General features: G+C 46.4%; 2 protein-coding genes across 2 annotated transcripts; one reads left to right on the top strand and one right to left on the bottom strand.

The window, feature by feature from the left end:
- The first annotated feature begins 416 nt into the window (after positions 1-416).
- Pnma5 (PNMA family member 5) lies at positions 417-1742 on the top strand. The gene has a single exon (XM_077107737.1). It carries the CDS (start codon positions 417-419, stop codon positions 1740-1742), a length of 1326 nt encoding a protein of 441 aa, XP_076963852.1.
- Positions 1743-14005: 12263 nt separating this feature from the next.
- On the bottom strand, positions 14006-64860 carry Znf185 (zinc finger protein 185 with LIM domain). Its single transcript, XM_077106289.1, has 24 exons — positions 64775-64860; positions 62577-62655; positions 62282-62405; positions 61830-61895; positions 60102-60140; positions 59946-60023; positions 59290-59379; positions 58494-58580; positions 57428-57511; positions 57043-57084; positions 55543-55626; positions 54988-55077; positions 50278-50364; positions 48564-48665; positions 45008-45103; positions 44176-44265; positions 39150-39347; positions 26926-27123; positions 23299-23409; positions 22060-22140; positions 19981-20052; positions 17756-17858; positions 15251-15349; positions 14006-14489 (listed from the first exon to the last, which is right to left on the bottom strand). Exons 2-23 carry the CDS (start codon positions 62608-62610, stop codon positions 15251-15253), a joined length of 2055 nt encoding a protein of 684 aa, XP_076962404.1. The 5' UTR covers positions 62611-62655; positions 64775-64860; the 3' UTR covers positions 14006-14489.
- Between the last annotated feature and the right edge of the window lie 6741 nt (positions 64861-71601).

The following is a 71601-nucleotide window of genomic DNA, read 5'->3' as shown; positions in this document are numbered from 1 at the left end:
CTGCAGTGCCTCCAGGCACCAGGCCCTAACTCCTGACATTGTCCTTTTCACCACAGGCACCTCAGTCACACGCAGCAGAGTCTTCAGACTTCCAAAGAGGAACCCACAGCAGGAAGAGGTCAGCAGGAAAGGGTGAGGTAGGTAGCTTTGTGTGGGGAGACCCTGTACAAAATGATTGCAGGAGTCCTGGGAAGCACAGAGTAAATATCTGAGGAGAGATGGGGACAGAGAAGGGATTCTTGGTGGGGGTGGGGGGCAAGCATTAACAATGTTCTTACCCCATTTGCATTACAGGCTGTGGAAACTTGAGACACTTCTGCCATCCAACTTAGTATTGGCTCAGATTCTTTGAACACTGATAAAATTCTGAGTGATTACTGCCCTTGTGTTAGATCAGTATATAGAGAGAGGGAACAATGGCTGTGACACTGTTAGAAGATTGGTGCAAGGGTATGGACCTGGATCCCAGGAAAGCCCTGCTAATTGTGGGCATCCCTATGGAGTGTACTGAGGCTGAAATTAAGGAGACCTTGAAGGCAGGCTTACATCCCCTATGTACATACAGGATGCTAGGCAGAATATTCAGGAGGGAAGATAATGCTAAGGCAGTCTTCATTGAATTGGCTGACACTGTCAACTATGCTGCTATACCCAGTCAGATACCAGGAAAAGGGGGTGCCTGGGAAGTAGTGGTAAAACCTCGGAACCCAGATGATGAATTTATCAATAGGCTGACTTACTTCCTGAAAGATGAAGGCCGGAGAATGGTAGATGTGGCCAAAACTCTGGGGTATAGCACCCTTCCCATTGAGGGCATAGAGCCAGAGGACTTGGACCAAGTCAAACCACCAGTTTTGCAGCCTCTGAGGGAAAGCATGTGGTACCGAAAGCTGAAAGTGTTTTCAGGAGGTGCTCTCCCAGGCTCAGGGGAAGAGAGTTTTGAAGCCTGGCTAGAGCAGGTCACTGAGATGATGCAGATGTGGCAGGTGTCAGAGATAGAGAAGAGGCGTCGCCTGCTTGAGAGCTTGCGTGGTCCCGCACTGTCAATCATGCGGGTGCTCCTGGCCAATAATGACTCCATGACTGTGGAGCAGTGCCTGGATGCCCTAAAGCAGATCTTTGGGAATAAAGAGGACTGTAGAACCTTACAGTTCAGGTTTCTTCAGACTTCCCAGAAGTCTGCAGAGAAGATCTCTGCTTTTTTGCTGCGCTTAGAGCCCCTGCTGCAAAAAGCTGTGCAGCAAAGCCCATTGTCAGTGCAAAGCACAGACATGATTCGCCTCAAACATATTCTAGCTCGGGCCTCCATGACCGCTGCCCTCCGGGGCAAACTTGAGCTCTTAGATCAGCGAGAGTGCCCACCCACTTTTCTGGAATTAATGAAGCTCATTCGAGATGAAGAGGAGTGGGAGACCACCATGGCAGTGATGAAAGAGAAACAGAGGCAAGTAGGAAGGGGCCGCAGGGCCTCTGGCAGACAGGTACTAGCAGAAGTGGGTTATTCTGCAGTTCAGGCAGGGTGTTTCAGCGAAAACAGCACCCAGACTGCACAGGAAGGTGTGTCCCTATCACTGAAGCGCAGGCGACTGTCATGTGAACTCTGTACTATGGGAAAAGGCCATGGCCAGGCAGCATGTCCCAAAGCTGAGGACCAGTCTCCACCCATGCTGAGGCCTAAAGTTGCCGAAGAAGGGTCGGGAAACGAGGAAGGGGCTGGGGGCATGAGCCACCCCAAGCCCTAGGAAGCACAGGCTCAGGAGATCCAGGCACTCCTTTCCCTGGCAAGCAGCAGACAGATCTTAAAAAGGGGAAGGAACAGCCCAGACAAAGATCAGGAGACCCAAGTGAGGTAGGACATAGCCAGCAGGCCCAGGTCAAGCCTCCTCTCCCTCTCCCAGTGGGAAGGGACTCTATCGAACAGGACAAAAGCACATGCATCTCAGGGAAAGCCCAGTGCAAAACCCACAGGAAGTGTCACAGACCAAAGCAGGGAGCTGCCACACCCTGCACGTGGGAATCTCAAGCCTCACACAGAGACCTCAGCGATACAGAATATGAAGATGATGAGACGGTGGGCTCTGACATGCGTGTCTGCAATGTCATCTGGCCACCTCCAAGTTCCCACACTACAGACTCAGAGCTAACGATGCCAACCAGACACCAGGATACATGGAGCATGGAGAAGCCTGCCCTGGGGCCATCCTTGTCAGAAGGAGCCAATTCCTCTGAGGAAGAGCTCCAAGAGAGAGAAGTAATGCTCCGCAGGGGAGGTCGCAGGGTCCAACCTGTCTTCAGGATCATCTACACTGCTCTAGGGGAGCCCCAGGAAGGCAGTACCCTTGAGCCCTTCCGCCCATAAAGGCCGGGTCTCCAGACCCCAAAGCCCTGGGAGCCCAGCACCCTCCCAGAGGCAGTCTCCTTTCCTGCAGCCTGACAGGGCTGTATGGACAAGGACACCAAAGACTAAGAAGACCCCCAGGTGGGGGCACTGGCACCCACTAGGTCAGTGCACCCAGAGCTGGCTTAGGAGTGAGTGGATACAGAAGACAGCTTTTGCTCCAAACAGGAGGAGGTAGAAAAGGAGTGGGAGGAGGATGAGGGAGGACTCGGAGGGGGGCAGTTTGTTCTGTTTTGTCTGTGCAGGACCACTGGAGAAGTGGAGAGAGCAAGCAGGGAGAACTGGGGCCTGGCTTGGCAACTCACAATTCAAGAACTGCCAACCCAGGGTCAGCGGCAAACCCTGCCAGCCTAGGGCGGCCAGCCTTGAAGCACTACTGAGCGGCCATCCATAGCCTGGATGAGGGCACCTGAATACACCTGCCACCTGCACTGGACTGGGAGACGTCAGGGAAGAGAGTCCATCTCAAGGGTGCCAGCTGCCTGGCTCTCCCAACAGGCAAAACCCCAACCCGATTCACCGTCCCCGGGACAGGGTGCTCCTGTCCCTGTCCCTGGAAGCCCACCTTATCTGTAAGCCCCATAGTGACCCACCTCAAGCAAACGCCCACCCCCACGCTAGCCATCGTTCCTGTGCAAAGCCGTGAGGTGTGTGTCAACCCCGGGCAGCGGACCGCGCCCTCGAGGCCGGCCACCTCCAGGCCCGGGCACGTGCCCTGAGCTTCCGGGCGAGCCAAGGCTCTGCTCGCTCCTGTCCAGTGTCGTGAGCTCAACCTCTGCTTTCTCGGTGTAGATCTAGGCCAGCTGCCTGCCGCTTGTTCTCGTGGAGATGTGTGTGTGTTCTTATCTGAGCAGCTCCTCCCAGGAGGCCCTGAGCCCAGTCCCCAGGAGTCGGAGACGGGAGCTGGCGGGAAGGATGGACGGCGAGGGCGCGGTGGACGCTCACCCCCTCGGTGATCAAGACCGCGGCCTCACCTCGGGCAGGAAGCACTGGACCTTAGATGGAGGGGGAGGGCCAGGGACTGTGCTTTGACGTTCCACCCCCGTTGTTCCTTGTGACTCAGTTTCCTTGGCTTGGGGGGGGGGGGTTCCCTGTTATGCTTTCCAGTGTCCTGTGACCCTTCTGTGCCAGCCATAGGGCAAGGGCCACCCCACAGCAAGCCAGCCCCTTAGGGGGCTCCCGGAATGGAAGTGAGTGTTCATTGCCAGAGGCCATTGTCCTGGCAAGAAGGCAGATCTGGGGTCCTCAGAAAGGGAGACTGTGGTGGGAGGGCCCCAGCGTGGAGACAGAGGAGGCTCCTCCTCTGCAGCCCCCGGGGGGGGGGGGGCGGGACCTGTGGCCTCGAGTGGTCCTGAAGAGTCCCTTTAGGTGTTGTCATCCCTTCTCTTCAATGGTTCATCGTTTCTGTTTAATAAATTTTGTGAAATGTTCCAGCTTATTCTATCATGGTGAGGGAAATTGGGGGAGGAATGTTGGTTGGAGGTGGGACAGGGTGGAGTAGGGGGGACAATGGTGGCTGGGTTAAAATGCTGGGTGCATTCAGGCAAGGTCCATGATGAGCTGTTGTGATTTCAGCTGGCCAGTGGGCAACAGGATGCTGTTGGTTGTGGGTGGGCACTGTCTTTCTGGCTCCCCAGAGCACTTGGGAATAAGTGGGTTAGGCATTGAATGGAGGGCACAGGACCACAGGATTCCCAGCAGTGCACGGGGGTGGGGGGGAATCGGGGCATCCAGCCAGGTCAGACAGGCCACATGTGTGCTCCCGGGCTAGCAGACAAGGTCAGGGAAGGGCCATAGAAGGACCCTGGCATGAGGTCAGATGTCCCCAGCAGGAGCTGTGTACAAGATCAGGAGGGCAGGGGTGACATTTTCTAACCCATCCTACCTACTTTTCCCTGCCTCAGGCAGCCAACAGATGCCTTCTGCTAGTGTAGCCGCTGAGGGACCTTTAGAGATAGTGGTGTTGGGAGGTTGGTCATTGGGAAGAGGATGGACAGAGCAGGGCTTCCACATTCTCATGCCATGGGGTGGGAAGACAGTCATATTACACACTTAGTACGAGCTGGGAGGGGGGCCATCCCTGGGTCCTGGGAGCAGTACTAAGCAATGAATATGAGAATTTGGATGGGCCTGGGGAGGGGTCCCTTCCTTTGCTGTGTCCTTTCAGTCTGTTGAGCCCTTGGTACCATTTATATACAAATGGAAGTGTCTGAGGCTTCCTCAGTCTGTGTCTGCAGGTGTCTTCCAGCCATTTTTCAGGGATAGAACCTCTGACCACCTCCACTGTACAGATGAAGGACAGAGTCTTCTAGTAGTCAAGAGCCAGGGCCAGATACTGGAGTCTGCATCTGGTGACCCAGCCATGTCAGGGCTGCATATAGTGGAGCTGCACCAACGGAAGAGCCCTCAGAGACCTGGGCACACACAGAACACGGGGGTGTCCTAGGGGTGCACATGGGATGAGTGATAGGTGGCATGTCAGTTGGTCATAATTGCAGAGTGGTTGGCACTCAGGACTTGGCCTGCATCTCAAGAGTCTCTTGGGGGTGAGTCCCATCAGGACAACCTCGGGAGAGGGGTGGTGCCTCCAGTTGAACTCTGTTCTCCCTCCCTCCTTCAGGCAATGCAGTGTGTCTCAGCAAGGCCAAGGCAACTGGTCACTTTCTAGGAGTTCCTCCAAACTTGATGGGGACAGGAGAAAATGAGTAGAATAAGGGGTTGATCCCAGCCAGAACACTAGGCTTCCTTGTTCTGATCTGTCCTGTATTCAGAGTTGGCCCATGTATACTTTTGATCACTGAGCAGGTATAACTGCCTATGTGTGGGCATGTGTGTGGTCATGTGTTAGCATGTATTTCTCAGAGTATGAATGAATGCATAAGAAATCATGTGTGTCACTAAATGGGTGTATGTCACTGATGTGTGAATGAGGACATGAGTGTCATGGAGTATGTGTTAGAGTAAGAGTTCTGATATCATGAGTCCCTGTGTGTGAGTGTGTCATTGAATGTGAACATGTGTATCATTTTGTGTGAATGTGTTTCACTGCATGCCATTGAACATGTGTGAGAACTTGTAAGTATACTGTGATGTGAATGCATCACTGACTGTTAGTGAATGGGTATGAGCAGGTATATTGGATGGTTGGTGGGCTTCACTTCCTTAAAGGATCAAATGAGGGAGTTGAGAGGTAAAGCTGATTCCCCACCAACACTAAGCAGTGAGACCTTTGAGGGATTCCAGCCCACCAGCCCTACACAGAGGCCTCTTGTCCTTATCTGGCCTTGGCACATTCTCATAGGCAGAGTGTGTTCAGATGCACATTGCTCACAAGGTGCTCTGGGTGGGCTGTGTATAATCTGCAGATACAGAGGCCCACCCAGGTGCTTACTTACATGTGTGGATCCACCACCTTGTAATTGTATGTTTATCATGTCACAGATGAATATGAAGGACAAAGACAATCTAGAGGCCAAGCTGGGAACTCTGGTATATTCTCCCATCAGCCCTTTCCCCTGCAGTGGCCTTTCTATGCTTCTGATCTCCACCTGCTCCTGAATTTTGGATTGCCTGCTTTTGGAGCATGTGTAAATATTCATTCTCCACCAAGAGGAAGATGCTGTGGGGCAGTCACTTTCCCAGCATCCATAGCAGGGGTAATAGGATAAAGGTCACACCCTGGGCAGTCTGGCCTCCCATGGGTCCTGGGAATCAGCAGGTACAGGGCCATCCCATTCTCAGCCCACAGTGTTCTACCACAGAGAAGGATAAATTAGAATGAGATGAGTGAGCTTGTCTCTCTTCTCTTGTCCTTGGCCCATTCATGGGACACTCTACCCAGATCCCTGGCTCCTTTACTTCAGAATGGGTTATACAAGGGCCAAAGTCCAGGTACCTGGATCATTGCTTCTCTGGGCTTGGAGGTCCCCTGGGGCTAGGGAGCCCTGAGCCATGTGTCCCCAGGTTCTCCCTGGCAAGGCTGGATCTACACCTGGGTATAAACTCTTGTCATCTGAGCTTTTTCCCACTTGAATCTTCCATCATTTGGTATACAGCTTCTCCAAAGGGCACAATCTTTCTTCAGACCCTATTCTCTCCTCTTGGAGCCTTAAATGTGTCTGCCTACTTGGCCTGCTCTTCCTGCACACAGCAGCCCTGCAAGTGCTCTGGCTGCCAGCACCTCCAGCTCCCCTGCACCATGCCCCAGCTGCCTGCCTGGCTCAAATTCATGGATCAAATTCTTACAGAAGAAAGCCACAGGTTCTTATATCCCTAGGTCCTCACTACAAGCCATGGTCTCCACAGCAAAGAGGGGAGAACAGGCCCCAGGCAGATCCCTTTCATGACCTGGTGAGGGGTGGGTGGGTGGATTTCTCTAGCAGCAGCTAGACTGAGTGAGCCCTAGGACCATACCATTTCTGGATCAATGGTACAGAGGGCTCAACAGGCTGCAGGAACTTGAGGCAGGAAGGAACCCCTCCTCAGTTCCATCCAAAGTCTCACAGCTATCACTGTAACTGAGTCTTCCAAAAAAGATCCACTGTTCTATCAAGTCAGCTGCTTCAGGATTGTGGGGAACATAATACCAGTGAATTCCATGAGCATGAAAACCTGTCTCACGATTTTCACTATGAAAGGGTTCCTTGACCAGAAGCAATGTTGTGTAGAATAACATGATGATGGCTAAAGCATTATTTAAGCCCACAAATGGTAGTTTTAACAGAAACATGGCATATGGGGAGGTAAATATCATGGTCAAGAGTTCACTTTCTGGGGTTGGGTTTGTGGCTCAGTGGTATAGCGTTCACCTAGCACATGTGAGGCACTGGGTTTGATCCTCAGCACCATGTAAAACTAAGTAAACAAAATGAAGGTATTGTGTCCATCTAAAACTAAAAATATTAAAAAAAAAAAAAAAGAGTTCAGTTTCTACTAAGGCCCACTAGTAGGTCAAAGCTTGTCTCTGAAAAGAAGGGTATACAATGATGATGGCAAAGCAGTGCTCTAAAACCCTTAAAGGCCTGTGCCATTTCACCTATGGGGCCTGCCAAAGGCTTCAAAGTGCAGCCTTATCTGCCACCGACATTTGAAGCACCACTAGGTATGCAGGATCCTATGTACTAAGGGTAAAAGCAGCTTAAACAGCAGCCTGGATCTGTTGCAGAGTCTCCTCTCTTCGTGATTATAGGAGGAGCCAGAGGCAACAATTCAGTCTTTGCCTTAGAAGAGCTATCTCAACATGCCACGTACTATTTTGGGCCTCTGCAACTTTAACTGAGGTAAAAGGCCCCTGAATCTGTCAGATTTATTTCCCACTCCATGACCTGCAAATGTCTTAACAGTAAGTCCAGAGTAGTTGCTACTTTACACTTGAGCCATCCAATTAGCATAATGTTATCAATGCAATGGCCAGTATGATACCTCATGGAAGGGAAAGGTGATTAGGATTCCTGGAACTAAATTATGACATGGGCCTAGAGAGTTCATATACCTCTAGAATATGACAGTGAGGGTATATTCCTGGCTTTGACAGATGAAAGAAAACTGCTTTGTGTGGGGCTTATTGACAGCTATAGAGAAAAAAGCATTTGCCAGATCAATAGATGCATACCAGGTACCAGGACATATGTTAATTTGCTCAAACATTGAAGCCACATCTGTTACAGCAGCTGCAACTGGAGTCACCACCTAGTTAAGCTTACAATTATCCACTTGTCATTCTCTTAAGATCCATCTGTCTCCGGCACATGCCAAGTTTGAGAGTTACACAGGGGTGAGGTGGGGATCTCCACCTGTGCATCTTTCAAGTCCTGATGGTGGCACAGATCTTTGCAATCCCTATAGAAATGCTGTATTACTTTTGATTTGCTATTTTCCTAGGTGCAGGTACCTCTAACATTTGGCCTTCCATTTGGCCTTTTCCACCACAATAGCTCCCACTCCACATGAGAGAATTGATTGGGAATTCTTCCAGCTGCTAAGCATTTCTATTCCACTTATACATTCTGGAATTGAGGAAATAACCACAAGGTACGTTCAGGACTCCCTATGAGTCAGGTCTGAGTTAAAACTCCATTAATCACCTGATTTCTGTATACCTCTACTCTGACTGGTGGGCCACAGTGACATTTTGTTTCTCTTAGAATCAGCAACAATTCATAGTCACTCTGTGAAATGTCTGATTTTTCCTTTTCCCCAAAGCACAGTTTCTCTGGTAAAAGGCTGTAGGTCACTTTGCAGAAGGCCAGGAGTAAGATTAACAATAGAAATTGTTAGCAAACTGAGGGCATTCCTCAACCAGATGTGGGATGTGGGATTTTGAGTCTATAAATTGTCTCAAATCTGAGAATCAGTTGATTGCTACAACTGTTTTTGTCATTTAAGTCATATTTTGTTTCCTTGGTCTAGAACTTTGCTGCTTATATAGATCAAGTTAAGAATTTAATAGGTTTCCTATCTATTGCATGCCCATGAAAACCATGATCAGCCCATAAAATATGTAGGTCAGAGTAAGTCAGACCATTCTGTTTGCTACTTTGCTTCTGCTGTTGCATTCAGGATTGCCAGAGCTGAGTAGCTGTGATTCCCAGGGCAAGGTCTGGCCTACAGAGAAGAATGATCACAGAACTCTTCAATGATTCCAGGGCTCCCCTGGCAAATTGATTTCTAAAAGTACTGGTGTCCCACCTGGCCACTCTCTTGAGGTGGTTTTGCATGCTGCTTATAGCTTCCCTGGCAAGTGTTCCATGTTTCTTGCATCTCTAACTTTCTGGGGTCTCCACTCAGCTTTGGTTCCACTCTCACCATGCCACACATCATTCTGTAAGGGTGTAGTTTAGTGTGTGGCCCACTGAGTGCTCAGAAAATATTTAAATTATTACATGGATAAATAAGCAACTTCAACTCAGATGTCCCCTCCCCAAGGACACCATCCTTAACTACAAAATCCAGGTTACCAAGCTTTTCCCTATGCTCCTTTAGCAGTTCCTACTGAAATAGGATTTTTTGCCTTGTCTTTCTCCCCATGAAATCACCATTCTGTGAGTTAATAGTTTGTGCCTCTTTTGATCCCTCATATCCCTGTGCCCCATGCAAGACCTGACATGACGCAGAAAGAATTAAATGCCTTGGGGATGGAGATGACTGTAGAATACCATAAAAAAAGAGAGGCTGGAAGATAACCTTCTTGTGTAAAGCAAACTCCTACTTAAGTTTTACATCATCTCCTTAGGAAAAGCTGGTCATTTGGCCCAGAAGAGTTTACTACATTATAGCATTTTACCCACCCTGTATGTTTTCCTCAGAGCACTTATCACCATGGTATGTTATAATCATCACAAGGGTTTAAATTGGATCTGCAATATTGGGAGGGAATATCCATCTAGCACACTGGTAGAAAACAGATGGTCAATAAATGCTTGTTTAGAGATTAAGTGACCAAGTGATACATTAAGGTGTTGGTCCAAAAGAAAGCACTAATGGACAGACAAGGAGTTGACTTGGCAGCAGCATGTCATACCAAACCAACACAAACTGGATGGCTTGTAAAGCAGAAGTTGGTCTGAGAAGATTCATTGAAAGAGAGCATTTATGCAGAGCACAGTGTACAGTGGGCTTTGGAGGTGAAGAACCAGGTGGAGCAGGTAGAGAGAGAAGCAGTTGTCAAGGAGAATGCAACATACAAATAGCCTCAAGGGCAGAGGGCAGGGTGGACAGTGATCAGGGCAGGGACCCAAGGCAGCTGCTCAAGAAGAACCCCATGAAACACGCATTCAAAGCTAAGCACAGTGCCAGAAAACAAGTCTCCAAAAATTAAGAGAGAATGAAGTCATGCAAAATATGTACCCCAACCAGCATGTAATAAAGTTAAAAATCAGTAACAGAAAGTAAGTTTGAGAATTACTTTCTTTAATTTCTGTAACAAGTGTGTTGTTTACACACTCCTAAATAAACAAAGAAGTCACAAGGGAAATTAGAAAATCTTTTCAGATCAATGAAAACATAATATGTAGCTAATGCAGTGATGAGGAAAAAGTTCATAGTTATGAATACATATATTAAAAATGATCTGAAGTCAAAAACCTAATTTTACCCCTTAAGGAACTAGAAAAAGAACAAACTATCACCTTCAAGACACTGAGGAGAGCAGAAGGAAAAAAGAAAAAAAGACAAGCAAACTAAATACAAAGTAAGCAGAAGGGACGAAGTAATAAATATTTGAGCAGATATTAATGAAATAGTATAAAATGATAGAAAAACCAATGAAACAATAAAAGCAGTAAATGTTTTCATTTGAAAGGAATAAAATCAATACCATTTAGCAAGATCAATTAAGCAAAGCATGCCTTGGTAAAGGCACTCATGGGATGAGCCTCATTAGCAGTGTGGTAAGGACAGAACTCACTACAAAAGTTCAGAGGAATTTGAAAGTAAAGGGCCCTGGAAAGGCCCCTGGAGCAGAAGGCATTCAGAAGAAATAGAACAATGGGCAGAATGCACTTGGAGGTAGGTTTGGGATATTCCCAGTGAGAGGACACCATGCAGAGAAGCTTTACCAGAGGAATGTGTTCTGTGGAGGAAATTTATAGTTCAAAGACATTTATAAGCAAAGAGCAGTCCTCAGAGGATTACACATGGGGATGCATGGGAAGGGGACCTTATGGGTATTGACTCAGGATGGGGGACAGGTAATGGGAGTAGGAATACAGGAGGTCAAATACTGGGACCAACTTGCTTGGTAGGAACCTGGTCTGTTAGGTGATTTCACAATGCCACTACCATGTTTTCCTTTGTGTCACACACTATCATCAACTGAAATACCTAGTTATGAGCTACCACTACAATCCTTTTCTCTTGCATTAGTAGGTCTCTTTGCCTAATTGCATGCACTGCAGCCAAAATTGGGTTGAGGGTGGGGTGAGGGACACTAATACAATAGCCCCCAGGACCTTGCTCAGTGATGGGAAGAGTTCACTAGTGCCATGTGTTTCATCTTTGAACTTCCTGTCCCTGAGTTGGATCAAGACTTAGATGATATGTAAACTGCATTTTCTAATGATGTGAAACTTGGAAGCATGGCTGGTTTCATAGGCAGAATGACAATTCAATAGGATCCTGACAGTTTAGAACATTGGCCTTAAGGAGCAAGATGAAGCAGTCTTGCCTTTTGGTACACAACTGGAGTAATGAGATCCAGTGTGTGTTGGGGGGCAGCTTTGAAGAGTGCCTTTGAGAAACATATTCAGAATCAATGTCAAGAAGAGTTAAAGGAACCAGGAGTGTTTAAATGGAAGGAGTTGACTGACAGACCCTGGTAAGTATCTTCATCTATTTTAGGGGCTGGCATTTAGGAAAGGAATTATAGACCACCACTGGGTGACCAATTAAATGGAAATACAATTTAACTCAATTGAAGTGCATTTTCTAAAACTGAGGCTGTCCATAGACAGTATGGGCTTGGAAAGGAAGGAGTTCTTGGTCATTGAAAATGTGTAAAAATAAAAGGGGGGGTCACCTGTCTGTGAAGGATATAAAGGGAAGGATATATCCAAAAGAATATGATTTTCTATATTAAGATTTGCTGATGAGCTGGGGCTGTAGCTCAGTGGCAAAGTAACTGCCTAGCATGTGTTAGGCACTGGGTTCGATCTTTACCATCACATATAAATAAATAAATAATAAAGGCATGCTGTCCATCTGCAATTATAAAAGAAAAATTTAAAAAGGTTTGCTGAACGTAGAACTCTATTTTCCTCTGCCTACATAGTTTCTGGATCTTGCTGTAAGTACTTACTTAGTTGCTTTTGTAGAGGAAGTCTTCAGGTAAATCACACAGCCAGGTACACCAAGTTACTAAACTCAAAAAAAGGAAATCTTAACACTGACATGTACATTTTAACATTTATTATAATTGTGTACACTATTGTGGATTAAGCATGCACAACTAGAAATACTAAGAAAATTTATAAAAGCAACAATGTAATATAACCATTTCTCTTCCTTAAGTCTGTAGAATTTTGTGTCTTTTAAGACATTTCTGAAAGAGGCTGCTTTGGATCAAGGTCAATACTGACATTACAAGCTGTCTTTCAATATCTTGCAGGTTGGTTCTAAAACTACCTTAAAGGAAGAGTATATCTTTACGGTGGGGAAACCAGCCTATCCTGGGCTTCTTTACCTTGTATTATGTCTGGGAGGCCTGTACTGAGACTTTGTAATGGCACCTCTCACCAAAGGAATGACTTCTTTTTCAATCATGGTGTTAGTGCTCACCATGTACTAAGTCCCATGTTGGAGCTAGACTTCAAGAAGACTAGTTAATATTTAGTTTTGGTACATGGCATATGGAACTATTCTTCTCCTTCAGAGTAAATCTAACTCACATCTATCAAATAAATGGAATGTTCATCTCTGATCATCTGACAGAAATAACAAATTTATAAGCCAACATGTACAGGGCTCACAAACTAAAGAAAGATGGAGGTTCATTTTATAATTCAATCAAGAGGCCTTCATTTTTTATCCAAAAATTCTAAGGTGGTTTTACCTCTTGAGGAGTTTACAAATTAGTGCTGGGCTCAAAGTTTGCAGGTGTTAAGTAACATAGGCTAACCTAAGATTGTCAGCTACCTGCATGGACAGGCCGGTATCTTTCTCTATTTTCCCAGACAATGAGTTCCCATGATCTGAGAACTTGGGCCCCAGTAGTTGCTGCTGGCTTGAGTCTGGACTGGAAAGCAGGAAGGCATTAAAGAGTGTGTACTCAGAGTAGTTGACTGATTGGAGCTTTCCCTGGGTTGATGAGGTTCTCTATGGGTACTCTGTGAGTCAAATTTACCCCTGGTTAAAAGCACCCTGCTTTGGGGGAGAGGGAAGAAGGGCAATTTGGCCCTTATGGTGCTTCAATGGGGGTCCAGGATGCACACAGGACTGAGATTTCACATCCTGCCCCTTTGTAAGAGTATGCCTTGGTGGAGGCCAAAGGGGTAGTGTTACATGGCAGGATTCAGATATCTTCTTCACAGTGGTGAGCACATTCTAAGCACTAAATCAATGTTCACTATTATTACTGCTCCTGGAGAGAGCATGGGCTCTGGAGAGGGACAGTAGTAGTGCTGCATAGCGTTCTTCAGAAGGCAATGACCACCTGTCTGAGTCTCACTATCCTCATCTGTAAAATGGAGACAAGGAATATTCTCTTCTCAGGATTATTACAGCAATTAATGTCATCTCTTTGTAAAGATGCATGGTATGTAGGGAGGCTTCAAAGATGTTAGCTACTTTTCTCTCCTCTTAATCTTACTTTGATCTATGTACCTTGAAAGCCAATTGAGAGGATTTCTGTGTAAGGCCCAGGGAGCAGGAATTAAGGGCAAACACACTAATCAGTTATCAAAATTCAAACATACACAGATATCCCTTTGGTCAGTAGCCTCCTAAAATCATATCCTATTGAATCTGATCCTAACAGCATAAACTTACCAATATGCGCCCACACACCTTTAGGGAAAAAGTCCAATATAGCAAAAGGTGGATGGGAAGAGGGAATTAAAATATCCTATATAACTCAATCAAAAACAACTAACTACTTCAAAGAATGTATGGAAACTTTAAAACATATATATGGCAAATAGACAAGGTAAACATTAGCCTATGCCAACCCCTAGCATTCAATGCCTGCAATTTACCCACATGGGATCGTCAACAGTCTTTAACTTGGCCCCTCAGAAGCCTCAAGGGAGTCAGCACAAACTGAACTCCATGCTTCTTCCCATGCCTAACACACTAGGCTACCTATACTCATCAGAAAGCCAGTCTGTCTTAGGAATGCTAAGATGGAATTTGTGTTCAAGTCTTTGATGGAGCCTGAAATGAGATTATGTATGTAAAGTGCCTCCTAAACTATAAAAAGCTACACACACAAGTAATTATCATAGCATCAGTAAGATACAATACTGGATGTAAGCAAGTTCAACCTAAGAAGGGAAGAAGTATGAGGAAATCAGAGGGAGGAAGTGAAGGGAGAGGATCCAAGAACTGGGGACAGCCAAACTTGTCCGGGAGTCATCAGCTTCTGAGCATCTTGGGGAAGCTAAAAGAAAATATGAGTAGCCATAAAACTGGAAATATATGTTCAATCCAACAATCAGTCAGAGGCCCTTGATGTGTGTCACTGTTCTAGTGATCAGGAACTAGAGTCCAATTAAAATGTGTCACCTGTTGAGAAGATAACCTGCATGTAGCTAGGGGAGAGTCTGGTTTGCATCCATTCTGATTGCCTTCAAGGGAAATATTATGTTCCATGCTCAGACACTGGGGGCAATTCCACTGTCTGTTAACTTAGAAGCTTGTTTTACTGACTACCTTGGATACTGAGTCCTGATCTGAAGCTAATCAATGGTAGAAGGGGTCCAAAGCAACTGGCAGAGCTCAGGCCCAGAATCTGAAGACCTGGGGTTAGGTCCTGATACTACCATAAGCCAACTAGGTGTTTCCTCCATACCCCTTCCCTTTCAAAATTTTTATTTCCTGGCTATAAATTGATGCTAATAGAGTCCCAGTAGCATTCCAGGACAGCTAGAGAGCTCAGCTGGGGTGTTTTATGTAAGGTGCTTCTAGAGAGGAAGAGACTGTGACTCTGACAACTTGGAAGAGTCCTCAGGGAGAGACTTTGTTCATGTCAATTAAGACTTCAAAGTATCATAAGACATAGGAACACAAAGACTCGGCCTCATGAACAAAAAGGCTGGAGGGATAGCAGGGTCCTGGGCTAAGACCCAGGGAGAGATCAGGGAAGATTTCTTCCCCCAGTGAATCTCTTGGCTGCTCGTCCCTTGAAATGCCAACACCCACCTAGAAGAGCTTCTCATAGCATTTCCCACAGTGGATGGTGTCTCGGTGAATGAAGATCTGATCCAGGAGATCACCCATTGGTTTACTGCAAATTCCACACTGAAAGAGAAAGCAAGGTGGAGATCAACACACAAAGTGAAGCAACATGAATGAGTGGAAGGGGAGGGGGTGCCTGAGCAAGGCAGGAGGCAGATGCTGTGAGCCAATGCTGCATCCTCGACTTCCAAGCAGACAACCAAAAAAAAAAAAAATGGCAAAAAACAGAAGCAAAACTCAGACTCAAATCAAAAAACACACAAAAACTAGCTGGCAGGATGATGACAAAGTGGTTAGGAGCCCAGGTTTCAGAATTCAGTCTGCATTTAAAACCTTGACTGTACAAATTATTAGCTGGGTGAACTTGGGCAAGTTACTGAAATTCTCCCAGCTTCCATTATTCCATTTCCTCATCTATAAATGAGCAAGATATACTCTTCAAGCTCATGAAGAACATTCAGAGGCATAGGTCACATAGAGCACACAGCCTGGGGTCAGGAATAAGCAAAGTGTTCAGTAAGTGCCAGCAGTCACTGCTTTTGTAAGAGAGGCTGGAAACATTAAGGGTGAAATTGAAGGTCCAGAGGAAGGTGATATGAGAGTCCTACAAAATGAAAGGACCTTTTAGCAGTCCAGCCCCTCCAACTTCATGACTCACAAACCTGCCTCCCCAGGCATGCCAGTGGTGAACCTTCCTGGCACTGGTTGTTGAGGCAGTGTGGCCTGTAGACAGTCTCAAATAAGAAGAGCCAAAGAATCCACACATGTCTTGGTCTCCAGCCCTTTCCAGGTCCCCCGATTGAGCTTTCTGGTTTCAACCTTTCCGAAGGTGCTGGGAAGGGCAAAGAACAATTTTGCGGCTACTCCAACTCCCTTTGTTCATTCTTGTCAAGCACCCTTCTGATGATAATCTAGCTACTTCTGCTTTTTAATTAATTTGAAAATCCTTCTGGCAATTTTAATTCTCACTGTAAATCAATTAGCCCTCTACTGCATATATTATGTTTCTATAATTTTAGTTTTTCTGAACAAGAACTTGAACCTGAACTTAACTGACTGATAGTACCTATCTATTTAGTTGATCACCTCTGGATACACAGAAAACTTATTATAAATGCTTCATGCTGTGGAAAATGGGGGATCCTGAAGAACTGCTATGATGCTGCAGGCCATGAGTGTCCTATCTTTCTGAAATAGTGCCCCTTTAAAATTAAAACAACTTTTGACAAGTGCTTTTCTGCATCCCAAATTTCCTCATGTTGACAATAAAAACTGAAAATCTACTCCCTAGCCTGGTGGCACCAAGGAAGATGAAAGTGATGTGTTCTCTCACTAGCAGGGCCGTGCTAAATCTATATATGTATACGATCTGCCTTTTGTTTCTATAAAGTATAACCACTCCTTCAGAACCGGCAGAGAAGCAATTCTAGCTGTTTCTTTCCAATTTAATCAAATTGCACAAAAATTTACTGAAGAAACAGTTTATATGAATGACCCTGAGCAATGTGGTGGTTTTGGGGAGGGGGGACAGAAGAATGCAGCTGGAATGCCACTGGCTCTGATATCACAATCTGAGATTGGGATCCTTGGGTTCTAAATAGCTCTGTGACCTCTCTAACCCTGTGTTCACTGCCGAATGCTTGCCCTCCAGGCATCCCCAACCATCTCAGGCCCCACTGTTCTGCCACAGCTCCAACTTCCACACACCTATGTGAACCCAACTAGGCCAGTTTAAAATCCCTGCTCAGCACTCAGTCTCATTCTTGCTTCATCAGCCTCACCTGGTGAAATCTCTACCCTGTCCATGCAAGCCCTTTGCTGGGGAACCCACATACCCTGCTGGCTGTTCTAGGTAGGAGTTCATGGCATTCACTGCAAATGGGCACCGCCTGGCCTCCATTTCTCTCTGGTCCATCTACCTTGCTACTCTCTGAGGTGATATTTCTTCCCTTCTCTTCTTTCCTTAACCTCCAGCACTACCCGCCTTCTCTCACTCAGAGATATGAACATGCTTTGCATCAACTGAGAATATAGGACACAACTACTAAATAAAATTTGTTCTTCCACCACTCAATCAGGGAACGTCTCTGCACATGACCCACATAGTCAGCCTTTGCTAACCATGCTGTGTCAAACAGGTACCCATCCTTCTCTCCTACATGAGGATGTCCTACTCCTGCACCATCAGTGTTTGCTTTACACTGGATCATGCCTATCAGCATCAACACATGCTATGGTCTTCCTCCACTGCCTGACTTCCCTCTCAAGCAAGTCCTCCAGATCTCTTCATTTCCACATGTTCCATTATCTCTTGAGCCCACTACAGTCAGGCTTTTCTCCCCAGCCCTGCAAAGTCTCTGAGATTGTGCACAAATGTACACAGGAATCAAGAGTTCTTCACATTCTCTGAACCCATGAGACTCCAGTGCTCTGTAGGATGTTCTCAGCAGCACCACCTGTTTTTCTTACCTTAAAGCAATATTCATGGCAGCAGATGCCAAGATGTTCTAGAGTGATCTTTGGACAGTCTTGGATCTCTCGGCTGCAGTAAGTACAGATACCTCCAGTTGTTCTGTGAGAAACAAAAACCCAGTTTCCACACTGGCATACAGACTTTTGATGTGATACAGCCAGGTCTCAGTTTGCTGTCAGGATTCCCAGCCTGACATCTTTTTCTGGGAGCAGAGATACAGGCTAGACCAGTTCTCGGCTGTTGTAGGCTCTTGCACTACTCCCCCAAACGAGTCCTGATGTCCCTTCTCTTTATGCCTGGGACCACTGAGCCTTGGTCCCCAGCCCCAATACTCTTAGACCCACACTTACCTTAAGTCTGCCTGTAGTGACTACTTGGAGCTTATGCTAAAGTTCTAGGTACTGACTTCTGGGTCAATTATCTCCCACATTCCAGGATCTTTGTTTTGTCCCCAAGAGTCACCTCTGCCTCTTCTCCTTAGACAGGACCTATGAGGGTGCCTGTTTGCTCTCCTCCTATATGCTGAAATTAGGAGTACCTACTTCCAGAGATTTAGGCCTGCTTCTGACAGTGGCTGGGGTAGTTCTAACAATCTGGGGCCATTGTAGTTCCTTTCCAAGGCCTAGTATTACCATAAGCTGGCTCAGGGTCTACTCTCTGGACAGAAGCATTTCTACAGACTCTTGCCCTCATTGCATCCTGTTCCTTTGTATATTATCACCACTTTCAGCTTGTGTTTTTTATCTGTGCATGTGTGTCTGTGTATGTGTGCATGTATGAAGTGTGCAAATGATTAGGGTGATCTCCTTGGAGAATTCCCTTTCTCCCTCTAAGCCCAGCAATTAAACAGTAATGTTTGACTCTAGATTTAGGAGATGTGTAGTGGAAAGGGGGACCCCCAGGGTATCTGGTCTGCCATACTGCTAAAGTGGATGCCTCATTTCATTTGTTCCTGTGGAACTGGCTAATTCTCAGGTTTCTAACCAACCTGTTTCATGTGGTCTACTTATGATTTGAGTGTGTTCCTCAAGAGTTCATATGATGGAAGCTTAGTCCTCAGTGTGGCAATGTGGCATTGATGGTATATTTCAGGATTTGGGGAATAGTGGGAGGATTGTGGCAGGACACTACCCTCAAAAGAGATTAACGTAGTTCTTGCAGGATCAGATTAGTTCCCATGAGAATGGGTTATTATAAGGAAACATGGCACTTCCCCTGGATCCCTTTTCTGAGCATGCCACTTGCCACTCTTACACATGTTCCTGCCTTTATGATGTCTCACCTCCCATGAGAACCCTTATTACCACAGCCAAAAAGATGTTAGTGCCATACCCCTGAACCTCCTAAACTGTAAGCTAAGTGAACCTCTTTTATTTATAAAATAACAATAACCTCTGGTATTTTGTTATAGTAACATATAATGGACTAGGACACTGGCCTTCTCTGCTAAGATTTTATCTGGTGATGTGATTTATGTGGTTATCTGGGATTCAGATAATAAATGAGAATAATAAATAACAAATGCTTAATAAATGAGAAGGGATGTGTCAGAGTACAAACATCTCTAACCTGGGCTTTAGTCCTGGCTCTGTCCCTAACTCCCTGTGTGAATTAAGGGTATGTTACATATCCTACCAGACCAATTTCCTTCACTGTAACCTGAATAGATTCAATCTCAAAGACTCTTTAACACTCTATTCCAATAATTTAAAAATAGAACTTGTCATTAACATTATCTTGTGACTCTGCTGACATCTAATGATGACTTTTGAAACTGCTGGATGAAGTGCCCTTCATTCAATTCAATGATTCCACACCACTTTGCATTTTTAGTTCTGTCTGTTTTCTGCCTTGTTAATAACAGCAGCCCATTTAAAAAAAATCCCCCTCATCATTCTTTTGTAGTTATTTTTTTCTTTTGACTTCTGGTTAGAGGTACTAGTTAATTAGGTTCTACTCTGAGGAATCACTACTGCTGACATGAACACCTTGTGCTCTCAGACACCACTTCCTTTTCCAGTAACCTTTTTTGTCTACCCTTTGCTCTTACTTGGGTTCAAAGGCTTTAGTTGTCCCTAGTGTGGCATCCTGATAAGGGAGGTACCATCCTCCAGTGTCCTGCACTATTGTGACAATCCTGTAAATAGGTTGGAAGCTGCAAATCACCAGATAAAACCAAACACATATGGTATGGAGCTCCCTAGTATGAAAGCAGACATACCTCTCAGAGTGTGATGTGTTGTCATATAGAAGTTTCTTCTCCATGTCAAATGACTTCTCAATGTTGCTGACACTGCAGAGTATGATGGAGAAAAGGACGAAAGAAGATGGAAGCCAGATCACTATCATCATGATGCATAATGGACAGTTTTCCAATTAACTTTCTGGCCACAAGCCAGATGTGACTACATTGATAACCATCACCTCTGATCCTAAATGGTACTTGATACTATAGGGGCTGTACCAAGGAGGCATAATTCTCTTTGATAAGAGTTCTTTCATGGGGCACAAAGAACCCCTCTTGTGGCAAGGGAGATGACAAGGGTGCGGTGGTTATAATTCTGGAGGCTGTGTATACTACGAGGAATTTCAAATCCACTGACCAACAGAAACAGGACTTTTCTCCCCATATATATGTCTGCATTACAATGTGATAGTCACCAGAAGCCTACTCACAGCAGAAATCAGACACTGGGGATGGAAAAAAATGAAGGAAACATTTAATATAATACTTGTCCTTGGGTTATCAGGTGGGAGTAGGGGTAAAATGGGTTTTTAAAAATTTTGTATTCTCATTTTCAATAATATTGCAATTTATATAAAAACTGATGGTTAAAAAGTATTGCCAGGGAAGGACGACTAAATAGGTACAAGCCTTGAGATAATCCTTAATGAAGCTGCCATTCCCTTAGGAGTCAACTGGTGGCCCTACGAGGTAGTTAGGAAAAAGCTGCTCAGAGGCTAGGCAGAGTGCCTAAGGTCATACTCAGAATAAAGGGTTAGCTAGATTTTCAGTCCAAGTTCTCATTTCTCACTGCCCACTAAAGAAAAGTCTATAGGTTTGTTCATAAGACAATATTTTGACTAATGGTTAAAGTCAAATTTAAAATATATTTGTCAGAGTCTGAGAATTAAATTTAACAGACTGGTGGGACGAGTAGAACAAAAAGCAGAAGCTGGACATAGTTCATTCAGTCAAGTGACTCTCAGAGAAGCAAATACCAGATGGCAAAGACAGCTTTCACATGGCTGTTCTGGAGGCTTCATGAACATTATTCCTAATCTCAAAACCTCCCTGTTATAAACAAGGTTATAGAGACAGAAAATAGATGTGTGGGTGGTAGGGATGGAGGGGGGCTGCTAATATGCCTCTGGTTTCTTTCTGGGGTGATGAAAATATTCTAACATTGGTTAGTGGTAATGGCTACATGTTTCTATGAGTATACCAAAGCTCACTGGATTTATAAACTTTAAAAGGAGTAAATTATTACTAAATAAAGCTATCAAAAACTAAGTAATTACAAATTCTAAGGAATTATAAATGAGTGAACTGAGGCTCAGAGATTGAGCATCTTGCTGAAAATGAGCCAACCAATGCAGACTGAGCTAGAGCTGTGCTCATCAATTCACAGCCCTGGTGAAAGCCAGTCTGCAAGCCCAGAGGCCCAATCCTGTCCTCACCCCTGCAGTGAGATGATATGTCATAAAAAAAATAAAAACACCATTTCCTAAAGGTACCCCTTGTCAGTGTGGGCAGGTAGGTGGTACCTAGATGACACAGAATTATCCTTTCCTTCCATATGGCGTCAGAGGGCAAGCACATAAAAATATATCAGTGAAAAGTTATAGATATATCAGGAACGCTAGTTATTGTGTGTTCAAATGAGGCATCCTGGCATGAAAGGGCATGGAAGCCAAAGAAAGAATCCCTGTGATCTGGAACAGAATGGAATGAACTAGGTGGTCCCCAGGGGCACCATCAGCTCTATAAAAAGGGATATACTTGGGGTTTCACAAAAGAAAGCAACAAGGACAGGTAGAAAGGGATGGCACTGGAAATAAGGTACAGGATAAATTAAGTGTAACAGGAAAACTCAAAAATCACCTAGTCAGGTAGAACACCTGAAAATGTATAAATCACATCTGAAGATAATTGCACTAGTCACCCATTCAACATGTGATTACACAGAAGATACTCTGGCCCAAGCCCTTGATGAGATACTGAGGAAGGGGGAAATACAGGAGAGGAGGAAATATAGCAAAAGACCATGACAAGGAAGGATCTGAGGCTTGCTCTTACCTGCCATAAGATGAAGATACTGGCTTCCCAGAAGACACTTCACTAGCATTCATGTACTCCTTCACGAAAAGAATCCCTCTGCTGCACAAGGAGCAGAGTAGAACAGAAAGAGGTATACCAAAAGATTCCAGAGGACTGAGCCTGGCCCACGGTGGAGGTCAGTCCAGCCAGGCTGGGTTGAAGGAACTGTAGAAACTCATGGAAAGGTCTAGCATAGAGTGCTGGTAGGCTCCCCGCCCAATACACCAGACTCCCAAGGCAGCAGCAGATGGACCTGCTAGGCTGCTGACACTATTGTGGACTGGAGCTAAAAAGTCTCATCTCACCTTGTGTTTGGACCAAGAGCTCTAGAATGAGGCTCCCTACAAGCAACAGGGACATGACCTTCTTTGTTCAGATCTCAAGACCCCACCCTTTCCCCAGACATCTGCACTTTAGTCCAACAGGTTTTCAATCCCTTTTCTGGGGCTGTGCTTTCTATCCTCTCTGCCCATATCTAGGACATCCTCCAAGACTTAAATGCAGAGAGACAGTCCTTTTCAGCCAGTGCCCTTCCTGGAAGCACTCAGCTCGTAAAAATCTCCATGTCAAATCTCACCTTTCCCTTCTCACTTGTGGAGTTTCAGATGCCAAAGAAGTCACCTTATTCGGGAAGGTTTCTGGCAGCATTGGAAACAAGTTATGCTTCATGCTGGGCTCAGCATTGCCCCAAATTTGGCCCTCATTTCCATCCTGCACATTTCAGCTTGCTGACCTGATATCAGCAGAGAACCCTTTGGTCCCCACTCAACACATATGTAACTCTCTCAGTAGGCTCCCTGCAATGTCATCTATTCCTGCAGCTAAGAGGCATCCAGAAATGCAGGTAAGGTAGAGGGCACATGAGAGAAACAGACATAGGCCTGGCATTCACAGGCCTTCATTGACCACCCCACGCCAATTGCACAGGCATGTTATCAAGGTCCTCTGGAAAGAGCCTTTCTGCTGGCTGTATCCACTAATCCCTGGGAAGTACCATCTCAGCTTCTTACTGGGTTAGGGAGAAGAAGGTGTGGGTGTGTTATAACTGTGTCCAGGCTACCAGTAGAAGTTTATATAGTGGCGAGTGCTGGGAGTTGGGGGAGTCATTTCAGGGGAAGCAACACTGAAAAAAAGCTGGGTGTTTTACCTCTAAAGAAGAAATAAGGAACCCCCTGTGTTCAGAAAGCATCTCCTAGGTTGCTAGGTATCCCTTCTTACGTGGTTGAGCTGGAGTCCAATTCAACTGGGGGAGCTGGAATATAAACATGAGGTTGCTCAGAAGCACCAGTGACAGTAACAGTGACCATGCAGTTTGAAGGACTTCTCACCCTGAAATAGATGGAGGAAGGGGAGAGCATATCAACACAGAGACATGCCATTTTCCTGAGCTAAATGTGGTCTAATCTCAAACTCCCACTTCAATAAGTTTTAATGAATGCTGGTGGTTTTGAAACAATACATGCAAATCACTCATAATCTGCATTTTTGTTTTGTTTTGTTTTTGTTTTTTGGGATTGATCCCAGGGGCACTTTACCACTGAGTTAATCTTCACCCCTTTTTTGGTTTTTATTTTGAGCCAGGGCCTCATAAAACTGGTCAGGGCCTTGCTAAGTTGCTGAAGCTGGCTTTGAACTTGTGATCCTCCTGTCTCAGCCTCCCGAATGACTGGGATTACAGGTGTGCACCAGCATGCCTGACTCATCATTTGCTTCTGAAGGCTTCTGAGAGATCAATGAATAGAACTTCTCATTTTGCATATGACAAACCTCAGGCAAAGTGAGTGGAGACATGGCCCAGGTCACACTTTGAGTCAGTGGCAAGACCCTAATCTTCCAATATCCACTTTGAATTCCTAACTACTACCAAGGGCTTTGACCTATGTGATTTACTCATGCAGCTGCCAGGGATGCAACAATCAGGAGGAAGCATAAGAGGGAGACAAAACCCAGCCCAAAGGCTAAGCCCAGCTCACCTCCTTACTGGAGGAAACACTCCATTTTCTAGCATCAGCTTCTCTTCCCCTATCCTGCAGAGGACTCTCAGGAGAACATGAAATCAAGGGGCAGAAGGCCAAATGAATAGATGTTGATGAGTAAGAAAGTCAGGTGCACCTCATTTTACTATTAGCAGAGACAGGAAACTGACAGATCTTATGGCTTTTTGAACTTTCACACCCTGGCTGCAACACCAGCCTTGTTCGGGAATCTCACCCCCAAGGCAGCTCACAAGGCCCTTCTTTGGAAAGGCCCCTATTGTCTCTCACTCTGATTAACCCCATGGCACAAGTCCCATACCCAAAGTCAGCACAAATGCCCACTGCAATTCAAGACATTCTGTTAGGCACCACCAGGGATTACCTATTTTTTTCTTCCAGCTCATCCTGTAGCAGCCTCTGGCCACGGTGTGTACATGATACTCACTGTCCTGGCCTGATTTGAGCTTCTCTGCAACATACTGCCAATCACACTGTGCTATAGATATGGCTGCAACCACCTGGCCCACAATCTGGGATACAACCCCCTTGCCAGATAATCCAGGGCCTGAGATCTCAACTAGTATAACAGGGGGTAGGAATTAGAACAATCATGATGTATCACCTACCTAGCTTTTTGTCTTACACTATCAAAATGTCATGTGCAACTGAAGCTCCAGATATAGTTTCCTAGGAGTACCAAACTTATCATGGCTTTATAGATAACAAGTGAAAGCCTACTCTCCCACCATGGATAGTGTGAGACACCTCATCTCAATACACCCAACCACACTGCACCTATTCCTACATCACCCTGTGATGCAGGAATGCACCACAGAGACTAGATGAAGTGCACTGGATGGAAAAAGGAGTTCTGATGGAAACCTGGAAAGATAGATGAGGAATAAAATGTAGAGCTAAAGAAAAACGAATTGTTACAAGGGTAAATAAGATCCTCCACTGACTAAACAATTAGCAAGTTTCTGGTATGCTGTGATCCATGTCTGGGGAATAGCTGAGGGGACAGCAGAACTGAAAGGGCAAGGCAAAAAAAAGGAAAAAAAAAACACCTCCATTTGAAGTCCTCTAGGACTACAGTGTTAGCAGCATGGGCCCTCCAGTGCTCCTAGAAAACATCCCACCTCCCCCCACCAAGAGCCTCTTCTCCCTAGCCTACAAGGCCCCACAAAGCCTAGCTCCTACCCCTGCTAACCTAATTTCCTACCAACTTTCAGGCCTTCTTCCCTGTCTTCTCTGCCCATGTTGCTTTCTCCCAAGATCTTTGAAAAGTAAACTCCTTCAGGTCTTAGTTGAATTATTCCCACAACAGAAAATCCTTGTCTCAGCATCCTGGATATGATGTATTTTGCTTGCACCCCTCCCTGTGACTCTACTGGATTTTTTCTTTTCTGGGATTATCATGAATAGATAGGTGGTGTGAATATCATGGTAACTAAGAGTGCAGTCTCTGGTCTCTGACTGTTGGGTTCTAATTCCTGTTGGACCACTTCCTAGAACTGAGACAGGTCAGAGCAAGAAGTAATTCAAAATCAGGTAAGGGGACAGGAAATGCATAAGACATGCTTAAGATACAATGCATAAGAAAGGAAAAATCTTGAAAATAAGGTAAGTCTTGCCTTGGATCAGAAACCTCTACTACATATAATGATGGATCTGGAGTCAATGGTGGGTTCCTAGGAATGATGAATGTGAGGGACAGAAAATTCTATCACAGAGATGGAGATAAAGATTACCTGGCAGGAATGGGAAGAATGTCATCAAATCATGACATTCTCTCTTGCTCTCTGTCTTTCTAATGTTGATCTGACAGCTGTGAAGCCCTTTCTGAGACCACACTTGTCTGATCCAGTAACTTCTAATTTCCTTGTATTTTTATAAATGAAAATAGACAGAATATGTGCTGAAACACTGATCCATATCATGTGTCCTTTATATATTTCATTTAGAGACAGGGTCTTGCTAGGTGGCTTAGGGCCTTGCAAAGTTAGTGAGGCTGGCTTTGAACTTGTAATGCTCCTTCCTTAGCCTCCTAAGCTGCTGGGATTACAGGTGTGTGCTATTGTGCCCAGCTAGTGGGCAATTAATTAGCATATTTCTTACAAAAACATAGTTTAAAAACTGAGAGCTAATTTTCCAATGTGAAAAAATATTGTTTAAGCTATCTAGGTTTCGAAGCTGGAAATATTGTGATTTGGTGTCAACAGGCACTGCTCTACTGAGGCCAGGAGCCAGAAAACTACCACTTTGGGAAATTTGAGCTACTTACAGGAAAGCATAGCAATGGTGCTGAGTGATCCCTGGTGTCCTGCTCCTTACTGGCCCATCTTGTGTCTCAGAAAATTCACAGACTCTATTTCTTTGGTCTACTATTACTAGCGTTTTGCAATTAGTGCACAACCCTAGGTCATCACCATGGAAGTGAGTTATTGTCCTATGTATGGTTATTCTGGTGATGATGGCAATGAAAGCTGTCATCAAACTTGTAGCCTTTACTTCTGGCAGTGAGTCCCATACACAGCAGGGCATATGTTCCTGCTTTTAAGTCCTTGAATGGCAAAAGTACCCTGAATACTGACCCCAAAACAGGTTTTTAGGCTCTAACTGGATATGAGATAACATGGTTCTCTGTGCTGGGCTTCGTCCAATGAATTTGCTATTATTGTTCCAAGTTGAAACCTTTGGAGACCTACCCCTGGGATGGTTATTTGTAGTCTGCTTCACTGTGGTTCCTAACCACTCACACCTGCATTGGGTTAACAGACCTGTTTAGTTTTTGTGTTTGTCTTGTCTTGCTGCCCCCTATAAAGCCCTGGCTGCAGCCAGCAGGAGCCCAGTGGAGTTTAGACCTTACCTGCTGGCAGAGTTCTCCAGTTCAACATGCTGCTCAGGTGCAGCAGGGGTGTTCTGCCACTCTGGGATGCTGAGATCTACAGGTTGTGGAGTGGGTGCAGCTGGGTCTCCTTGGCCAACCCCCAGGACTTCAGGCGTCTCCTGCAAGACCTCACAGACTTTGGTGGCCACATTCTTCTCTTCATAAGCTGCTGAGATGCTGAAGAAGAATGAACACACTATGAAGGGAGTGCTCATCCTCTGCACGCTGGCTGTCACATCTGCTGGGCATGGAGGGGCTCATGTCCTTGAGAGTAGAACACAGAGGAGCCAGAAAAAAAAACCCATCTTGAGGGAGTGGGTGGCATCCTCCTCCACAGGACCTCAGCACCCCTGCTTCCTTGTCAGTTAAAAGACAAAGTTCATCTTGGTTCAGTGAAATGTTGACAGTCTTCTCCTGGCTGGAAACACTCTAGCATCCCTGTCTTGTTTCCTGTCACTGTCATATTTCCTTTCTGCAGTTCTTCTCCACCCTAACTCATGTGCACCTCTTAAAAAGATATAAACTATCCAGGCTTCTTCCCAGGCCCCAGTCCTTATGAAGACCTGTGCACATGGCTAGGACCCACAAAGTCCTGGCAATTTGAGCAGGAGTTTCCTCCCCAGGATATCTTGGCAGGCTCGGTTGGGGCGAGAGCAGGAGTAGACCCAACAAGCTCACTACATTCTCAAGTCTGTTGAATTCACGGAGTGGGAAGGGCTCTGAGAACCTGAAGTCTGTAGGGCGGGGCCTGCCTGCGGACGGGCCCATCCGCGGTCATTGCGCGCCACCTCGTGGCAGGCACAGGCACGGCTTCTGGACTAGCTCCAAAGAGGCTCGCCTCACCCCCGCGGCCATTTCGCCTGGCCAAGGAACATACTTTCATGGGGCTCCGGGAAATGGCGGCGCGCAGGTGTACTTGCAACAGTTACCCCTATGGTCGGCTACACGCACAAGCAAGTGCACACGTATTAAGGCAGGTTTGTTGTCACAGCTGTGGACCCCCATCGAGTTACTGTTAAGTAGTCACAGCTATTACTACAAACCGATAGTATCTTGTTTTACGATGAAAATCGAGAGGGGGTGTTTACAGCTAGTAAATGTCAATTGGGATCGGGACTTCCTTTCTCCCTTGTCCACCGCGTTCTACGGATGACGGTGGGTTGGAAGTTGAAATTAGAGCAATCACTTAAATGTTTCATTTAAAACAACAGTATTCCCGCAACTTACCCCCTTGTCTTTCCTTTCCACACACCAAACACCATAGAAAGAGTTGTCTACATTCACTCTTGTCCCTTGCCATCAACATTCCACAGAAACTGTTACATCTTTCACAAAACTGTTCGTGCTGAATTAACTTCCCATCCCTCAACTGCCTGGCTCCTACATGTGGTATCATAGCCACAGCTCCCACACCATGGGACTCACTACAACACAGAACTGGTGTCTACCTTTCTCAACCAGATAACTCTACTCATGACACGCTTAGATGTCCTGCAGATGTCAAAACTGCTGTAAAAGTTTACACTGGCAATTTTGTATTTGTCTTAGTCATCACAAACTGTTGGCAGGTGCAGGTGGCTGTTTTTGCATAAGGATCATCCCTGGAACACACTCCTGTAAAGTTTCTAACAACTCCAGTTCATTGGAACATTTGGCCACTTTCTGTCCTCTTTTCATTTAATTTTTTCCTCAGGATGACACACTGCTTAGCCACCTTGCCCTCTAGCTATTCATCCCTCATCACTATGACAGGCTTCTCTTCCTCAGCCTTAACTTTTAATACACGAGTTCCTCTAAGGTTCCAAACTCTGTGTTCTATTCTCACTTTATGTGTACTCCCAAAACGATATTACTCATTCCCAAGGCTTTCGTTGCCACTGACATACAGAGGACTCCCAAATATCTATCTTCAGTCCAAACCACACCTCCACATTCCAATCCCATTTGTTTATGTATCTGTCTCCTGACCTCACCTCTTACAAATCCCATAGTCATCACACTTAACATGCATTAAACATACCATCTACCTCCTTGATTAAGACCCTACTCAATGGTGATGCCATTTTTTGAGATGAAGAACAAAGATGCAGAATTACTGTATTAACTTTTTTTTTTTACTTGTTTTGTAACACACAACACTGTATTGGAACAATGAATTGGCATATGTTCACTTTATGCTATGCCCCTATGGACAAAAATGTCCAGAATCTCTGGAAATGGCAAAATTCTCCAAAGGATCACTTGGAGCTTCTATGGCCTCTTTGGGAAATTTGGGGTCTCCCCAAACTGACTCATCCAATATTTCCCCCTTCTCATCACCCTCTCCCCATATCCCCCCTCCCTCCATTCCATCACCTTGGACCTTTCAGTCACCTACTTGAATCCCTTCATCTCTCTTTCTTCAACACCAGTTCCTGTCACCCCTGCAAGACCTTCCTCTTCTAGCTCCAGCCTCTCAACTGAACACAGTCACTGGAACTTTAGACACCTTTCCAGCCTTTCCAGGGGCTGGGCTACCCCCAAAAGGGGGTAAACATCACTGAGGCTGAAAAACATCACTGGAATCACTTTGGGTATTGCATCCACTAGGACGGGCTTAGAGATACCCCAGTATCTGCTTGGTGCCTCTTCTGGTCCCTCACCCCAAATTTACTCAATAGCCTCTGAAATACAGATGACACATAAGGGCAAAAGAAAATCTCAAGAATCTACCTGGGGGGATACTTCAGCCCTCATATTGAAAAGGAAACCTCAATTTGCCCCCTTTCCCAGAAATATAATCCTGGGGGAAATTCACCAGCATGGGACGCAGAGATCACAGCCAGCTGGCTTATGTAAACCACTGAGTTTCATATTTCTGGGTTTGTGGCCAACTCATCCTTGAAAATTTAGAATTAAAGTCATAAGGTCTGTACAGGTATGTAAGTGTATGTGTGTGTGTGTGTGTGTGTGTGTGCGCGCGCGCGCGTGTGCGTGTGTGTGTTTAAAATATTTGAATACTTCCAAATGATATTACAAAGTTAATTTTAAAATCCCTTATCCTCAGGGCTGAGTTTGTGGCTCAAGGGGTAGACCACTCACCAAGAATGTGTGGAGCACTGGTTTCTATGCTCAGCACCACGTAAAAATAAAGAATAAAGGTATTGTGTCCATATACAACTAAAAATATATATTTAAAAAGAATACCTTATCTTCTTTTCTAATTTATTTACAAATAGGCATTTATATGAATTAAATAATTGTGACTCCCATAAATTAAGGAAATAATATTTCCAATGTAAACAAAAATAGTGTTCATATAAAAATTAACCCAAAGCATTTAAAAATTGAAATTTACAAATTTAGGTAGAACTTTGCCAAGACCAGTATAATAAAAGGAGCTGTTGTCTGAGTTATCAGATTACATATAATTCAAGAAATTATATATACATATATATATATTATATATATATATATATATTATATATATATATATATTATATATATATATACACATACGCACATATACATATATATATATATATATTTGGGTGTATATATGTGTGTGTATATGTGTGTGCACATATATGTGTATCTGTATATATGTATTTTTTGTGCCAAAGATTAAACTCAAGGATCATTACCACTAAACCACATCCCCAGTCCTTTTTATTTTTCATTTTCAGACAAAGTCTCACTAACATGCTGAGGAACTTCTAAGTTGTAAGACTGGCCTTGAACTTGCCATCCTCCTGCCTCAGCCTCCCAAGCCACTGGGTTTATAGGAGTGCACCAATATGTTGGTCTTTTATTAGTTTTTATTTTGAGGTAAGATCTTGCTAAGTTGCTGAGGCTGGCCTCAAACCTGCAATCTTCCTGCCTCAGCCCCCTGAGTCACTGGAATTTTAGGTATGTGCCACCATACCTGGATAGAATATATTTTTACTGAACTGTATATATACTTCCCAGACTTAAACAGGGTTAATATTCAGGTAAGCTAGCATTATATCCATTAAATGTTTAAATTTTTAAAATGCAAAATTGATTTTAGCCAGGTAAAAATCATTATTCTGACAAACTTTATTTCAACTATAACTATGTTTTATAATATGTTAGCTTTAAGACAGTTTCTACATCTTTATGGTAACCTAAAACCTTAGACTTAATAAATATTTGTTACATACTTAGATCATTTATAAGTAGTTAGTAAATCTAATCTTTAAGTTTATGTCTTTTTGTTTCGTATTTTCTATGTTCCAGAAAGGCTATTTTGGATTTCTTAATAAACATGTTAATTTGTCCACATTGAAAATTATACTATAATAAGTATATAACTATAAAAGTTTAGTGATGTATACTTATATGTTTTACTAGTGTGCTGAAAATCCTGATGCATAACTATCCAAAATTACCTACCTTTTGGTTTTCTCTATAAAAATAGAAGTTTTTAATGGCTAAAATTACATTCAGTAAATGAGAGTACTAAAAGTAGTAATGACAAAAGGAAATAACTTTGTGCAACATATGCAAAGTATATTTTTGTTAAGGAAAACAGAACAATTTTATTCTTAACTAAAGTGACTAATGGTTCCAAAAATTATGAAAGACAAAATGTAAATGGATATTTTTAAAATCATATAAAGCACGAACATCATTAACCTAAGTACATGTATGAAGACACGAATGGTGTGACTCTAGTTTGTGTAAAACCAGAGACATGAAAAATTGTGCTCTATTTGTGTAATATGAGTTGAACTGAATTCTGCAGTCATATATAACAAATTAGAAAAAATAAAATTTTAAAAATAAATAGATCATACAAAGTATACAGATAAGGAATTTTATTTGTCATGGTAAAACTTATTAAAATTTAATGTATTTAAAATAAAAAAGTAAATGTAGTATAAAATATTACACTAATGCAAAAATAAAGTTTGGCTATGTTAAAACAAAATTTTCTTGGATCACTGGTTTGTTCTTAAAAAAAAGTTATAAATGGTCTTTCTTCTGAGTAATATGTCTAAAAAGCAAAGATTTTGTCTTATCAAAATAATTCCCCTATCGCACTCCTTGGTCTATACTAAAGGACTTAAAAACAGCATACTACAAGGACAGAGCCACATCAATGTTTATAGCACCACAATTCACAATAGCTAAACTGTGGAACCAACCTAGATGCCCTTCAATAGATGAATGGATAAAAAAAAGTGGCATATATACACAATGGAATATTACTCAGCAATAAAAGAGAATAAAATTATGGCATTTGCAGGTAAATGGATAGAGTTGGAAAATATCATTCTAAGCGAAGTAAGCCAATCCCAAAACAACAAAGGATGAATGTTTTCTCTGATAAGTGGATGCTAATCTATAAAAGGGGTGTAGGCATGGGGTGAGTGGAGGAACTTTGGATTGGGCAAAGAGGAGGGAGGGGAAGGGAGGGGGCATGGGGATAGGAAAGATGGTGGAATGAGATGGACATCATTACCTTAGGAACATGTATGATTGCATGAATGGTGTGACCCTACTTCGTGTACAAACAGAGAAGTAAAAAATTGTGCTCTATTTATGTACAATGAATCAAAGAGTATTCTGCTGTCATATATAACTGATTAGAATAAATAAAAATAATTCTCTATCCTATCATGTTCCTTATTATTTTAAAAACTCTTTCCAATTCTAAATGGTAGTAAGATTCTTTATAATCATGTTACCTTCTATGGTTACTTTAAGATTTTTTGCTACTTTGTACCAGATATAACCAAGTATTATTTCTCACTAATTCATAATCCTGTTTAATCAAATGTTAAAGACCTCCTGATAACTTCTGACATTTTGCCATCTCCCCAAATTCCTAAATTACAATAAAGTCCCAAAGGAAATGTTCTTTCATCTTGTAATAAGAAAGAAGACAAAAAGAACTGAGTTTTGTTTAATATTATATAAACTGCATGGTCAAAGCCAAAATGATGCTGAGTCTTCCTTAAAAGTAATTTTAATGAATAAAATGTTATTAATATAAACATTTCATAAATTCTATAAAATTCCTAAAGATATATCAGTGTCCTCAGTGTCCATGAGATATTTCTACTTATTAGAGTCCTGGTTCTGCTTTGCCTGATATTAGACAACAATAATGCAATTTTATTAGTCATAGCTTTGATTATTTTTTATGGTGCTATTCTTTTTTTTAAATATTTTTTAGCAGTACCTCACACATGCTAGACAAGTGCTCTACCACTGAGCCACAACCTCAAGCCCCAGATTATTTTTTATTGTTTTTTTTTAACATCAGATTTTTTATTTTTATTTTTTCCAGTGTATGCTACAAATCTAAAACCTCACACAGACTAAGCAAGTGCTAAACCCCTGAGTTATATCCCCAACTAGGACTCTTTAATTTTAATTTTTCAAATTCAGTATCCTGAATGGAAATAATGGACATAACCCAGATTATTTTTTAAATACTAATTTTTTTAAATATATTTTTACTTGTAGATGGACACAATACCTTTATTTTATTTATTTATTTTTATGTGGTGCTGAGGATTGAACCCAGTGCCTCATATATGTGAGGCAAGCACTCCACCACTGAGCTATAATCCAAGCCCCTTAAAAACTAATTTGTTCACCATTTATTTCAGTTGGAAATTTGCATTACTTGCTTATAGAATTGTTAATATACAGATGTTTATGACTTTTCCTTATCATCAATTTTATTTTATTCCATTCCCCCATCTCATGTGTATAAATATGTTCATATTCTTATATGTATATTCTCTTACTCGCTTGAAGCTTTCCCTCATTGCCAGTACTGTTGCTGAAATTTTGTTAGAATAAGTATTTCCCACATGGTGATTCTACTGGTTCTTTCAAGTGGCTGAGGAATTAATTTCACTGGTAAAGCCATTCAGGAAATCCAATGCTATGCTTTGTACATAAATGAATATACCTCACTGAATTTCACCTTTGTGTAGATCTATAAAGAACTATTTTTTTTTTTGAGAGAGAGAGAGAGAGAGAGAGAGAGAGAGAGAGAGAGAGAGAGAGAGAATGAATTTTTTTAGTTTTCGGTGGACATAACATCTTTATTTTATTTTTATGAGGTGCCGAGGATCAAACCCAGCGCCCCGCACATACCAGGCGAGCATGCTACTGCTTGAGCCACATCCCCAGCCCAAGAACTATTTTTTTAAAAAAGCTATAAACAGAAGGCAGACCAACAGAGTAGAGGAAGGGGAACAGGGGAGAGAGAGGGGGAGGGAAAGGGGAAATACTGGGCAATGAAATGAAGTAAGCTGTATTCTATGCTTATATGATTGTGTCAAAATAAACCCCAATATTATGTATAACTAAATGAAGTAATAAAAATATTAAAAAGTAAATCCAGTAAGTACTTCCTTTATACCCCAAATTACATTGCCCTGATCATCCCTAGTCATCTGAAATAATCACTTAATGGACTATTAAAAATTACTGAACTGATGAAAACTCAGTATTCCATTAGCCTAAGGTTTAGCACTGATTGTCTTGTGGTTCTTTCCTGCTGGTGCATACCAAATGTCCCCATATGAAATAATAACTGGTTCATCCATGAGAAATCCCTATTCTGCCTGGTCTCTCAAAGATTTTTTTTCCTTAGGGTTCCAGGGATTGAACCCAGGGGCACTTGACCACTGAGCCACATCCCCAGCCCTATTTTGTATTTTAGAGACAGGATCTCACTGCATTGCTTTGTGCCTTGCTTTTGCTGGGATGGCTTTGAACTTGTGATTCTCCTGCCTCAGCCTCCTAAACTGCTGGGATTACAGGCATGCACCACTGAGCCCAGCCTCAAAAGATTTTAACTTCATAAATTCAGACGTCCTTGTTATGTTTTGGATGTGAGGTGTCCCCCAAAAGCTCATGTGTGAGACAATGCAAAGTTTAGAGGAGAAATGATTGGGTTATGACCTTAACCTAATCATTGAATTAATCCCTGATGGATTAACTGAGTGGTAATTAACTGAGGCAGGTGGGGTGTAGTAAGAGGAGGTCATTATTGGGGGCATGCCTTTGGGGTATATATTCTGTATCTGGTAAGTGGAGTCTCTCTGCTTCCTGATCATGTGAGCTGCCTCCCTCTGCCACACTCTCCTGCCATGATGCTCTGCCTCACCTTGAGCCCTGAGGAATGGAGCCTACTGTCTGTGGACTGAGACCTCTGAAACTGTGAGCCCCCAAATAAAAACTTTTCCTCCCCTACAATTGTTCTGGTTAGTCATTTAGTCACAGCAGCAAAAAAGCTGACTAAAACAATCCTAAAATACTGACATGGATTTTTCCTGTCCTCCAAGCACTTTCCCTCACAATTCTGTACGTTCTCACTCTGTCTCTCTGTCCTTTGTGGAATCCCAGGTGAATTAAGCTTCATCCACTAGGAAAGTAACCCAGTGACTTTCCTGCTGGTGCTAGACAGACTGGAATTGAGGGACTGCTTGTTATTATGACTATTAGCTGTAAGTGGTCCTTGCTCCCCAAGCCCAGACTCTAAATGCTGCCCATCAGGTGGCATATCATCATTTACACTTCCTGATGAACCCAGTCTGCTGAGATACAATGCCATTGACCAGATCCAAATACTAGAAATACGAAACCCTTTGCATCTGGAAAGGGGACTTTTCCACAATCACACCCATGTGCTTCAGAATTTGGACCACTAAGTGGAAGAGGGCAGAGTGCTGGTGCCTACCTGAGAAACACAGCACAGTGTGCTGGGGTAATCCTTGTCTCAGTATCTCCATGGACTAGGTACTTGCTCAGTATGCTCTAGGCAGCACAGTGGCAGGTTGTCCATCACCTGAGCCAAGATTAATCACATACTCCACTAAGTCAAATGAGTCCAAATGTGGCTCTGTGAATAAACACTCCTTTCTCTCTCACTGCTCCCCCAAGTCTTATTCATTGCCCAATTCTAGGTCCATTGTATTTATTTTACAGTTCTGTCTGTGCCTCCACAACCATTGCCCTAGTACATTAACCATCTTCACTTCCATGGAGGAGTGACTTTTCCCTTCCTCCACTCTGCCCATCTTTAGTCTACACTTTTCACTACTGCCACAGAGACCACTCCAAAGCACAAATCTGACCATATCACTACCCTGCTTCAACCCTTCCTGGATATTCCTTTTCCTTCAGAGAAACTCTAAAGTCCTCATTATGGCATACAGATGACTGTGCCCATCTGTGTTGGGGGTCTTCTCCACAACTACCCTTGGGTTTGATGATTCTCAAAATTTCAGGTCCCCAGAGGTAATCAGGAGTTTAGCATCAACCATATTCTTTGTACAATATAGGTGCAGTCTGCCTTAATTCTTCTCATTTAGGGAAATGTTTATATTAATATAGATAACTGTTTATTTTGCAAGTCCCCAGAGGCCAATTAAGGGCCAATCTGTCCTTCCAAGTCTAGCAGTCTCAGGCCTTCCATGGTAACATAGTTCCTGTGCATTGTTTGTCCAACATCAACTCCTCCACTCCTTATCACCATAAAATGTAGCCCTATCAAATCTCAGGGTACTTCCAAAGCATGCCACAATTTTACCTATCATCATTTTAGCACAAGATAATTTCTATATCTCCTGGAGCTCTCCTTCATCATCTAGCAAAGTACATCTTCAAAATGATCTTCTGTCACTTTGGTATAATCTTCCCTGATTCCACATGATTGGCCAACTCAAGTGCTCCTTCTGTATGTTCCCATGGTATCTCACCATACCCTCAGGACAGCCAAATTGGGTGGGCTTATTTCAGGGTACATAGTACACCAGTAAGTTAGACCAACCTGACTTGCTTTCTATGACTGCACTTTTCCTAATTCTTCCGTTTATCCAAAATTTTCCTTCAAGTACTACTCCATAGCTCGTCTTCCTCCCCCAGACCCTTCAATATTATTTTCTAGAATTCTGGTCTTTCTGCCTTTGCTTCTCTCTTCTTTTTACCTGTTTTCATTTTTATACTTGGTTAGGGTTTTAGGAGGCCAATAATTAATAGCCCCTGCTTTCTTTTCTTTTTAATACAGAAAAGCAGAAAACAGATACAAATATCCACTGACAAAGCAGGTGGTTTGGATGTACATCCTATAAGGAAGGCTCCCTCTACATTCAAACCACATGAACTTACCTACCCAGTCAAGGACTTGTGGGACAATTGGCCATGGGAACTTGTGGACAGGAGCAGAGAATGCTGTGTACACACTGGCTTCCAAGGACATTCTCCAAGTGACCTTACTCACTCCCTTCAGTTATTTCCTGTAAGCTGACAACTCTCAACTCTGTAGCCCCTTGTCAGATGTTCACTCAACTCCAAACCTGTTTAATCAATAGTCTACTTGTCATGGACCCCTGGATCCTCTACAGGCACTTCAAATTGAACATGGTTCGATGACCATATCATATCTGCACAGCAATCCCTCCAATCTCCTCAACCTTAGCTCATTCCTGTCATCATTTACTTAATCACCTGGCCATACAATATGGGCACCAGCCTTAGCTTCCATTTATCCCTCACCATTACCTTTAATAATTCAACAACACTGAGGCCTTGTCACCTCTCCCTTGCCCTAAAAAGCCTCCTAAAGGGCCTCCTGCCTTGTCCTGCTATGCCCTCCCACATAGCCTGATCCTCCCATAAGTCATCTGGCCATGACATTCTCCTGCATGGAAACCATCAGTGGCTTCTGGGAACCTCAGGATGTGGCTTGCATTCCTCAACCCTCACAGAAGTTGCCTGCCCAGTCCACTGTTGATACTTCATGCCAGGCTACCAATTTACTCTTCTTCCCTGCAGCCACCCTGATTCCACATTCATTTCCTATAAACATACCTTTCTCCAAGTATCTAGTTTCCTCTACCTGGAATGCCTTCTCTAGCACATGCACGAGGCAAAATCTTTGTTAACCTTCAAAACTGAGCTCCAACCTCACCCCACCTGCAAAAAAAAAAATCTTTCCTGACATCACAACCACTTCCCCACAAAAAAAAGACAAAAACTAGAACCAGTCACCTCATCCTTCATCTATGGGCTGCACTTTTTATATTACTTCCTAACTGCATAGAACACTAATCCATGGACAAAGCAATATAAGGTGACAGAAGTTCAAAAATGGTCATTCAGTCTTTGAACTGGGTCCTTTCAGAACTTAGGGCCATGAAGTCAAAGATGCATTAGATAATTTTAAAAGAGAAAACCTATTATCTAACAGGTGAGTGTGGACCTAAAATTATCCTCCTCCTGTCTAACTAATTATGGAACCACCATGATATAAAAAGGCCCAGAACCATGAGGGTGGAGGAATATTTTTATTTTATCCCTGCAAAAGGAGGCACAGACACCAGCTGTACCCCACAGCAGATTCCTTGCTTGAATCCACCATCTTCTGTCTCAGGGGACAGTGGGAGTCTTGGCTCATTTCTAGCATTTCCATCTTGTGTAAGAAACCATTTGCTAAGATCTGCAGAAGTGGTTAGTGCTTCTGTTTGCATTCCCATAAATCACTGAGCAACACATACTATATTCAATGATCTGTGAAGGTGTTCATAGATGTACAGGACAATGCAGCATTGGCAAAGGCAGGCTCTATGCCTTCTGCAGGGTTTTGACTTGAAAACTCCCCACCTAAACCACATGGTCACCTCCAATGTTGATCACACTTGCCCTCTTACTCATACACAATGACATACACCAACTTACTGCCTGGTATATCTCCTGCCACTCACTCTCCCCCGCCTGTTCACATTTGCTCCTTTCCTCACTCTGACCTTCTCTCTGCTTCACCCTATTACTCTCCTATTTTTACTTTCTTTTGCTCTCCCTCTTTCACAGTCTGTGTCATTCATGCTTTGTCATTCTCTGACAGCACAACTTTATGCATAAAAATTGCCTTTGCCCTACTGGAACCCCAATCTGGAGTGCACATGAACTGGGAAATTAGCCTTCTTATACTTGAGGACAGACATCTCCACCTATCACAGCACTATCACATTTCCTCAAATCACAGGAAGTCCACTAATACTGCCCAGGGAATCACTACCATGATTCCACTTACAGAGCAGGAGTGCAAGCACCTGACTGTAATGTGCCAGGCATCGGCATGGAGTGGAGGAAGTGATTCCCACAGGTGTCTTGCTGCCCCCTATAAAGCCCTGGCTGCAGCCAGCAGGAGCCCAGTGGAGTTTAGACCTTACCTGCTGGCAGAGTTCTCCAGTTCAACATGCTGCTCAGGTGCAGCAGGGGTGTTCTGCCACTCTGGGATGCTGAGATCTACAGGTTGTGGAGTGGGTGCAGCTGGGTCTCCTTGGCCAACCCCCAGGACTTCAGGCGTCTCCTGCAAGACCTCACAGACTTTGGTGGCCACATTCTTCTCTTCATAAGCTGCTGAGATGCTGAAGAAGAATGAACACACTATGAAGGGAGTGCTCATCCTCTGCACGCTGGCTGTCACATCTGCTGGGCATGGAGGGGCTCATGTCCTTGAGAGTAGAACACAGAGGAGCCAGAAAAAAAAACCCATCTTGAGGGAGTGGGTGGCATCCTCCTCCACAGGACCTCAGCACCCCTGCTTCCTTTTCACTAAAAGTCAGCCTCCAATGTGTAATAAATAAAGCCAATCCTGCAACAGGGGGTTGTCTCACCAGATGTCCCAGGCAGCAGATTTTTGAGGGGCAGGTAAAAAAGTGGAAAAAGTGAGCCGAGGCTCCACTTGCACACTCCTTCCATCACCATTCCTGCCCCAAGGTGCAAGGTACTGCTTCCAGGAACTATTCAGCCAGGGGCAAAAACGGCATTGGGTAACTCACAGCATGAGCCCAGCATTCAAATATTCAGCATCACCTGAATTTTGGGTCACCCTAAACACAACTTTTACGTATCATCAGTCTGCTTCCAATACCTGCTGGGGGAAACCCCAAGATAGGGACACACTACCAATTTACACCATCCCTGGGACTTTTTATTTATGGACATTAATTCTATAAAATCAGGCTCTGTAAATTCAAGCTGGAATACCAATGGGAGTGATGGATATGGTTTTTAGGGAGCATACCTTGAAAATAATGCAATTCTTAAAACTTATGTGGAGAGTTACAAAAATTTCCCAATAGGGACATAAAATCAATTTCCACCTCCAGCTGCACTAAGCAGTGTAGAATCCTTTGTAGAACTAGTATGGTGATAGAGGCTGTCCTCACCAAGTTGGTAAATGGAGCCAAGATTCTCCACAAAGAGTAATTTGGGTTCCAATGCAACAAAGGAACAAATGGAAGAATAAGCCTTCATCCTAGGCCTTGGTAGCAGGGTCTCTATGATTTTAACAGATGTACCTCATATAGGTTGTGAAATGGAAATCTTGGTTGAATACTCCCAGGAAGACTTGTTGAGAAATGTAACATCATAGATCCAGTTGCATAATACATAAACGACCAATTCCTAAAACAAGCAAAGTCTTTATAGAAAAGACAATGTCCTTTTCCACTCTTGTAAGACCTCCACTAGATTCCTCCACTGGTTGACAACAGTTGACAGCAGTAAGTGAATGTTCCTAAAATTCCCCTGCTCCTCATGTAGGAAAAACATAAATTTGAAAAGCCCACACTTAAGCAATAACAAAGAGGAAAACAGCATCTGTTTTAGTTGTAAAGTCTGATATCAAAATTTCAGAAGGAAGGAGATGAGACACAATGTCTTGTGAAATGAAATCAGGCCAATAAAGCTGGTCAAGTGAAAAAGAGAACAGCTTTCCCAGGATCCTTGAATAGTTTTGGCTGAAGGAGCTATCCCCTGAAGGTTTTATCAGATAACCAGCTTCTGACATTTATCCAGTAGTTTATGCCAAGAAATGTTACATCTATAAAATATTTTGTGCCAAGAAATCTTACATATACACAAGAAATTTTACATATACACTCATTTAATCTTCACATCAACCCTATATAGTAAAAGTTATTACTACTACTATTCTACACTTAAGGAAACTGAGGTCCAGACATGAGTGATACACCCAAGGCCACAGAGCTAGTAAGTGATAGCTGTGATTTAAACTCAAGCACCAGAGTCCATGCTGTCAACCTATTGTACTATACTGATTCTCCCTATATGTGTGATGGAGCAGAACCAAGTTGGGATAGGGTCAAGTTCCTAAAGTTTGGGATAACTTTGCTGAAATAACTTTGTGCTTCATCATCAAGTTCAAAGGGAACTAAGTCCATAACCACTGAGAGGCACAGGCATTGCTTTGTGGAACTTACTAGGTTCATAGAAAGACAAGGGTGAGAACTCTCAGCGGGGCAGGGGCTTGCTTGGTTTGAATCTCCCGCAGGCAAGGCTAACCACTGAGGGGGCACAGCGTACCCAAGCCGGTGCCCCCGCCCCAGGGCTCTGGTGGCTGGACGGACGCCCCGCCCCGCCGCCCCCTGCCCTCCGCAGCCCACTGTCCAGTGTCCGGAGGCGACGGTCCCCTGCGCCCCACAGCCGTGCACACGCGGCCACCCCAAGACCAGCCTGCTGAGGCCACCTCTACCCGCGGTGCCTTGGGGTGGGGGAAGGGCGGACACAGCCCCAGCCGGACGACCAGGCCCATCCGCGATCCTCGCGCGCCACCTCGCGGCCAGCAAGGGCGCGGCCTCGGGACCAGTCTCGCCGAGGCCCGCCTCGCCCTGGCGGCCATTTCGCCCGGCCGAGGGGCGCGCTTCCCGGCGGCCACCTCGGCTCCCGGCCGGCGGCTGCAGGAAATGGCGGCGTGCGCAGGCGCACTCGCCATGGTCCAATGCTGCCCGACCGCGAGCGCCGAAGTGCCCCGGCGCGCGCATGCGCGGGCACACTCTTATTGCGGCTTCACGCTCCGCGGGGCGCAGGCGCCGGAGGCCCTTCCTTCCGCCCACGCGCAGGCGCCCGGCTTCAGCGTCCGCTGATCTGGTCTGGGAGTCGGTAGCCTGAGCGGGCCCCTGTACTCCTCCTAAGGTTCTGTTCCCAAAGACGCCACGACGCACCGGAGCAGGGTCGTCAAGCTCAGTTGTATTAACGTTTGGGCCGGATAATTCTGCTCTGTGCGTTGCGGGCTTGGGCGCCGTACTGTGCCCTGTAGGATGTTTAGCAACGCACCTGGTCTGTGCCCTTTAGAACCCAGTACCTAGTACCACCCAGCCTCAATCGTGGCAGCCAAACAGGAGTCGGAAGGTCTGGGGATGCCCCTCCTTCTGAACCACTACGCCCGCCCGCTGGCCCTGCCGGAAGAATGCTTCTTCACCAAGACTGAAGAAGACAATAAACACAGGAGGGGCTGGGGCTTTTAAAAAGAGAACAGTTGGTGCTGGGGAGGACCTCACTGGTGGATGCTTTCCTAGCATGCATGAGATCTTGGGTTCCATACTCTGAGAGAAAGAGAGACAGAGAGAGAGACAGACAGATAGACATGCATGCACGCAATGGCAGAGGCTCACCCCAGAAAAAACACATCCAAACATACACCTGGAGCTCAGGAAGACCTTTGTTTTTAAACTCTTCCCAGGTAATGCTCAAATGCAACCAAAGTTGTGAAACATTCATCAACAAACGTTGTGTTGACTTTGCAAACTTAAACATCAGAGGAAAGTACTTCTGACCCTAGGGTCTAGAGTTGGCCAGCTCTTTTATTTCCAGCTCTGCTCCTTACAGGAGTTTATCTCTTGGTTTCCTCCTCTGTCAACATAATCAGAAATCAGATGTTTTGCAGGGTTTGGAGAACATTAGATGAAACCACACAATGTGCTTTACACGTAAACAGCTGCAAGTTACTATTCTGGGTCGTGAGTATATGCTCCAAACATAATTCATAAATTTGTAGTTTTCTCCTAAAGTTTTTCTTTGAGTCTCCTCTTTGGGACTCAGTCCTGCCACTTGTAAGGCCCGTGGATAAGACATTTAACCTTTCTCTGCTTGTTTCCCCATCTTATCCATCTCATGCAAGTGTGAGCATACCACACTGTAACTGTCAGCTACTGTTCCCACCCTCATTGTTAATTGTCAGTGGAATTTTAAACAGAAAAAAAGGCACATAAGGCTTCATACTTTAGAGATCTGCTGCACACCGCCCCCCTTCTTGTTTAAGTTAAAAGCAACTGCAATGCAATACGAAAATGTAAATGTGCATTCATCGTTGAACACCTAGATCACACAAGGCTCCTCTTTGACTTAAAACTTGAAAGAAGAGTATATCTCCTTATTATAGTTAATCAAGGCCCTATCCATCTGCAGTCCCCATCACTGCTTTGGCTCCACTCTAGACTTTGGAACATGGTAAGCACATTCCCACCACTATGTTATCAGGTTTGCAGTTCTTCATCTGCAGCTCCTGTCTCCCCTCTATAGAGTTGGTTCCCTTGTCTTTGTGTGCCTGAATTTCCACCCTCCACCCACCTATGTACTAGCTCTCCTCAATGCCTCCTCTTCCTATCTCAGTACCCTGGCTGTTTTCTTCAGAGCACTGACCTTCCCATGGGGCATGGAGACCTAGGTTCTGAGTCCTTGCTCTTCACTGAAACCTTGTGAGACTAGGGAGTACTGTATGAAACACCATGAATACATGGCTGTGCACACAGTTGGTGTCCCAAATTTAAGTTGCTGTTGCATGGAACAAAAGCCCAATCAGCCCTCCTACTTAATCAAGCTTCCTCTTCCACCACTCCCCCATACAGTCTCATCATTGGCCACATTTAGCTCTGTGCAGTGCCCGGGAAACACCAGGTTCTTTTGAGTACTTTGTATATCCTATTCCCTCGGCTTGAGGACTCCTACACCTTTCAAGATACAACTCAGAAACCACATCCCCATGAAGCTGTATCAAGGCCCACTTTTCCCTGCTCTAGCATGATGTGTTCTTCCAATGTGGGCCAGGCTTTGTTCTCACCCCCACACAGCCTAAGAGTCCTTGAAAGCAGAGACATTCTGATTTGTGTGGGTGCTCCAACCTGCATCAAAGGGTAGGTACAATCCCAGTGGTTGACGACTGGAAGAGTGATCCTTCCTGATTATAGAGTACCTCTATTACCAGGCTAGAAGAAACAGGGCTTAGCAAAAAGCTCTAACCCCAGAGGCAGAAGCCAGATGGTCCAAGCTGGGACTTTTGTCCTTGCCATGTGCCTTGGGCCAGCTCACAAGCCTAGATGGATACTAGGATACTAGTATCTCGAGCTACTTCTCTCTACCCCAGAAACTTACCACTGTCTACTAATACCTTACCCCTTAGGGTCTGTCTTTGTTTCTTCCAGGTCTGCTGTGCTGTCACTCTTCCTATCATCCAGGACAGCAGAGGCCAAAGTGGTACTGGAGCTGAGGGAAGGAAGCACATGGTCCTGCTGAAGCTCAGATCAAAGGAAGCTGGGGGCCTAGATCTTCCCATTTCCCAGATACCTTCTAACAGGAAAAGGAAACTGTCTGCCAGTAAAGGCTGGCCTCTCAGTTATGTCCCTGGAAATATTTGTCCTTCCCAACGACACGCTATGTGCTCCTGGGACTGAGGCCTCTAGTGCTAGCTGATTGTCCCTGAGATTCTTCTTCCTGATTCCTGCTTGCTGGATCAGTTAGCAGTCCCTAGAGGAGAGGTGCACTGAGACCTCTTATCAGGATCTGGGCTTTCTGATGCTCTCCATTCTGTCTCTGGTCCCCTGCCACCTCAGGGCCCATAAAGTTTGGTGCTGAAATGTCTGGGCCAACACACTTACCCCCGTTTCTCTTCTCCCACTGTCCCTAGTGAGTGTGTACAGCTCCAAGTTGGGCCCTTCTTTTCTTTTCTTTTTTAGTTTTAGGTAGACACAATATCTTTATTTTTATTTTTATGTGGTGCTGAAAATCGAACCCAGTGCCTCACGCATGCCAGGCAAGCACACTACCACTTGAGCCACATTCCCCAGCCCCTGGACCCTTCTTTTGACACCTTGTTCTGTGACACTTGATGTAAGGTGACATGGAGCTGGAAGTTTGAGGGGTTCTTGGAGCATTGGAACTTAGGTTAGGCTCTGAGTACTGTGTCTGGCAATAGGACTGGTCACTGAGGAAGTCACCACACCCTTACCTGATAGCCACTGGTCCAGGCTTGCAGGAATGAGAGTTGGCATCATGCACATCTTGATCGTCCAGAAAAGGGGTAAAGGTAGCAGCAGAGCCCTCCCTGTGGAAGGAGGTCATGCCTGGTCCAGGATCAGGACCCAACAGATGATGGGGAGTGTGGAATTGCTCAAAGGGATGCTTAGGTCTCAATATTAGCTTATATCCCAAGGCAGCTGGACAGGCATGACAATTATCTGACCTCTTTGGGCCTTAGTTTTATCATTGGTGAAATAGGGATGATAATCCTATCTGCCTCATAGATGTTCTTAGAAGAGTAAGTGAATTCACATTCACATAATAATATCTGGGCCATAACACATGCTAACACATTTCTGTTCTTACTGGGTCTTGGGGCTGCTTATAAAAAGCAGCCCATCTGTATCCACCCAGTTGATGGAGATTTAGTGGCTCTCCTTTACCCAGGCTTCCCAGTGTTAAGCCACATTCTGTCTCCATAAAATGGGAGAAAAGATATTCATAGGTCACCCCATCACCCACACAAGCCCGAAACCTCCATTTGGGTAACATAATGAGTCCTTCATGTTTGTTCCCAAGCCTATTTATGCCAATTGCACTTGCAACCACAATCACCAAATTCAGTTGTTGAGTAAACTCATGAAAATGAATGTAAAAGAAGGGAAGTTCCAAGAGAAACAACCTGTACTTTGGAAAGATAGTAAAGGAGTTTTCTAAAAATCAATGTCAAACCAAGTACAAATAAGCAGCTATAAAAGACTGGGCTAAATATCCTAAAAAATCTAGGAGATTCTTCAGAATACTTTGCAAATTACATTGAAGTTTAGCTTTATTTTTTTTTTTTATTTTTTCGTACTGGGGATTGAACCCAGGGGTGCTTTATCAGTGAGCCACATCCTCAGCCCTTTTTATTTTTTATTGTGAGATAGGTCCTGGCTGTTTCCCAGGATGGCCCCCAATTTGTGATCCCCCTGCCCTAGCCTCCTGAGTTGCTAGGATTACAGGCTTGTACCACCATACCCTGCTGAGGTTTTTCTTACTTTAAAGAAACTAGAAAGCAAAGACTTCCTTTTATGAAGATACATAAGCAGGAAGGATGATACAGATGGATATTCAAAGACAAAGCAACCCAGAACCAGACTCAATCACACTGGAGCAGAAACCTTCTATGGTTGCCAACAACAGAGCAAATCAGTGTGTGCCACTGTGGGAGAGGGCAGGAGGCAATGCTGATGGGGGCCAAAGTTCCTGCTGCCATGCAGGTCCCTCTGGACCAGGAAAAGTGGTTTGGACTTTATTCCAAGGGAAGTGGGGAACCACTGGGAGGTTGAAGCAGGGGGAAAATGTGATCTGATTTATTTTTTCAGAAGATCTTTCAGCTGCCTTTGCAGACAGCAAAAAGATGCAAGCTGCTTAGGCAGGGCTGTAGCAGTTTTTCCCATTAGTGGTAGTTCAAATAACTGAGTCCCCAGCACAGTGGCCTTTCCTGAACCTGCTCAGAGACAGTGGTTTCAGAGGTTGGGCTTACTGTGTTATTCCCACATTGGCTTGTGCTCCTGGACCTGGCTCTAGTAACCCATTGTAACTAGTAAAGTTAGAGGAAGGGGCCTTTGGTGGGCTTGTGGCAGTAGGGGCAACAGGGAGGGGTTTGGGGAAGACAACCTGCAGGGCATCCTTCCCGAGATCCCTCCTGGCCAGATTTGCAGGAGAACACAGGCATCTTACAGTTGCAACTGTCTAGCATCAGTTCTGACCCATAAGGACTCTAGTACAGTTTGGAACTGAACTACTTGTGTCAACATCTACATTCCTAACCTTTGCCCCAAGGATGATTCATGCTTGGTTTGGAACCACCTGGGGACAGGTGGAACCTTGCCACTCCCCAAATCATCTGAGAAAGTGACTTCTGACTCCACCCAGGTCCAGCAACCCCAAACCAACCTGGACAACTTTGTCTCCTAGCTTGTCTCACCTGGGCTGCTGCTTCTCCTCTCATTGACCCCTCAGAGCAGAGTTGGCAAGGAAGGGGGGATTTGGGGGCTTCTTCCTCTTTGGGAAAGGGAGATGGTAGGATCAAAAGGCCTCCTAGTTGGTCCTCACAGCTCAGCCAAGAAGTAATAAGGCATGGATTCATCCATCATTTGGTCACTCATTAATTAGTTTGTCCCTTCTGTATTCCCCACATGTTCATTCCACCTGCCCAGGGCCAGTCCTGGTGAGGGCTAGACCTCCAACTGTGAGTGAGGCCTTGTGCTTGCTCTGGAGGAACTTGCAAGCCAGTGGAGGGAGCGGGCAGGAGAAGGAACAAGGCAGGAGCATAGGTAAATGAAAGGAAATATGTAAAATATGAGGGCAAGGGATGTGAAGAAGGGAGGAAGTATGGGTAAAGCAGCAGACAAGAGCTCCAGGAAGTGACCAGTGTCTCACCCCAGCAACCCAAGTAGTCTGGCAGCTTGAGTGTGGCCTGTTACCAGGGACACATGTCTCCTATAAGCACCTCACCCTCCTATTTCTGAGCTGATGTCTGCTCCAGCCAAGCCTTATGGTGGGGACCCCATGGCTTCTGATCCCACATTTCCATCATTCAATTGTGCATTTGATCTGTGATGGAAAGAGAAGTGTTTGCTAACTCTAACTGGGCTTTAATCTTATTGAACTCCAGTATCCTGAGAGTGGGTCTCAAGGACCAGAAATAGAACCTTGGTTGCCTCCCTGATCACAACAAAGAGAAGCCCAAGCAGACTCTAACAGAAAAACTTGATGAGTATCAGTGGGGCCAAGAAACAGTAGACACTCAGGAGGGCAACAGAGAGACTCAGGAGGCAGGCATGTTGGGGACTGATAGCCAGCAGACAAAGGACAGGCATTCTGGGCTGCTAATAAGCCAAAAAGGGCAGAAATAAGGCTACCCCAGCCATCCAGGACACCCTTCCCTTATTCCCATGGCTCAAAGTCTTAAGTAGGGGCTCCAGAGCTCCATAATGGGAAGGCAGATCTGTGGGTTCAAATCTGTTCCTGGCTACCAGACTCTGGCTAGCAAATGCCCAATCCACAGCCATTGCTCACCAGATCCATTCTCTCCTGGTCTGACTTGGAGGCTAGGTCTGCGGGATGTAGGATAAATAGGCACAACCATCTCCTCTAGATAACCACCCCCACCGTCCCTTTGTACAACTTGGTGGCCTTGGTTTGAATGGATCATTCACAAGGCTGCTTTTTCCTGGAATAAAAGCTTAGTGAGTATGGTGGCTTTAGATGAATTGAAGGAAATCAGTGAAGGTCAAGTGCTGGGATAGGGGTGGCCTAACCTAGAATTTGGTCCTGCTTTGCAACCAGTGACCTCAGGGATCTTGGCAGGGGTCTGCCCCTCTCCAGGCCTCATTCATTCATCCTTTCAACAGATAATCATTGAAGACCTGTACTATCCCAGGGGGACAGCAAGGATAGGCCAATCCTACTGCCAGCAACATCCACCAACCTTCACCTGGATGAAGATGTGGATTCCATTTCTGGGGATAAAGACTCTGCTCCCTGCCATGAGTTACCTTTCAGAATCTGTGCTGGGATCCTTGAAGGTCTCACCACCCAAGTCTCTCTTGAGCTCTCTGAAGCAGGGGGACTCCTTGTCTTTGTGGTCTTGGAAAGACCTATGGAGGGAAGAGTTATAAGTTAGCCACTTGTTATCCACCCACACTCTGGCGGGGACAGTTATCTCAACCCTTGGTAAATGCTGCCATCTATGCCCACTTTCTAGATGAGCAACCTGAGCCACAGAAACCTGAGTAACTTGCTCCAAATTCCACAGTAGAGGAAGAGCTGGGAATGTGAGCCCAGGCAAGTCTGATTTGAGAGTTCTGGATTATATTTCTTCACACTGTAAGCCTGATCCTAGCTTACTTACTCTCACTCTGTTCTCTTTTGAGTTCATTGAGGAGCCCCATGTTGTCAAATCCAATAGTCAGTCCCATTATTATCTCAGGCCACCATCAGTACTACTGACCCAGTGGGCCACTCCTACTTGCTTCCTCTACTCCCTTGGTCCTGTGACACCTTCTACCTCCCTTTATCTACTTCACCTTTATCTTCTATGTTTCACTTAAATGTTGGTGTCCCCAGTGTTCCTCCCCGCTTTGCATATTCTACCACCTACTGGTTTTCCTGCTCTCCTCACATGGCATAAACTGTTACTTTGATATAATGACCTCCAAAAGTCACCCAGGTAGATACATGGAGGACAGTCTGGGGATGGGACAGTAGGACATGGTGGCAAACAACTGGGCCAAAAATGGTGGAGGCCTGAGTCTAGGGGAGGGTAGTAGAAATGAAAATATCTCTAAAATAAAATAGACAGGGGAGTATATGGGGTTAGAGAGAGAGGAACCAAGAAGGAAAATAAAGGGATGTGTAATTCCCTTTAGATTTATCTTGGTCATCACTTCTTCCAGGAAGATTTCCCTCAGCCCCTGCTGCTCTACAGATTAAGGGATTACCTCCTGTGTACACACCCACCTCTCTCCTTAGACCTTTGGCTTCACAAAAGACAGGGGCCCAGTCTTTCTGCTTAGATCTCTCTGAGCCTCCACTTCAGCTTCCCTCTGGCCCAACTCCCAGTGTCCCCTGCTTCCTCATCTGTGTCCATACCTGTGATCCAGCCTGCCCGTTACCTGGGTGTCTGGCCCCTGCTTCCCCCAGGGTAGGAGCTGAACCCATTGTGTTCCCAGCTGGTTGTGGTCCCCTTGTACCTACTCCTCCCCAGCACAGGACACTGTGGCATCATGAGCTATGGAGGCTGACCCAGGATCCAAACCTATTCCCAGTACCCCCTTCACACAGGCAAGTGAACTACCTCAGTGGCTTCAAGGTGTGGCACAGACCCAGTGTCCCCACTCAGCACAGTTGGCCAGTCTGGGGGCTCATAACATACAGTGCAGTCAGTACCACAGAGTGACCTTGCTCATGTCTGCAACTTCCTCCCTCATCAGGCAGAAATTCAGCAACTCTGGCCCAGGGGGTCCCAGTCACAGCTGGATCCCAGAGCCAGGCCTATTGCCTCACGAGGACCAAGTGCTCATTCCAGAAAAATTATTGATTGAAAGAATGATATAGGAGCAGAGAACCCAAGTTGATCATATCTTCTACCAACCTGTCACTCCCACAGTGACAGAATCAGTCCCTAGGCCTCATCCTTTGCATCCTGGCCCTCTGCCCCATCATTAGAATGGTGTAGAGGGACACAGTACAACAGCAGGGCCTCTGTACCTGATGCCTTCCAGGTCTGGAGCCACCAGGCGGAGTCCTGCCCTGGGTGTCATGATCTGCAGACGGACAATCTCCTCACCTCTTGAGCTGTGGGCCAAAGGAGAGATCTAAGAGGTGCTACTAGGGAAAGCCTCTCCTTTCCCACCTGAGTCAATGTCCAAAGGTGTTGTCCCTCTGGTGCTAGTGCAACAACCAGACCCATCACCCTCCCCCTTTTGTTTTTGCTCTCATCTGCTCTTTGGCCTTGAACCTTCTTGGTTCTACAACTGAGCTCAGGCCACTGACCTGCAGGCCCCAGAGAAAGGGGAGCAAAGTAGTCTTTCCCCAGTCTCCCACCCCCATCTGAGCTCAGCCCTCCCTAAGGCATAGCAAAAAACCTTCTGAGTAGAAATGAGATCACATCTGGTCTGGCAAAGGGAAGCTGTGGGATGACAGCTTGAAGTACAGGGTGGGAGTTTATATGATCAGACTGACATTTTAGAAAAGCTATTCAGGGGTCCCAGGAGAAAGAGGAATCAGAGTGGCCAGGATGAAGTCAGGGAGACAGATAGTTCCTCACTTGATGCAAGCCTGGATCTCAGCCAATCTTGGAGTTGGTTCTAGTTTCTGGCACCAACCTAAACCAGAAGCCCATGGTGGGCTTGGTCAGTGACTACTTATCTCTGTCCCTCTGCCTCCACCCTGAACAGGGCCTGGAGCACTGGAGATGACCAAAGGGAAATAGAAAATCAAGGATTTCAAGTGACAGGGGCTTTCCCCACCATAAAAACCAGAAGGTGGCCTAATATATGTAGACAACTCTGATTTCTGCCCATCTCTTCCCATGATAACAATGTAACATCATTATCAACAATGATGTCATTTATGATTACAGCATACAGGGCCTGACAGCTTCATTTAAATCAGAAGATTTAAGTGCCAAGCAATAAGAACACGACTGACTTGAGAATGTCACAGGCAAGTGAAATATATTTTCTCATTGGCATTTCTGGTTGTGTGAGAGAAGAAATAGGAATGAAGGGTCACTCCAGACTGTACCAACTTTTCCATATCCCTTTGTCTCTTGCCCAGGCTGGCACCACTGCCTCAACACTTTCTCCCTCCTGTGTCACTTCCATGAGCAATGTCTTCTTAAAGTCCAGCTCAAATGGCACCTCTTCTAGATGGGCTGTTATGGGGTTGAACTGTGTCTCCCCAAAAGCTATATTTAAGTTATAAGCCCTAATATCCATAAAGGTATCCTTATTTGGAATTAGGGTCTTTGCAGATGTAATAAAGGTAAAGTGAGTTCATAGTGGAGTAGCGCGGGCCTTAAGCCAATGATGTGTCCTTATAAGAGGAAGGAAATTTGGAGCCAGACACACAGTGGAAAGGCAGCCAAGTGAAGATGCAGGCAGAGATTGGAGGGATACAGCTGCCAGCCAAGGGTTGCTGGCGACTAACAGAAGCTAGGAGAGGTGAGAGGAGCTTCGGGTCTGGGAGAAAATACATGGGTACAGTTTTTACACCCCACCCCCAGAATGTGGTACTTTGTTCTGACAGCACCAGGAAACCATCTAGGAGGTGGGATGGTCAGGGACCTCGGGGAAGGTCCGAGAGTGAGAATGAGAAAGCCCATTGGCTCTCCCCACCAGGAGGCTGTGGGCAGCAGCCACACTCAGTGGGACACCTGAGTCCTGGGCCTCTCAGGGAGAGACCACTCCCTTGTTCCTGCTCCACCTCACCACCACACTCACCAAAGCCCGACCTTGCTCGGCTCCAATGGACAAGAAAAACCACCCAGGTTTGAAACAAGTTGTGGTTGGCTTCTGAGCAGCCGGTTGGTGCTCTAGGCCAGCCTGGTCTCACCAGGGCTCTGCACTTCCCTCAGCTTCTCCAGGTGCCTGGTGATGGCATCCCTCCCACCACCCACACACCAGAGCCTGCAGAGGGAGCATAACTCTGCTAACACATTGATCTTAGAGCTCTGGCCTTCAGAATTGGGAGAAGCTAAATATCTGGCATGGTGTTCTGGTGTCGGCAGCAAACAAACACAGTGATCTTCCAGCTTCTCTCCCCTGCATCATCCTACCAGCCCCATCACCTCCACAGCCGCTTGGCCACAAGTTGTTTCAGTTTGAAGTTTTCAGCAGGGCTGAAGATCAAAACCCTAAATCCATCAGTGCACATCCACTGTGGCCCTAGCCACCTGTGGGAATGTGAAGGAAAGCGATCTGTCAGAAGAGAGGAGACTCCTGTGCTCCTGTGTGTATTAGGTGAGGGTAGGGAAAGGGTCTTCCTTTACATTGCCCTTAGTTGCATGTCCTCCAGATGCCAGCAGGTGGCAATATTGGTCTCTTCCTGTCCTCTCTGTTTTACACACGAGGAAACTGAGACCAAGAGAAGTTAAGGGAATTACTCAAGGACATACTGCCAATCTGGGGCAAAACCAGGGTTATATCTTGTGCCAGAAGCTATGCTCCTACAAATGGTACCCCAGCTATTCTGCCAGAAAGCACAATGATGGCACAGCCAAGGACCAGGACCCAGGAGGCCCTGCCCTAGTCTGATGAGGCACAGAGTCAAGGAAGCATGACCAGTGCAGTGATGGGGAAAGTAGCTAGGCCTGGGAGGATCAAAAAGTGGTGCTCATGCAGGGCCAGTGTGTGCCAGAGAGGGTAGCTAAGTAAGCTCAGTTCACAGAGAGGCAGGAGGAATGAGGCATGAGGCACTGATCTATAGATTGTAGCCAAGGCACACAGGACAAGGCCAGGTCTGGGGAGGCTGTGGCTAGGGACAAGGCTATAATCACCCCCTCACCAACTCTGCCAAAATCCAGCCTTTTCTGGGGATGTTTCAGGACCTAAAGTTTGGTTAAGTCACTGCTCCTGATGGGCTTCTTAGATAAGGGCACGGGAACTAAGCATGGGGGAACTGACCGTGGTTGCCTGGCCCAGCGCAGTGCCTGATGGAGTGGGGTCAGGGAATAAGGTTCCTTAGGTTTAGGACAAGCCAGAAGCTCACATGGAAGCAACTGGAAGGTGTCTCAAATATTTTGTGACTGCAGAATCTGAGTGTAGAACTAACTGAAGCATCACACTAAGCCTTCTACTAGGAGTGTGGACCTGTCTTGAACCATACTGCACACTTCTGAGGAGGGGTTCCCTTCCTTCCTGATGGAATCTGTCCCCTTGTGAGATACCTCAAGTGTCTAGGATGTTCCATGATCTGCTTCGTTTCAGAGGGTGACTCCAGCAAGATGACTTTGCTCTCTGTACCCATAACAATTCTTCAGAGTTGTAAAGATGGGTGGCCAGCTGCCTGAGTTTGTTCGTTTCCAGGCTGAGCACAGCAGGCCTTTCATCTATCTCTCCAACCCTAAACTTCAGAGTACTTTTCTAATTCAATTGTGATACTATTTTTTAGCAGTCATAGCAAATAAGGCAGCCATCTTTCTGTGTCAGCCAGATGATGGGTATTAAACACCCAAAGGAATCTCATGGAATAAATGTAAAAATGATTCTCAGATCCACAATACAGTGCAATCTAATTCTCTGCCTACATTATCTCTTAAAAAGCATCTGAAACCACTCATTACCTTTGTCCCTGAAAATTTATGTTTAATTCCTAAATCCCCATTGCCTCAGAAGGTGACTGTATTCAGAGACAGGGATTTTTTAATATTTATTTTTTAGTTATAGTTGGACACAATACCTTTATTTTGTTTATTTATTTTTATATGGTGCTGAGGATTGAACCCGGGGCCTTGCATGTGCTAGGTGAATTCTCTACCACTGAGCCACAACCTCAGCCCTCAGAGACAGGGTTTTTAAAGAGGTGATTAAACTGAAGTCACTACAGTGGGGCCCTAATGCAGTGTAATTGGTGCCCTCATAAGAACAGGAGATTAAAACACAGCACACAGGAAGAAAATGACCATCTACAAACCCAGGAGAGAGGCTTCAGGAGAAATAAAATACCTTACCCACACATTGATCTTAGACTTCCTGTCTCCAGAACAACTCTGTTGTTTAAAGTACCCAGTTTGTGGTACTTTGCTGTGGTATCCCTACCCCACTCCCACATCCATCTAATCACCAAATCCTCTAGACCCCTAGATATTGCTTCATAAAGAGCTCTGAAATCTTCCTTTCCAAATCCTCAAAGGTTCTGATGGATAAAAATTCTTATGGGAACAGTTAAACAACAGAGAGGGTCAAGGTGATGGTGGTCACATGTCTACAAATCATTATGGAGCTCAAGTTGGGGGATTACAATGGAATTGGGAGAGCTGGAATAGACCCTAGGGGCCCAGGAAGTAACCTGTGGGGACAGATGCTCTCCCCTTCTGGCTTCAGGGGTCTTTCAAGGTGGCATAGAGGTGCATCTCTTAGCAGACCTGAGTTTGGGCAAAGCTGTCCATCCAGGCAGGTGCTTTTAACAACAGCAACAACAGGACAGTGGCGCTCTCTGTGGGACTCAGCACCATTCAGTGAGAAGTACAAGGAGGTATTGATTGCTCCTCATCCACAGACAAGAGAGCACCATTATCTCCCTGGACACTTGGGACTCAGAAATCAGGGCAATCACAGCCCCACCTGGAGTGAGATCAGCAGGACTCAGACTGCACCTGCCCTGTCACACCATTTACTGGACCCTCCCTGGTTGGCAGGCCCAGCTGGCCAGGCTAGTGAGAAACCATCTGACCAGCTCACAGCTCTTGGCACCCACCTGGGCTCCCGGCTCCCGGAGGGGCTAGGTACACTCGGCATGCGCTTGATCCAAATCGCCCGAGACACTTGGGTTCTGCCTCCATCCGCACTGGCAAAGAAGGCAGCTGTGAGCAGCACTGGGGACTGCGGAGCCTCCTTCCTGGGCAGTTTGAACTTGGCCAACTTATAGGCATGCCATGAGCATGCTTAATAATGGCAAACTATGGCCACAGTAGCTGGCCTTTTCAAACCCTAAAGATGATACTTTTTCTCAGGACATTTTGCCACTACCAGGCTCAGCAGTGCAAGGGTTAAGGTGACACAGATAAATACTAAACAGACAAGAGCCAAGCTCACTCTCCCTGGAGGCCACACTGTTTTGCTCTTTTTTAAATCCTGGGACATTCAACCAGATGAGCCCTTACTGATTTCTGCACCCCATCCTGCCACTGGGCACCAGGGGACAGTGACCCTGGGGGCCAGAGGGAAGTGGCCTGACAGAGATTCTCCAGTTACTGAGAGGCAGGCAGGCCCAGCAGTGATCATCCCCAGAGACAGACTAGTGATTGATTACCTGCTCAATCCAGGAGTAGGTCTTGATAGAGAAGGTGGCTCCTGGCTCCTCTCAGAAGGCCCATCCTCATCTACCACCTCAACCCTGTGGACAAGAGGAAAAGTTGTGCTTATGGTTTTCTTGACTGTCCTGGGGTTTGCAGGCCTTTGAAGGACATGCTTTCAGTGATGTCCAATTGAGATGATGATGAGGTGGTTCAGGCTTGAGGTCTCAACCATTCCAGCTCAAGATAAAGACAGCATACGAGATTGAATAGTATTCTCCCTAAATTCATGTGCCCTGGAATTTGTGACTATCATTGGGAAAAGGGTCCTTGGAGATGTAATCAAGGTAAGATGAGGTCACATTGAGTTAGGGTGGGTTGTAAATCCAAGGACGAATGTTCTTCTAAGACAAGTAAAATCTGGACCCAGACACAAAAAAGAAGGCCATGTGAATACAGGCACAGACCTGAGTGAAGCAGGTACAATCTAAGTCATGCAGGGACTTCCAGCAGCCACCAGAAGCTTCTCCTTCAGCAGCTCCAGAAAAAAAAATCAACCCTGTCAACACTTTGATATCAGAGACTAGTCTATGGAACTATGAGAGAAGCTATTTTGGCATTTCAAGACACCCAATTTGTGGTACTTTGTTACAGCAGCTACAGGAAACTAATACAGCCAGCAAGAACACACCATTGTGTCATGTCCTTTGTGTTGCTACCACTCCCTGCTCATTGCATTCCAGTAATCCTTTCTGGTCATTCAACACAGTGAGCAGAGGGTGGGAACAGCTTTGCACTTGGCATGCTGGTTCTTCCTTGTTTGTCAGTTCTCAGCTTGTCATACCACCTTATCTTGAATGCCTTCTCTGTCCACTCAACCAAAGACCCCTAAACTTCAACTTTCCATAAGTTTCTTCCCTACCCTCCCTCCAATATTTTTTCTCCCCACTCAGCTGGACTGTCCAGATAATCTGACATCCTGACCATTTTATTTCTCCTTTAAGACCCATCTCCAATGTCATAATCACCTCCCAGGGAATTTTTCCTGATGGCCCTGATCCTGGGTGAGAGCAAAGAACTCTTCCTGGGGTCAGCTGAAGAAGGGAGCCAGGGTCCCTCCAAGGGCTGGCAAGCCAGGAATTCTGAGTCACAAAATTCTGGAAAGGAGGTGAAGGGAACAGCTCCTTTGTAATCTTTAGGTAGTTTGACTTCAAATCCCCAGAGGACCTCACAAATACTATAGCTCCATCTTAGGTGTCATTAGCTATTGGCAAATGGAAGAACTCACCCATAAGCCAGATTGCTGCCTTCACAGAACTGGCTACTAGGACCACATGTGCCTCCACAGTCAATAAGGTGTTTGCCTGGCTTCTGGACAGAAGCCTGATGCCTCTCAAATATCTGCTTGGGAACAGCAGTCCCCCACTCTTACCTCCCCTCTCCCTATATTCCTGCTGAAAGGAGGCCTTCTCTGTGGCCAACAACAGGCTTCCAAGGCTTCCTTGGATGAAACTTACCTTTTTGCAATAAAAGGGGCCTGAGTCTCCTGGGTAGGACTTCTGGAAAGGAATCAGAAAGGTGACATATTGGTCAGAGCCCATGGACAGATGACAACTCAATCACTCTACTCTAGAGAGTCTTGAGACTCTCTCCTATTCCCAGCACCTTGCCTGCCCTTATGGCAGCAGCCAAACCCCCCAGTTTCTTTAGAAAATACATATGAGAATCTGAGAAAGTCTAGCTAGGAGGGCCCTTGGGAGTATTCTTTCAATTCACCCTTTCACCAGGCCAAGGTACCCTGAGAAGAGGGGAACTATTCCACAACATGGAGCCAGTTGGTGGCCATGCCAGGCTCAGAGACCAGGCCTCCTGCCCTGCTGGGTTCCCTGCTGTGTAACTCACCCAGTGCTCTTCTTGACTGCTGACAGGACGTAGGAATGCTCCCTGGGAGCTGTCTTCCTCACCACACTGCTTGCAGCCTCTGATCTGGGGCAACATGGGATGGGGGACAACTGATGGGTATCAAGCTGTACACACTCTGCCAGCCTAACCAGGGATGTCCTCAAGATGACTAGGAAACACCCCAGAGAGGTGAGGAGAAGCCAATGTAGCATATGCTACAAAGACTATTCAAAGGAAACATGGAAACTGAGGGAAGGGCAGCCATGTTTACTGAGCACATACTGTGTGCCCAGCCCTGCCCTGGATGCTGACATCACCATATTTTCTCATTAATCTTCCTAACTCAGGGAAGAAGGTGCTAATATCCTACCATGATTTCCAGATGAGGAAACTGAAGCTAGACAGCTCTAGTTACTTGCCCAAGAGTACACACCTAGCAGGTGGAAGAGCAGGCATTTAATATTAGGCAGCTTCAGAACTCCTGGTTCTTTGAGCTGCACTTCCCAGGCCTGAGGACTCATGCCTTTATGGCTGCCCATCTCTCAGAACCTTCAGCAAGAGGACTTTTCTGTGCTTCCTGAGCTGCAAATGGGTTGGCAGAAAATGACCCACAGCCAGGCCTGTTTGTGGGCAAGGGACATTTGAAATTATGGAGCCCATCCCCTGCCTTCTAAGGGTACATGGCTTACTGGGACTTTTGTATACACAGCTCACACATAGAGAAAACTGTGCAGGTGGCCACTTGGCCTCTTCCAGGGATCCTACCCTGCAAATTTTTGTCCAATTTTCTCAGGACCTATTCTAAAAAAATGGTTTAAAGTCCTGAAGAGCCCAGAAATGACTTTTGCCTGGGCCTGCAATTACCTAGGTTCTACCCATAAGCAAGTGCTTTAGAGGGCCTGCTAAGCTGGTAGTTATTTCTCAGCTGGTCCAGCACTCAGTGAATAGTTCTCAGACTCATGGAATGACAGCTATACCCACACCCCAAAAACCTCCAAAGATGGCCTAAGTTTGGTATGTTGAGTGAAGACTGAGGACCCTGCCATGCCTTAAGGGGCACCATTACCTCCGTTTCTGCTCATCTGAAGAGACGGGCACTTCTTCCTCTTCCACCTCCCCTGAAGTGGAGCTGCGCCTGATATTGTATGGTGCCCTGGAGGAAGATAAGAAGTGGTTACAGGTCTTCTATTTCCATACCACACCCCACACTCCCTGTGATATTCCTCTCCAGTTCAAGCCTCATCATTTCCCCAGAAAGATTTTCCAGGTGCTCCATGACACTGGCTGATGGGGATAAAGGACAAACAATATAAAGATGTGGGGCCTCTGGGGAACCTATGTCCAGAGCCCCGCTCCCTGGCATGCAGGGTAAGAGTCTTGAAAGGGACCTCAAGGAGAGCTCCAGTGTGGATGCCAAAGAATTACACCCAAGAAATAACTCAGCTTTAGACACAAAATGCCCACACTGATAGGCTGCTAGAGCCAGCAGCATCCCAAGGAGCATTGGGCTCCCAGCCCAGCACAGCCCAGACTGAGTCCATGGCCCAGACTGGTATAAGAGGCATGCCCAAAAAATACAACCAGCCATCAGCAGCCTCATAGCCACATTGATCCTTTCTCCAGACCTATGTACTCTTCCTAGAAGCTTCCTGCAGACTGTGCTTTGCCTCAGATCAGAAACATATTATGCATGGTCATGCAATTTTCTGGGCCTTTGTCACCCCCTGGTGGGCTCCAGGCCACAGCCACAACTGTCAGGGGTGTTGGGACAGTCAGACTAGCTCTCCCTAGGCTGTGCTTAGAGGAGAGTGGCCAGCTATCCTCAGCAGGTCCTATGTTTGGGTTGGAAATTGCATACTCACAGCTTCTTGTAATCCTCAGTGGTCATCTTGTAACCAGAGGAGGTGAGGCGGGGAGGGCCAGTGGTAGCTGCTTTCCCCAGAGCGGCAGCGCTGCAAAGGCCAGGAGTTTCCATGTGCCCACCCAAAACCCCATTCCTATCCCCAGATTTGCCTACACAGCCCAACATGCATGAGATGGGTGGCCCAGGGGGTCACTGGGAGCTTTTTTTTTTTTTTTTTTAATTCAGCACTGCCAGACACCCTGAGTAGGCAGCCCTTCTTGCCATAGGCAGACCCCACTGAGCCTCAAAGAAAAACCCAGTGGGTTCTTGCCTGTGTTTTCTTCCTGCTCCAAGTCCCCTTGGCCTTTCCTTTCCAATGGAGCCCCAGTTCTTCCTGATGCCTGGTTGTTTAGTTAATATGCCCCTCAGCCCGCTAGGAAGACTAAAGCACATGGCCCAATGTGGTCAGCAAGTACGAGGTACCAACTGCCAAACCAGGGGACTCTGGGCCCAGCTTTCCCAGTATGTTCCCTGTGCCTTTCTGCCCCAGTAAACAGAGTGAGCCAGGATAGGTGCTGCCCCTTGCTTACAGGCAAAGCCCTATCCCTGCCATGGATCTGGAGCAGACCCTCACACCTTCCCAGTGGCCAACTGGCCAGTGCCCTATGGACATACCTTTTTGGAGCTCCATTGGCTTTGGGGAAGTGCTGCTGGGCATGAGATGAGCTGTCGATGGGTTTGGTGAACACACCCCTACAAGAGAACCCAGGAGATGATGAGAAGTCAAGGAGCAGCGCAGATGGTATGGGGATGCAGGTGCATGTCACTTACCGAATGATATAGCCAGTGGGAGCTCTTGTGCTTGGAGCCCTGCCAAGGGAAAAGGAGGTAAAAAGTGAAGCAGGGCCTTGCTGGAGGCTTCAGGCTCCCTGCTTCATTCTGTCTCCACCTATACCAAAGTAGGCTGGCTGGTAGGTATCCCAGTGTAGCACACATGAGCAGAGGTAGCCACTCCCATTTTCCTGGACAAGGTGCTTACTCTGTTCCACCCATTTCCAGGGATGGTGGGGACTATAAGTTCTAGGCTCAGGGACAGGAGACAAAGGCACCTACCTCCTAAGAGTCTTCCTTATAATTGGGCAAGGAAACAAGGACTCAAGGCAGATCATACCACTGTCCAGGAATAGAGGGGCTTTGGGCTAGAGCAGTGGGGTCAGGTTTAAGGGTAATAAAGAGTCCCAGAATCCTCCATCCCTACAGACTCCCTTTGAAGGGACAGATTCCTGAAGGTGGCCAAGTTGCAGGAACACAGGGTGACACCTATTCCAGCCACACAAGCATTTCTGACTGGAGCCTTTTGGCAGGCTTTATGTAGACTTCAAGATAGCACCATTATTTTTTTTAAACAATTTTTTAGTTGTCAGTGGACTTTATTTATTTATATGCAGTGCTGAGAATTGAACCCAGTGCCTCACACATGCTAGGCAAGTGCTCTGCCACTGAGCCACAACCCCAGCCCCAAGGTAGCACCATTCTGATCCCTGATGCACAATACCCTAGAATGTGCTTTCTAAACACACCCCAAACCACAGCTGGGGTGAGAACTGCATCTTCCAAAGTCAAAAAGCTCCATAAGAAGTTGACTATCTTTGATGACTCTCAAACTCATCAATGTCATCCACCATACTTGTCTCAACTTACAATTCTCTCTTTTGCATTCATCTGTTAGGTATCTATGTCCCTTGCAGGAACATTAGTTCCCCTCAGGAAAAGGCCTAGGTCTTGATAACTACTATAGCCTCTGGGCCCAGCACAGGACCTGGCAGTTTTGGGGCACTGAGCAAGACTATAACCAGAGATCACCCCATGCATCAGCTGCTGCCATTGCCTGTCACCACCTGAGAAGCCCCGGCTCTACACATGCTGTCAACTGCCAGCAGTTTGGGGCAAGGACCACCCAGTTTATTTCTTGGTTCCCATTTCTCTCATGATCAGTTCCTCCAGATGCTAACAGGATGAGCTCACACTTCAAAGCCCCCCTGGACATTGTTATTGAAAAGTCCTCAAAATAGAAAGAGGCCAGTTCCACTGACCAGCTGGAATTATGACCTTGGGGACAGTTGAGGTCAAACATATAAGCCTCCCCTGCAGGAGTGAGTCACATGTGACTCAAAGCTGCCTGAGCACCTCAGAGATGTTATCTCATTCCCTGAAGGAGGAGACAGAATACTAGTCTTCTTTTGAATGACAATTTCTATCCCAGTTGACAGCTGGAGCCATTGGAGCCATGGAAGCCCTCAGGGGTGTCAGCTAGCCCTATGACCCCAGAGCAAGGCCAGGAGCCTGGACCATTGACTTCTACCCTCCCTTTCCCAAGAGGAAAGCCCAGCAGAAGAGCTCATCCTTCCTGTGGATTTTAAATGATATACTACAGGTCTTTCATGCTCCTTTTAGCTTGGGCTCCCTATCTATCCCCTATTGTCCTACTACAGGGCCAGCCACATGCTGCAGGTGAGTTCCAAGGACCCACCTATGAGCCACCTTGGCTCCACCTCTTACCTGGCCTTTGAGACCTCCCCAGCTGATGAAAAGGATGTGGCTCGATTCCGGCCTGCAGGCAGCTCTCTGGGGAAAGAGGGATCCTGAAAGAATGCCTCCCAACCTCCCTGCCCCCTGCCACTCTGCAGTCTCCATCCTAAAGGATGCCTGCAGTGCCTCACCATTCTCACCTCTCCTTCTCCTACCCCAGCCTTCCTCCACAGATGTGTGTATACACACATGCCCCAGTGCCTGAGAGCTTTGCCATTTTTAGACTTTGCTCAGATCTTACCTTTAGCTGCTTTGACTTTCCCATGCCTCATCCTCCCTGTATATTCTATGGCCATGTGGCCTGACTGAGCTCTAAATGCTGGAAGCCTCTCAGCATCCCCAGGTCTGGTCAGGCCCCATGAATTGCAACCCACCCCCACCTGTCCCAGTTGTTGCCATCCCTTCTGGCTTCCTAGACTTACATGGTACGGCCCTCGGATTCATCCTGCTTGGTGATCCAGCTCTTGTCCCCCTTCAGTGTGGTTCGTACTTTCATCTGCTTGAGGACATTATTGCGCTCCTCCTCGCCTGGTGGCAAAGACTTCCCTGGCAGGGCCAAGGCCAAGCAGCCTCAAAAGGGGATCCCATGTCCAGGACCCTGAGGCTTCCTTTCCAGCCCTCCCAATATGCTTCTCTCCCTTTGTTTTCCAGGCCGCACTCACAGCCTTCCTGGGGAACATGTGGAATAAGGTGGAATACATGGAGCCCAGGCCTCACCTTTGGTGCTGCCTCCCAGAGCGGAGATACTCATGGTGCTGGCTCTGCAGGTCCTCTCTCAGTTGAGTCAATAGGGCTCCTGAGAAAAAGGCAAGCACATGTTTGTCACTTCATGCATCTGTAATGGCTGTGGTCCACACTACAGTTTTGATGGGGTTTGTCCTCCAAGGGTTCATGTATTGAAAGGTTGGCCACTAGAGTGGCGATGTTAAGAGGTAGTGGGACCTTTAAGAGGGGATGCTTAATGGAAGGCAATGAAGTTATTAGGGGTATTGCCCTAGGAAGACATTGATGTAATTCTCATGGGACACTGTTTTTTGGTTTTTTTTTTTTTTTTCCTGGTGAGAGGGTTGTTATCAAAGAGCAAACTTGTCTCAGGCCTGATCTCACTCTGGCTTCCTGTCTTACCATGGGAGCTCTTCCTGTCACATGCTCTCCTGACACTGATGCCAACAGCTATGAGGTCCTCACCAGAGCCAAGCTGATACCAGCACTATGTCCTTGAACCTCCAGAACTGTGAGCTGAATAAACATCTTTTCTTTATAAAGCACCCAGCCTCAGATATTTCATTATGGTAACAAAAATGGATTATTCCAGTAACCATATTGTCCCTAGAATACCAAGATCATTCAGACTTTTGGGGGTGGCAATTGTTGGTGGATTCCTGAATGAAGGACAGTGGCCAAGGAACAGGTACTCACTGGACCTGCCATTGCCAAGTGGCACACCCTCCTGTCTGCCTAGGGCTGTTCACCTGGATAACATGGAGCAGTGGTCTGATAAGGGTAGGCCATGAAAACTTCTAGATTGCTAATGGCCAGAGTCTGGCCCCAGGGAGTTTGGGAAGGATCTGGCAGCAGGGGAGCCTCCAAAGTGTCACAGAAACCAGTGTAGGGTCAGTCAATACTTTGGGGTTCAGAAGGTGGAACTAGAGCACATTTCAGGCAGAACTCCTTCAGGGCAGGCAGTTGGCCTGGGGGAGAGCAAGGGCTTGGGGGACCAGTGGATTGGATTATCTTCCTCACCACTTAGTAGCTGTCTGAGAGACCCTGGAAAGGTCAGCTAATCTCTTTGAGTTGCCTCAGTTTCCTCATTTGTAAAATTGGAGTTAAAACATCTTCCTTTCGGGATTGCTATGAGAACAGGAAAGATCACTAACATCCTTGGGCATTTGGACAGAAGCCAAGTAGCATGAACTTTCAACCTGTCTCTGCTGAAAGAGTAGTTAGCAATCTCCAATCAGTACAAGGATGGTTTGGAGATGTGCAACCCTCTTTGTTCAGGTTTTGGCTCCACCTGCAGTGAGGAAAGCCTAGGGACCCATTGCTAACTCCTAGTGGCCCTTGGGACCAGATGAATGTGAAGATATGGCCAGGGCATCCACTGACCCCCTGGCCCACACCTGCCTTGTGATCTGTTCTCCCTCCTTGCTTCCTCTCTAGCCTGCAGGTAGGGCCAGTGAAGGAGGGCTGTGGTGTCATAGAGGCCTTCACAGTGTCATGAGGCTTATTTACGTAGAGGATGGCCTAGAGTAAGGAGCTCTCTAGCCTGGGAGTGAGCCAGCGCTGTGGGGAGACAAACGGCCCAGGCTGTGGGTCTGGCTCTTGCTCTTGGCAGTCACTGGTGACCCTTTGGGCCTCAAGGGAGGGGCTGGGGTGCTCAGGTACATGGACAGGACATGAAGCAGGGGCTGGCTGTGCTGGCATAATCCTGAGGCAGAGCAGCCGTCCTCTCCAGGGTCTGCCACCTTCTGGGCTCCTCCAGGGCTAGGCTCTGACCAGCTCAGCAAAACTGCCAGCTGGCAGGACCCAGACATGTTTCCGTGGAAGTCAGGGGCACACTAAAAGGGGCAGGGCAGAGGGCCAAGAGCAAACCAAATTTACCACGTCAGCAAGGGCTGGCTCTCCCACAACGAAAGAGCACTCCAGGCAGCCTGAGACTGCTGCATGCCAGGAACAGCACCTCATCATGGCAAATGGGAGTCCCACGTGCCCAGCCCTGCACCGAGGCTGCCACGTCAGAATTCTGTTGAGTGGAGCTTATTCCATAGGAGATCCTATTACTGCAGAGGTCCAGTTGTCCCCATCCCACAGCCTGTGGTAGAGTTGGTGCCTGCAGGCAGGCCCACACAGTCTGAACTCTTGGTTCTTCCATCTCCTGGTACCACTGACTATGAAACCTTTGGAGAATCCCTTACCTTCTGTGGGCCTCCTACAAGTGAGGTGAAGGTCATCCACAGCGTTTGAAGCCATCCCAGCCACACTACTAGGCCCAGAAACTCATTAGTTTCCTTCGTTGCCTAGAAGTTTCCTGCCAAATCAGAACCAAATAAGCTACTTCTCCAATCAGGATGGAGTCACACATGTGCAGAATGACAGAAACAGAGGGGCCATTGGCAACTCCCCAGCCAAAGGGGCAGGGACATCTGCCAAAGACCAGGGCTGACGCTTCTGCGTCGGCTCTTTTCCCTCAGACTTGGCTGCATCTCAGAAGTCAGATTTCTTTTATGATGGGTCACTAAATCTGAAGAGTCAGAAAGATCACTGCCAAAGTACACTAAAGAGTGGGGCAGCTCTTTGGGTTGAGAGCTTTTAAAGTGATGAGCCTCGCCAGGTAGATGGACAAATGGGGTTTGTGTCTATGTCTCAGACAGAGAACTGGCAACTTCTTCAACAATTTCTCCCCTCCCCAGCCTTGGTTCAGGCCAGGATCACTTCTGACCTCCTCCCAGCTTCTCTGGCCTTCATCTGCACCTCCTTCCAGCAACACTTATTTGCCTCTAATCCCACTTGGCCACATCAGTCCTTGTTTCTCACTCACTTTCTGATGGTTCCCCACTGCTTCTAAGACTGAAGGCAAACTCATCAATTCCTTGATCTGACCTCTTCACTCACCAGTCCTCCTCAATGCCAATATCGTGCCTCAAGAAGACCAGGTACCTCGGAGTCCCTGGATGGTATCTCTCCTAAAATAATTCATCTATCCTTGCTTATGCTGGTTCCCCACCTGGAGGCCCTCCCAGTTCCTCCTGCGTCTCCCTAAGGGCTCAGCCCATCCAGTCAACCCTGCTCCTACTGGGTGCTCCCACCCTAAGTCCCAAAGCCATGCAGACTTGAGCACCTTAGAGCTGCTGACCCAAGTCTTTCCAGATAAGACCTGACTCTCCAGCAGCATCATAAAGGACAGAATCCAGGCACACCTCACACCCAGCCTTCACAGACTAGCACCCAGCTGCTGGAGGGCAGTGCCCTAGTGGAAGTTGGGTGCTTCCTGCTGTAGCTGTGAGCAGTTTTGGTAAATAGGTGGCTTACCACTCAGACAGTGGGGGGTCATGGGCCTCCTGTACATGCTATTGGTGGAAAGGTGAACTAGTGTTTCCCCAGCAGCAATCTAACCTAAGGAAGAAACTGCACAAGTTAGACCAAGAGGTACACATGAAGGGGGCAATCCCAGTGTGGAGTGTGATGGTGAAAACATGGCAATAATTTAAAAGCTCGATAGTTGATTCAATCAAGCAAACACTAGGAAGCTATTATAACTTATACACAGAGTATTTAACATGCCTTCATAAGCACTCAGTCTTCCATATCCACAGGTTCCACATTTGTGGATTGAACTTCCTTCAGATCAAAAATACTAAAAAAAAAAATGCATCTGTACTGAAAATGCACAAACTTTTTTCCTTGTCCTTTTCCTCCCCTAAATAGTATAACAACTGTTTACACAATGACCTTATATAAGAAAAAAATCTAGAGATGATTTAAAGGATATGGGAGAATGTAGATAGGGTACACAAATACTATTCAATTTTATGTAAGGGACTTGAGCATCTACAGATCTTGATAGGGGTTCATTTGACACCTGATCTGTGCAGTTGTTGCAGCAGTAGCAGTGGCAGCAGAGGCACCCCTCAGAGGAGAAAGACAGCTTCTTCACTCAAACATGCAAGGGGGCACACTGAGACATATGGAGTTAGAGTGAACATGACGCCCACTGAAGGCTCCTCTCCCTGCTGACCAAGTTGGGAAGATCCCCTCCATCATGCCCTGACCTCACACATACACTCAAGTAAGGCTCCACAGCCCATGGTCATCAGCACATTTATAGTCAACTCAGCCATTCTTTGGACCTTTTCAGTACCATAGACCACATTTCTACGTTGATTGGGAAAAGATGCTGGTCTTTTGGGAGCTGCCATATCACTGCTCAGGGCCTCGCCTGGATGATCAAAGGAACAAGTAACTTACTCCTTCCACACCAGCTGTCCCCCATGACATACCCCTGAAGCCCCACTAGATATGGGCCTACTACACAGTGCCCCTTCTGTACCAACTCTGAGCAAAGCCCTACAATGCAGATATCTCTTGAGGCAGGTAGGCTCAGAGGTAGCCAAGGGATCAATCAGGGGAAGTGTCCTTGGCAGGGCTGGGTGAGGGAGATAGGAATTCAGATAGCCTCAATGCCAGTGAGCATGCTTTCTCTCCACCTTCCTCCCTGCTGTTGTGGCTTCTTTAGGGAAGGGGCCCTCGCCCTGATTGGATAGGTAGAGACAAGGAAATAATGAATGGGGCTGCAAGTCTGATGCCATCATATGCTGTCAGAGGGGAGTCAGAATGAAAGTGACACACGCAGGAGGTAACATACGCAGATTAAAGCCCACTGGGGGTCGCCAGGGACATTTGCAATGACACAAATGCTTGGCTGGCGCATGAGGACACAGAGATGGAGACAGAAGCAGAAGGGGGTATCTTGTCACCTCAAAAGGACATGCTCTGCCTCCAAAAGTAACTCAGGAAAAGTTTTGTAGAGTTCCCCCTGCCACTTGGTTCCCTATGGGGCAGGGGCAACTCCCAGAGGACCTCTTATATCCTACAGCTCCCTGGCTCAGGAATACAGCTGAGCCCCACTCTTGATCATACTACACTAAACATGTAAGGAAGAGGAAAACCACAGGATAAAAGGGACATGTGTCTAGGGAGAGAGATCAAATAGTCTGATTGAGGGGCCAGCCTCCAGACCAAGCCCAGGCCTCTTCCTGCTGGACGCTGAGCAGGACCTCAGGGGGTATGTACATAGAGGAACATCTGCCCTAGTGGCCTTCTCAGGGTCACCCCATCCTGGGGCCCTCACTCAAGTTCTGCTGCTGCCTCCATGCAATCACACCCAAGATGAAGAGTCCCCTATTTCCTGGGCACCCTGTTCCACAGCTGGAATGGGCTGGCCTCTTGCAAAGAACTGCAGTAAACACAGAGGGAGGGACAAGAAAGCTAGGCCTGCCCAACTGATAGCTAGCCCTCAATCCCACCAGGCCCATGCCAGCCCCTAGGTCCATAAGAACCTGGCGTGGGCTCTCTGTGGCAAGGACTCAGGTGAAAGGACAGAGAGGACTGAATAACTGCCTTCTCCCAACCTGGGTGGCAGGGAAATGGATGGATCCCAGGTTGTAGAGAGAGGATGCTGGCAGCCAGGCTGGGAGGGGCCTTCTACGTAAAGTGGGAGGGAGGAGGAACAAAACAGGTTTAGCACTGCCGTCCAGGAGAACCAAAGAGTACTGTCATAAGAAAAAGAAGCTGATGGGGGGCATAGGTGTTGGATGCTGGCAAGAAGTGTGCCAAGGGCAGAGGTGCAAGGCAAATAACTTCTTTCCTAAAGGCGGATTGTGTAGAAGCACCCCCAGGAGCAAGGGAGCCCAACTCTACCTCCCCATGTGTGCCAATCTTCTGCAAGGCCCTCAGAGGGGCCAGGCAGGCTCTTAAAGGACCACACACAGGTCTGTGTCTTAGAACCACAGTACACAGCTCAACTATGGGTAGAGTCCTTAGGTGTGGACCAAAAATTGGCATGAGGAAGTGGTGGAACAGGGTAAGAGAATGCAGTCCAGTAGCCAAATACAGATGTAGCAGGTGGCATCTGGATGAAGTCATCAAGACTTGAGTTGCCCAGTTATAGGCCAGGTTTTAGGGAAACTGTGTTTGCAAGCATTTGCATGAGGCTCTGGGGCAAAAGCTTTATCTGCTTTGACAGAGGCAGAGGCTCAGAATATGGCTGGGGACAAGCTTGTAGGCTTTTTCCTTCCATGAAGCAGAAACATACACAGTCCCGTGTGGTCCTGAGGGCAGTGGGAAAATGACACTAAGACCCTGTCTCCCAGGAATTTGTTCATAGAGATAGATGGACTCAGCTAGTGCCAATACCTCAGAGAAGATGGCTGGCCTGTAGGAAAGAAACTGCATTCCTATCTCAGCTTTGTCTCCCTGGGCAAATCCTTTCTCCCCACCATGAGTCTTTGGTTCCTCACCACTGGATAAGAGTTCAGGGATAAACAATGGAACAAAGAAAATCTACAAGGGAGATCCTGGTTGATTATATATCACCCTGGCCCTGAGGCTCCAAGCTTCCTGAGCCCTATAGCCTAGCCAGCCCAGGTAGCTCCCTCATGGAAGTCCCAACGCCCCCCCCCCCCCCCCCCCCGCCAACACCACTTCTTGTCAAACTCAACCTATGCCAGCAGGAGGAGGATATGGCCTTAGAGAAGCCCTGTTTTCAAAATGCTTCCTGATGCCAGCACCTGATCTTGTGGGGAAGCAGCCCCTCTGCTTATCGTGCACTATTGTTTTGGGCCTTTGCACCCAGTATAATAGGGAAATCCTGGGCTGTGGCACAGACTCCCCCAGAGGCTACAGTGGGAAGTGCAAGGACCAGCCCGCATGATCCATGTGCTAGGATGAGTGGGAAAGGCACTGGGGCTCAGGTGTAGGTCAAGGCCTTGAGTGTGAGGAGGCTGAGGAATGATAAAGTCACCACAATCCCCAACCTCCGCTTGGACACCCTCATCCAGTTCTTTCTTCAGGCACATATTTGGCCCACTCGGTTTGGACCCAGGCTGACCTAAGCCAGCCTAATTCTCTGGGCCAAAAGATCAGGAATGATGAAATGTCCCTTTTATGAAGCAGCCTCCTGAGGCCAGGTCTTGTGAATTAGGGCACTCTGATTCCCAGTCTCCTGCACTTGAGTCTCAGTAGCAGTTGGCAAACATGTTTCTTTGCTCCTAGAAGGGGACAAAAGAAGCACCCCCACTTCTGCTGCTACCCGCTCCAGGGGACCCAGATATCCTGAGGGTCTTTACAGCAATGCAGGAGGAAGGGACCCTTCAAAGGTAAGATTCACAGCCCTCAGGCATGGCTAGGTCTTCCAGAGCAACTGCTGAGCAGCTGGATCACCTCTGGAGTCTCCCAGGAGCCACAGGCTGGACCCCTCTTGCTGGAGCACATGAACTGCCTGTGATGCTCCAGTCCCTGGGGCTCCTGCCTGGAGGCCAAGGAGGCGGAGGCAGGAAGAAGAAGCACAAGTGGAAAAAAGAGCTGGAAGAGACTTGGGTTGCAGAGGGAAAAAATGTTATATGGAAAAAGAATGCATGGGGGGTGGTATTTGTAAATGTGCTTTACAGGTAAATGACTTCTGCATGAAAGTCTGGAATTTCATCTCCCCCTTGCCCACCCCCAACACCCCAGAATCTAGACTTCTTGGCGTCTGTGCTGGAAGGACCAAGAGAGGAAGATGTCTAAGGCAGGTCAGCTCCCTCCCAAGGTGGTGAAGGCAGCCACAGCCACTTGCCACTCCTGGGGCCTTGGAACTTATCCTGGTTCTCAGAGAGCTGGATAAAAGCAACTTCTCAGAAATGGCTGGGACTCAATGGCCAGCGAGGGCTGCTGGGTAGAGCCCTCTGAGGTCTCTTTGTGGAGGAGTACAGATGAGGCCAACATTCTGGGGACGGCTGAGTCCATGTGCCCTCATTCCAAACAGGACCCCTGGCCCAAGCTATTCCCATTGCTACTACAACCTACCTCCCCATCATGAACAGAGGCCCAGAGGACCTTGGAGGCCCTCCCACAAGGCCCTGCTATCTCTGTCCTCCACACATTTCCAGTTGTCTCTGCCCCTTGGGAACCAAGGTCTCAAGCCAATCCTAGTCACACAGAGATGCTATCCCTTCTACGGACAAGGCAGCCAATGAGGTCAAATGGGGATTTAGGAATCAAGAAGCCTGCCCCACCCAAAGTCACTCCCTCTCCCCCTAACCCTAGGAATGCCCCACATTCTCACTGCTATACCTGCTCAGCCTTTGCCAGAACAGGTCTGGTGACAGGAAGTCACCCTGACTAACACTGGCCAAAGCTAACTGCTTTTGTCCTAGTTGCAGGTGATTACTGGGTCAGTATCAAAAGGAAAGGAACTGCCCAGTGACCCCTCTCCCACCCAAACAAAATGTCTCCCCCAGCCCCAAGGCAGGGCTGCAGCCTCCTCCCCTCCCAGGCTCCTTTGTGTCTCTTTCTCACCTTGCAGTCCAGCCCAGACCCAGAGTACCCTTGACTCCACCCTTCCCTCTATCACAGTGCCCCGTTTTTTTGGATAAGAATATGGAAGCTCAGAGAGGAGAAAGCATTTTCCCAAGGTCACATTTTCCTTTCTGCAACAAGCATTTACAGAAAGCTACAGGCCAGGCTGGGTGCTGGGGAGACATACAGGAGCCAGAGGAGGGGAGACCAGCACTGAGGGGCCCTGCCAGAGCACTGTATTTCCTGAGGATGTGCCTGCCCTTGGCTCTGGTCCTAAAGTACTAAAGAGTGAGTAGGAGCTTGTGCGGGCAGAAGTGGTGAAGCAAGTTCTGCTTTTCGGTTTTTGTTGTGGTTCTTTTTTTCCAGTCTAAACCAGGCAGTGCCTGATGTAAGCATTTTCAGCTGGGATCCCCGTTCCTCTGATTGGAATCCTTATGCCTGCTCTCTCCATAGCAACCCTCTGCCACATCAAGCTCTCTGGGAAACTGACCTAGTCATCAGAAAGTGGTGTGCTGAGCCAAGGATCACAGGGACCAGACCACAGGGGCTGGATCTAGCCCCAAAAATGTGCCCACAGATAGGGCCAAGGCTGGGGACCACCAGCAGCCAGTACCAGTAGCTTGGGGCCTGTCTACCACTGGCCCCAGAGACCAGTTCTTCTCTGGACCCAGGGTGTGGCTCCAGAGCT

Source organism: Callospermophilus lateralis, chromosome X (assembly GCF_048772815.1).
Source record: "Callospermophilus lateralis isolate mCalLat2 chromosome X, mCalLat2.hap1, whole genome shotgun sequence".
In the NCBI taxonomy this organism is placed as follows: Eukaryota; Metazoa; Chordata; class Mammalia; order Rodentia; family Sciuridae; genus Callospermophilus; species Callospermophilus lateralis.
This window is presented reverse-complemented; position numbering and strand designations above follow the sequence as displayed.

Excerpts from the sequence above, each read along its gene's own strand:
- Pnma5 (XM_077107737.1), top strand. The coding sequence starts at position 417 with ATGGCTGTGACACTGTTAGAAGATTGGTGCAAGGGTATGGACCTGGAT.
- Znf185 (XM_077106289.1), bottom strand. The coding sequence starts at position 62,610 with ATGAGTATCTCCGCTCTGGGAGGCAGCACCAAAG. Across the intron at positions 58,581-59,289 it reads ACTGAGGATTACAAGAAGCT|GGCACCATACAATATCAGGC; the intron begins GTGAGTATGCAA and ends ATCTTCCTCCAG. Across the intron at positions 57,085-57,427 it reads GCAGTCAAGAAGAGCACTGG|AAGTCCTACCCAGGAGACTC; the intron begins GTGAGTTACACA and ends ATTCCTTTCCAG.